This window comes from Dipodomys spectabilis, unplaced genomic scaffold, assembly GCF_019054845.1.
Source record: "Dipodomys spectabilis isolate Male_0828 unplaced genomic scaffold, ASM1905484v1 ptg000098l, whole genome shotgun sequence".
Taxonomy (NCBI): Eukaryota; Metazoa; Chordata; class Mammalia; order Rodentia; family Heteromyidae; genus Dipodomys; species Dipodomys spectabilis.
Window position 1 is genome coordinate 24,408,333 of NW_024870775.1, and position 72,089 is coordinate 24,480,421.

General features: G+C 37.3%; 1 protein-coding gene across 1 annotated transcript; it reads left to right on the forward strand.

The window, feature by feature from the left end:
• Positions 1-3,595: 3,595 nt before the first annotated feature.
• Lurap1l (leucine rich adaptor protein 1 like) lies at positions 3,596-42,007 on the forward strand. The gene is made up of 2 exons (XM_042686843.1): positions 3,596-4,275; positions 41,194-42,007. The coding sequence occupies exons 1-2, from the start codon at positions 3,961-3,963 to the stop codon at positions 41,566-41,568; spliced, it is 690 nt and encodes a 229-aa protein (XP_042542777.1). The 5' UTR covers positions 3,596-3,960; the 3' UTR covers positions 41,569-42,007.
• Positions 42,008-72,089: the final 30,082 nt, after the last annotated feature.

The window sequence follows — 72,089 nt, forward strand, 5'->3', positions numbered from 1 at the left end:
TGTAAAACAGGTCCAAGCTAACTATAAAATTATAGGTGAATTAAATGGGTCAGATAAAACTTTAGTAGCTTTAGTTGCTATATAATTCTACCATGTATGGGCAAGGTCAACATTCTTTAGCTTTATTATGACATCCTCCATATTATGCCTATAAGCTGAACAAAAATATTTATAGAAGCAGCAGCTCTATACATTTAAAAAAATGATCCAAAGAAACTGAAACCCATTAAGTATGACTTCCCAGTACTCTTAAGGATATTTTGACGCTGTTGGCTTTTTGATATTCTCCACGACAGGGAGTAGAATCTCAGGTTAGAGACTCTGCCCTAGGCCTTGAACTCTGTGCCAGTAGATACTGGGATTGCTTCAGACTTTTAGTCAATGCCAGAGAAGGGGAAGGCCTTTCTTCTTTTGACCACAGTGCTGGCAGTAAATTAAGGAGTGGTGTTACCCACACTCCACAAGTCTCGCTCAGTCCACTTTTGTTGTAAGATCTGGAGCTTTTACTGGGTGGTGCTGTGGGTGGAATGTATGAAGCATGCATCACCTCAGTTTGTTGTGACTGAGACATTCTTTGAAAACGTGTCATCTGAGTCCAACAACGTTCCTATTTAATTAACCACTAGGGTTTTTCTAAAATGAATAAGATGCTCCTTTTCATTTTCTGTGAGCACAAGCTGAGTGAGAAGAAACACAGCCTCTTAAAGTTTTCTATGGTTTAAATTTGTTCTTAGATCCCCTGTGCAGTCTAGGTAAGAAAAGAAAAACAACAACAACAACAAAAAAAACCCAAAGGCTTATCTAACATACCTTAGCAATCTCAAGAGAAAGTATAATACAGAGTAAAACATTGTATCACAAATGCAAGAAATGAGTATTTTTATAGTCTTACTCTTTATTGTCCTGGTAAAACACCCTGAGGCCTGAAGACTGGTAAGACAGAGAGGCATAGGAAGGGAAGACAGCTAACACTGAGAATCTCAGAGCCTTCCCTCTTGGTCTTGGTCTTTAGCTATCTTCTCTTCCCTTTCTACTCCTTGCAGGTCTCACTCCACCCCAAGCTCCCATCTGGACATATTACTGCAGGGTACTGTCAAAGAATTCCCCAAATCGCAACACTTGATTAATTAACACTTCAGGTGACAGTAATTGGCAAACTGGTAAAACTACCCACATAACTTTCTCACAGATGGATCTTGATAACAGTCAAAAACTATACCTACGACCTAATGAGAAGATGATCTTTATTTTTCAAATACTTTGGACAAGTAATGTCTTATAAAAGTATCAGATCAGACGACACAAAGCAGTAATAGTGTTATGACTTTATTGGCTTCTAAAAATTAGCTAAGAGGGCTAATGGCTCTATTTTAAAGTAAAATGTCATAAAGAAATACACTGAAAAAAAAAAGAATATAGCCAAGCTTTCCTTTAAGAGCTTATATTTGTTCTGTATTTTACTGGAACAGATTTTTATACATAGATGCCATATCTTTGTTATCAAAGTTTATTTTTTTCTATTCTGCTTATTACAAAAGCAAGAAAAGAGCAGAAGGGGTGACTCACCCGTTCCCAGCTTCAGGGGGCAGTAGGTAAGTGTGAGGGTCTCCCTCTGAGAACAGAAACAGTTGGCTGTTTACAGAAAAATAACTAAAAATGGATGGGGGCATGTTTCATATGGTAGAACACCTAAAGATAAATCCAGATTATCTTTAGCATCAAGTAGCAATTTTACTATCTGTGACTCATAGTAAAAATGCCCCATTTTTATGTTACAATGATGAGCATTTAAACAATAAATGCTTTTTTATTGACCAAGTTCAAGCTAGATTTGTAACTGTAAGCTGCTATTCTCATCAGGCCTATGTTGAACTTTGTAAAGGTTTTATAATGAAAGCTTGACTGAAACACAAGCCTCTCATAATTACATGTCATGGGACAATTCTTATGCCATGACCTTGTGGTTCTCCAAATTTAGGACAAACTTGTAGTTTTATCAGTGAGTTGAGTTTTAATTTTGTTTTCCTTTGATTCCATAAATGATGGTTCTAACCTTGAATTGGGTCACCTAATGTATGACGATGTTTGTCATTTCTTTTTAAGAGTAAAACAAAAAATAACATGAAAATTACTGGCTTGTGGACAAGAGATGGTATTCAACTTTCTCCCTGATGTGGAAGACCTCATGCAGAAGATCCATGTTTTCTCTCTTTAGATGGTTTCCTAGATGAGGCTTGATTAAAACATATTCTGGAATGCATCTACCTGACTGATGGCCTTGATTATGAAGTCTGGGAAGGAACATAAAATATTTATTTGTGTCCCAAACCCAATAACAGAGAGGCTAGAACTCTGAAATACTGCAATTGAGCCAGAAAACTGTAGTTTACTGAAAATCATATCTTTTACTTGAAGTTCATCAACACAAACTACATGCAGAATCAATCCTTTAATCTATGTAGTGTGTGTAACAATTTAGATGTTAGAAGCATCTCTGATGAAAAATTTGCACGACTGAGTTTCTGTTAAATAGTTGAAAATTATAGATAAATGATTAAAGCAGATAACTTTTTCACAAGTTATTCCCTGCATTTTTTCTTCCATAATTAAAACAGATGTATCTCAGCAGCTGAACAACCCTCCCCCCTCCCTAAAATTCTACAGCTACAGCTATGCCTGTAGTCATATAAGCGGTTTAATTCTTTGACTTCAGCATCCAATGACTTACTGAAAATTTCTATGACAATCACGATTCATTGTACATTTTCATTCAGCTTTTGGCTAAATCCCTCCATTCCTCTTATTTTTGTGAACTTATTAGGAAAGGCTTGTAAAGCTAAGTGTTTGTTTTGGGGAAAGATGTGGAGAGATAGGAAGGGATCTCAAATTTAGTCATTCTTCTGCTCTCCCCCACCCCCTTTTAAATTGGGAATGCTGTAGGTACTAGGCTGGTATTTCTCCTGTAAAACTGAAAACCTGATATCTTCTCAACTTAAAGCAGGCTATTGAAACTCTTGCTATTCGCTGCATGGTTGAGGAAATTTCTATTGCTCTTCTTATTGGCGACATACGGTAGAGGGGTTGGCCCTGGTTTGGTCCACCTGCCAGCGGAGTTTAAAATTTCCGAGGCTCAGACGAACACAATGACTTGGATCAAACAGTCTAAATGAGAAGGAGGGTGTTTATTCTGCCCCCAGGAAGCCGTTAAACTTCTGCCAAGATTACCATCTCTCTCTCTTTCTTATTTTTTATTTTTTTGATGGGTCCATGCGGCCTCCAAACCTAACCGATCGACCAATCTCCTCTTCCCTAACCAGAGATTATTTCTGACAACCCAGGATATCCCAAACGCCTGGAGACATATGACTGGAAAATGAAACGACCGGAGAGTGTGGCCACAGCTTTCTTTCATGTCGCAAGCTACCAGATGGACGCTCAGTGAATGGCTCAGGGATGTGAATGGTCAGTTTTAAGTATGATTTTTCCCTCCCTCTTAGAATGCTGAAGCAGGCTTGATTCCCTTCGCTTTTCTTTTGGTATAAAGATACTTGCCTCCTCCACCCCTTCCCCATTCCCTCCATAAATCCTTCTGGCAACATCAATTAACTCAACTTTGCAGTGGAACGGGCCGAAAAGAAGGAGGTGGAGAACGAGGAGGAGGAGGAGGAGGAGAAAGAAGCGACCTGAGTGGTTTTAGCAAGTGTTGGAGACAACGTCGCAGAGGCCGGGGTGGCTGCGGCGGAGCCCGACTGCCGCCAGTACGGATCCCAGGGCCGGACACTGCGTTAGCAGCTATGGGGCGGACGGCGCCCGGGGTGCGCGGAGGATAAGAGACCCGGCCCCGGGAGGGAAGGTGGGGACCGAGGGTCTGGTGATCTCGCGGCCGCCTTGGAGGCCTTGGCTGCCTCTCCTCGGCTCCTACGTGTATTATCATCCTTATCACCGATCTTGAAGAAAGTCATGGAAGACGGCCCGCTGCCGGACCTCAGAGACATCGAACTGAAGCTGGGGCGCAAAGTACCCGAGAGCCTGGCGCGCTCCCTCCGTGGGGAGGAGCCGGTTCCCGGGGAGAGGGACCGGGACCCCCGCGGGGGCGGCTGCGGCGGAGGCGGCGACGGCTGCGGCAGTAGCAATAGCAGTAGCAACTGCAGCTTCCCCCCTTCCTCGTCTTCCTCCTCCTCCTCGTCCTCCCCAACCTCTAGCTCCCCACGACGTAGCCACTCCGGCACCTTGGAGAGGCTGGAAACCAAGCTTCACCTCCTTCGCCAAGAGATGGTGAGTGTGATGTTCTGAGCCGCCGGGGTTAGGGCGGGGATGGGGTCAGGCTGAAAGATGGGGCGATCGGAGGACCAGGTCGGAGGTGGGGAGACCAGGGCCGCGGGGCGGAGCGCGCGGGGCGCGCGTGGGAAATGCGGGCTGGGAGATGGGGCGCGCAGTGTGTTGGGGAGGGGGGGGGAATAAAGGGGAGGAGGAAGAGGGGAGGAAAGGACGCAAGCTGGACTGAGCTTATTTACCACGGATTTTGCTCGGTCACCGATGGCCACCGCTTTTCCCGGTTGCTGTACCGGGTGGTGGCGCGCACTTCTGCCGGCGGAGGCTGGCAGTCGCAGCCTCCCAGCGGGTAGGGGTGGGGAAGGCGTCGGCCTTTGGTGAAGGCGGGTCATCCCTGCGCCCCGTCTGGAGCCTGGGGCGAGCCGTTTGCACTTTCCGTGGGTGCAGAAGGAGGCCCCAGTCCGCGGCATCCACTGTATTCGTGCTTCCCCGTTTGCCGGGAGGGGGCGCGGCGGGGTCTTCCCCTTTGCCGCCCTGCGCGCCGAGCTCCCCCTACCTCCCCAGGCCGCTCCCCCTCCCCCGGGAGGCGGCAGCTGCAGCTGTTCCAAGGCCACTGGCTGCGCGCAGTCTTCACAGCTGGTTCTGAAAACAATGGCCCACCCGCCCTTGATGTGCTTAGGAAAGGCTAGTCGCACTGGTTTGAGGCAGGAAAGCAGGTGATCCCCCTCCCAATCCCGGCCCAGGGATTTGCTAATAACCACTTCCTATCCTTTCTCAATCTGCAATCCGCAGTTGTTTTCTCTGTCGTTCGCAAACGTTGACCTCTGCCTAGGACAATGGGGCGAAGGCAGCGTCTGAGAATACTTGTTTTTCCGGATGTGTTTAGGCTTAGGCATTTATAGACTTGCCGTGAGCTCTTAGGCCAGTCGTTTGGCCTCTCTTAGACCTTTTGTGTTTTTACAGCGTTGAGCTGGTTGTGGGAGATGATCTCTCGTCAGATCTTTGGAAGAAAATGACCACAAACAACAGCGTTTTCTACTTGTTTAAAATAGTGGAGGTTCCACAGTAGGCCTCAGTCACTTGAACAGGAAGGTTTTGTACAAAAATGACCTGGTCTGCTGTGGATTTGCATCAAAAAAGTTTCCTTTGGGCACTGGTGGCTCACACCTGTAGTACCAGCTACTCAGGAGGCTGAGATCTGCAGATCTTGATTCAAAGCCAGCTCCAGCGGAAAAGTCCACGAGACTCTTATCTCCAATTAACTACCGAAAAGCCTGAAGTGGAGCTAGCTGTGTCTCTCACAGGTAGAGCATCAACCTCAAGCAAAAACCTGAGGGGACTGCATGAAGTGCTGAGTTTTCAGTTCAGGCCCCAGTACAGGCACACAAACAGTTTCCTTAATTTCCCACTTTTTGATCTTTGTGGGGTTGGGAGACTTGAGGAAGGAATCGTGAAGTCATCTTGGCAACTCTACTAGTGCCAAAGGTCAATCTTCAGAAGTCATGTTATTAGTACACTAGGATGCCACCTAAAATCCTCCCACCAGATCCTTAAGGCATCTGCCCAAGAACTTTTAGTTCTTAGGTCTAAGGAATCGTTTTCTTCCCACTAGGAACATTACAGATGTTGAAAGTAAACATATGTGCATTTCTTCATGTATCTGTATGTGAATATGTGAATACATATTCATGTACCACGTCTATTACAAGTAATTTTATTAATCTATACCTTGCCCACTTCCATATCTACATATATATATATATATATATATACTTATATATCTAGTATATATATGTGTGTGTGTGTGTGTGTGTGTGTATACCTAGTAATTAACTGGGTACTAAAAATACAAAATAAAAAAAGTCAAGTAGTTTGTTAAGGCTCTTAAGTCTCTTGCACTAATTTGTAAGTTCTTCCCTGTGTCATATCCATGCTAGTGTGATGAAAAATGGTATAGGGTGAAAAACAATCTGGTTATTTTCGGCTAAGAATATTTTCTAAATATTCTTCTAAATATTGTTTTTATGTATTTTTGCGTCTGTGCCAATACTGGATTTGAACTCAGGGCCTATTGCTTGTTTTCCTCTCACAGTTGGTGCTGTACTAGTTGAGCCATGCCTTCCCTTCCAGCTTTTTGCTGGCTAATTGGAGAGGAGTCTTTTACATTTGTCTGCATGGCCTGGCTCTAAACTGTGATTCTCAGATTTTAGCCTCTTGAGTAGATTAGGATTATAGGCATAAATTACGAATGACAGGCTTGAACATCTGTTTTTCTTAATGAAGATTTCAGACTTGACACATTTTTTTCCTTTCAAACATGTCTAATGATTATGGTATACTGGCACACACACACACACACACACACACACACACACACACTTAAAGAAGAGACTCATACTTGTAATCATAGCTACTCAGGAGGCAGATATCTAAGGATTATAGTTTGAAGCCAGCCCAGGCAGGCAAGCCTCTGACACTCTTATCTCAAATTAACTACCCAAAATTCAGGAGTAGAACTGAACTGTGGCTCAAGTGGTAGAGTTTCAACCTTGAGCCAAAAAGCTCTGGGACAGTGTTCAGGACTTCCATTTAAGCCCCAGGACTGGTGTATGGGAGGAAGAGGAAGTGGAGGAGGAGGGGGAGGGGGAGGGGGAGGGGGAGGAGGGGGAGGGGGAGAGGAAAGGAGGAGGAGGAGGGAAGAAGAAGAAAAGCAGAGACAAAAGTGGTACATTTTTCAGTTGATTGACTAGTCATCATATTTTTTGTGTGAGCTTCGATGTGGGCTTAGAAAAATGTATGTTAGAACACACATTTCTGTGATGAACTTTGTACCCTAAAGAAGAGCTCCCAAAGACTGGCTTTGAACATTTAGAATGTGGAAATCAGAAGAAGGTATGTTGCTTTGCCAAGAGGATAATTTTCTCCTCACATTTTATATAATTCTTGTGGGTGCTCAAAATCCTAGCTTCAGCATAGTTGCAGAGTAACAGATTTGTTATTACAAAGAGTTGGCAGTTTTGTTATAAACATTGAACAGATGCAGTTCTGTGGTTCTCCTGTCTCCTCCTAGCTTCTTCAATAGAAAAGTTAGGGAGCTACAGTTGGGCTACAACATCTTGATCATTTCTCTCTTGCCCTGTAGGATGAGCGCTGTGTTAACTGCAAGATCCCATGTTTTATGTTTATGATTTAAATTGTTCACAGCTTTTACTCATTGATCTCCTGGAATGATCAGACTTTGTGCTTGCCCTCAGAACACATTAGCTATGCATAAGCTTTTGTAGAGACTTTCAGGAATCAGGCTTCTTTTCTTCTTCTTTTATTTTTTAAATTTTTTTTATTGTAAAAATACTGTACAGATGGGTTACAGTTACATGAGCAAGGTAATGAGCACATTTCCTATCAAGCATTGTTACCTCCTCCTTTGTTTTCCCCCTATCCTCCCTTCCCTCCCACCTCTACAACTATACTCTCCCCACCACACACACACACCTAAATTGTAAAGTTCATTTTTCAACATAGTGTCTTGTACATCTCAAGAGAAACTTCTCTGAAGAGGAAATAAGAATGGACAATAGACATGCTCAACCTCTTTAGCCATAAAAGAAAAACAAATCAAAGCAACATTGAGATTCCACCTCACCCCAGTTAGAATGGCTATCTTCAAGAAATCTAATAACAACAGATGCTGGAGGGGATGTGGCCAGAAGGGAACCCTACTACATTGTTGGTGGGAGTGTAAACTTGTTCAACCACTTTGGAAAGCAGTATGGAGGTTCCTAAAAGACTCCACATAGAGCTCCCCTATGACCCAGCAATCCCACTTTTGGGCATTTACCCAAATGATCACAAACAAGGCCAGACTAAAGCTATCAGTACAACTATGTTTATTGCAGCACTGTTTACCATAGCTAAGATATGGAACCAACCCAGATGCCCCTCAGTAGATGAATGGATCAAGAAAATGTGGTATATATACACAATGGAATTCTATGCCTCCAACAGAAAGAATGACATTGCCCCATTTGTTAAGAAATGGAAAGACTTGGAAAAAATTATATTAAGTGAAGTAAGCCAGGCCCAAAGAAACATAGGTCCTATGGTTTCCCTTATTTGCAACAACTAGTATATATCTGGGACAAGCAGAGAAGGTCCAAAGCTATGTACATATGGCCAGATAAGATGATGTTAGGCAAAATAAACCCCAAGATAGGAACACAAGTGGTTTTTTCTTTCTTGCTATTGTTCCTAACATATTTATGTACCATGTGATTTTTTTGTTTCTCTGTGTTCCTCCCCCATGGAATAACCCGTTTTCACTGTATTTGATGTCGGTGCCCTGCGTCTTGTATATACACTTCTCCAGTTTGGGGAGGGGAAGGGAAAAAACAAAATGCTTAAATAGGGATACAGGCACCTTTACTTTGCCTATATTAGTGGCACAGTAGAGCCTACACTGCAGGGTGTCAGTCTCAATATTTGTCTTAATCTGTACCCATAGGATTTCACCTTGGTCTTTCTTACTTTTTGCAGATAATTTCTTTAATTTTTTGCCTGTAAATGTTACAGTCACTCCTCTTACAGATTTGAGAGATGACCTGTGAAGCAGGTATATTGAAAGAGGTTGAAACATGGGTTTGGATTTTTTTTTTTTTTGGTTGTTTGTAGGGCTTGAACTATGGGCCTGGGTACTGTCTGAGCCCTTCAGCTCAAGATAAGCGCTCTACCTCTTTAGTCACAGTGCCACTTCTGGTTTTCTGGTGGTCAATTGGAGATAAGAGTCACAGACTTTCCTGCCCAGGCTGGCTTTGAACCACTGTCCTCAGCCAGCCTCCACCTAGCAGGAAGACCATGTGCCATTTGTCTCTGTTCTTGGCTTACTTGGCTCAAAATAATCTGCTCTAGCTCCATTCATTTCTCTGCAAATGCCATTATTTTGTCCTTTCTAATGGCTGCATAATATTCCATTGTATATAGATACCACAATTTTTGGATCCACTCATCAGTAGTGGCATCTGAGTTGTTTTCAAATCTTGGCTATTGTAAACAGTGCTGCAATAAATATGGAGGTGCATATGTCTTTGTATACTGGTTCCTGTTGCTCAGGGTAGATGCCTAGGAATGGTATGGCTGGGTTAGGGGAGGTCTATATTTAGCTTTCTGAGGTATCTCTAGACTGTTTTCCAACCTGGTTATATCAACTTGGTTGTATTAGTATACATTCCCACCAGCAATGGTAAGGTTCCTCTTTCTCCGCATCCCCTCCAGCATTTGTCATTGGCTGACCTTAGGATGTGGGCCATTCTGACTGGGATAAGGTGATATCTCAGTGTTGTTTTTATTTGCATTTCCTTTACAGCCAGGGATGATGAACATTTCCTCATATGTTTCTTTGCCATTTTTATCTCTTCTTCTGAGAAGTCTCTCTTTAGTTCCCTTGCCCATTTCATGATTGGTTTGTTAGATTTGGGAGGGGTTAGTTTGAGTTCCCTGTATATAATGGATATTAGACCCTTGTCTGATATTTTGCTGGTAAATATTTTTTCCTAATTATTTGGCTGTCTTTCTAGTTTGGTTGCTATTTCTTGGTCTGTGAAGAAACTCTACTGAAAAGCCTTTAATACTACATGTCTCTATGATACTTCTAGTTTGAGAGTAAAAATTCTTTTTTTTTTTTTTTTTTATCAATTTAGTCTGGAAGGATTTGACATGTGTAGGCTTATGAATAAATACAGTCACAAAAAACAGGAAATTGAAATTAGGAGAGTCTAAGCCATGTCCCCTAGTCTGCTTTCCTAGATGAATACTAGAAAGTCAAAGTACAGTTTGGAATATATATACACTTTCTGCAGAGCTGATACCACATTCTATAGTATGGTCAGGCCCTATGTAGAGATGGTGTCCTACGGATTCTGCAGTGCCAATGTGAAAACATGATTGGAAAATACAGTGTCCTGATCTCCATATTTTTTGACAATAGTTTGTAGAGCAGCCAGTAATAATGAAGCTTAAGTAATCTCACTAAAGTACTTATCTTTTCTTACAACTAAAGTAGTCAAATACCTCAACTGATTCCTCATCTCTTATTTTGAGTTTTGTACTGAGCATCTAGAGATAGACACAAACACACATATATTAAAAAAATAACCATAAACAATAATAGGACGAAAAGCAACATGTAAGAGTTCTAAACATAGTTTAGATTTTTATTGACACTCTCCTTCTCTAATTCATCTTTCCCACATTCCCCCCTGTTTTAAATGGCTTGCTTGCTTTTGGAGTAAAAATAAAAACATTTTACATTCCCTAAAAGGGGAGATAATGATTTCATTAAATTAACCTCACACTTGTTTTTGGCATACTTTAAATAGGTGAAGAGATTTTTATCACTTAAATACCCTTAGGTAGAAACTAGAAAGTGGGTGGGATCTTTCTTGATGAATTCTTAAGATTGCTAAAAAGATAAAATAGGAATATAATTTGGTCAGAGAAAAATTACCAAGAAGTCAGCAGGCTTCTGATGCCTTAGTGGAAATCAGATATAAGCATGAGACAAACAGACACAATTATGTAGATACTTCACAGGAAATATGCCTTTTAGGAGGAATTACAGATGCTGGGAACTATGTAAATGAGCACTTAATACTAGGGAGAAAGACATCAAGGAAATGAAGAAATCTTGTTTCCAACATAGTTTTTTGTTTTTTTCCCTGTCTTTTTGCCTATGGAGTGTTAATATAGTTATTTAAACAAACAAACAGGTATTTGGTAAGAGAAAACCAGAGCTTCAGTTCATCTGGTCCTCTACTCCCCATCCTACTCTGTATCCCCAAGTAAACAACTTGCTGACAGTCTGCAGTGAATCCTCTGAGGTGGTTTTCTACGTTTTGCCTGCATATGTATTACATGCATGCATAAAACTGTTGTGTTTGCACTAATGTGATGGTGTATCTGCACTTCATTTTCCTTATTCTGCATAGTAAGATTGTACCATAACAGTTACCACTGGTAATCATTAATGAAAGTTATAAATTCTAGTATTTTTTTGGGGGGGGGGGGCGGTCGTGGGGCCTGAACTCTGGGCCTGGGCACTGTCCCTCAGCTCTTCAGCTCAAGGCTAGCACTCTACCACTTGAGCCACAGCGCCACTTCCGGCTTTTTTCTTTCTGCTTATGTGGTGCTGAGGAATCGAACCCAGGGCCTCAGGCATGCACGGCAAGCGCTCTACCACTGAGCCACCTTCCCAGCCCCTTTTAGTATTTTAGTAACAGATATTTAACCTAACCTGTCTATATCAACTTGGAGTGAGCCAATCAAAGCTTGGGAATGAAAAAGTGAAGGAAGTTAATTTCTCTCAAGGTGATGAATCCCAACTTTGAAGGCTGGGAAACATTTGGAATTCTTTTGCTGAGAACTGAATGAAAAATAGCTGCCACTGGCTACTGATTTGAAGTTCGCATTGTTTCTAAGATTTCTTTTATGCATAAGAAATTTTGTATTATTATTAAAGGGAGTACTCTCTGCTTCTTATGCATGCAATACTATAAGAGGAAGTAAGAAATAAAAAGTTTTCCATATCCTTTTTCCCTATTTCTACTCTCCCAAAATGATTACATTATACTATTTTATAGAATAATGTAGAAACTTTTGGAACACATGCAAAAACACCTAGTTTTAAGTGTACTTCCCATATAGTTGCATACCTGTATATTTATGTATGGTTTTAAAATTGAGACTCAAAAACTACTGATGTGACTGTTTCTCTAGATTCCACAAACACTCAGCTATTGATCTTCCTATTTTTATTATTTATATTGTGCATACACACACTTATATCTCAAGCATAACTTACAAATGTAGTGACTTTGAATAGAAAATTAACCAACATAACCCCCACCCCCAAAAGCCCAGCATTTAAAAAGTCATTCTGTTTGTATAAAAAAAAACCTTGGCAATTGGTGATGCAAAGTAAGTCAATAGTCTTCAGAAATAGAAAAGAACATTGCAGAATCATACAATAGAAACTTTAGAGGTCACCTGACAGATTCTTCATTGACACCCTAGCCAGCTGATAGTCTTAAATTGAATGTTTTTAATGGTGAGGACTTCACTGATTCTCACGGTAAACCATTCTGTTTCCAGGCATCTATTATAAAGAAATGATAATTCACCAAAAAAGTAGTTTATATCTGCATTTGATATTCTATATTATTGGGAAAAGTTAAAAATTCTAAATGACCAATAATGGTAAGTAGATTATATATGTTCATATGGCAGAAATTTATGCACACTATTAACGTTAACAGGACAAATATAAGTGGCATTATTAGCAATATTTTTTACTATTTTATTTTGACCAGTTTCCTCTAAAGTAAGTATATTTATTTTGATTTTTAAAAACTAGTTAAATAGATTTTTTAAAAAATAGACTATTAGAGAATGGAGACTCTAGAGTAGGAAAGAACCTATTCCAAGGCATCAACAGCTCTGCCATTTGTTACCTAATTCCTTTAGGCCCATAATTTTAAGTGTGATTAATATATTCAGAGTAGCTGAGATCCTGGCTAATAAATAGTAAACACTCATTATACTTCTCTGCTGTTATTCTTCCAACTTGATTAGTGGTTAAACTATGCAAATTTCAACGGAAAGAGGAACCTAAAGTTTTTCCTACCCTTTTTCTTGTTATTCTATTTCATAGTAGGAAGCATGCCAGTATATAAAATAACTTGCTTCCTGCCTGTACTACTCTCAGCCACTCACTTTGGCATTGGCACTCTGTCTAGAAGTAGCATAGAAGTAGCCAAATAACCAATCCAACCATGGAAGATAGTCTGTAGAAGGCTGATGGATCAGGACTTGTGAGTCATAGTGGTGAATATTAATCATGACCAGACCCATCATAAACAGGTAATGGAACTGATAACTACTTTCAAATATTTACAAGGTATTCTATTGCATCTTCAGAGGAGCTTATGAGAGTCTTGTGCTTCTTTGTCAGAAATAGTTGCATAGAAAATACTCAGTCTGGGACTGGGAAGGTGGCTCAGTGGTAGAGCGCTTGCCGCACATGCATGAGGCCCTGGATTTGATTCCTCCGCACCACATACGCAGAAAAAGAGCCAGAAGTGGCACTGTGGCTCAAGTGAAAGGGCACTAGCCTTAAGCTGAAGAGCTGAGCCCAGAGTTCAGGCCCACGACCCACCAAAAAAAAAAGAGGGGCTGGGAAGGTGGCTTAGTGGTAAAGCGCTTGCCTTGCATGCCTGAGGCCCTGGGTTCAATTCCTCAGCACCACATAAGCAAAAAGAAAAAAGCCGGAAGTGGCGCTGTGGCTCAAGTGGTAGAGTGCTAGCCTTGAGCTGATGAGCTGAGGGACAGCGCCCAGGCACAGAGTTCAAGCCCTACGACCAGACCCCCCCCCCCCCCCAAAAAAAAGAGAGAAAGAAAGAAAGAAAGAAAAAAAAAAAAGCTCAGTCTTAACTAAATGTTCACATAGATTTTAGATAGAATTTTGTTGTTGTTCTTCTTGTTGTTGTTCTGGGTCTTTTGATTCTGGCATGGTCATTTAGCTGCATTTAATGTCAGCATTAAACTGGCATTGTTTAATGGATGTGTTGGTATCCGTTTTTAATGTTTTGATCCAGCTTCAAATTAAATCAGATACACATTAAAAGGATGGATTTATTAAAACTCTTAGGAATTTTAGAATCCTATAATCAATGTTCTAGAAACCTAGACTGTTCATTCTATCCAACTTTTTCATCTGGACACTTGTCATTACAAGTATGCTAACTGTATCAAACAACTCAGATACGATATGCCCAAACCAATTGTGCTCTTAAGTCCCAACTCCACCAAAATTGTGTCAATAAAAAGTCACAGGATTCATGCCCTGATGTTACTCAGCCCACAAAGGATGGCTGCTGAATTAAGTAATTATTTTCAGCTAAAAAAACATATATATTATACCATGTGTTAAAATATATGCAGTAAATACTAAGATTCCTGTTCTTTGTTCTGTTATTTTGTATGCTAAACCTCAAAAAATCTCATTTCAGAGTAGGAAGAGGATAGAAAAACCTACCTGCATATTCTCTGTGAATGTATTGATAAAGGAAAAACCATCTTTACTTTCTGTGTTTCGTAGACACCCTGGGAATGATGCTCCTGAGATTGACAATATCTGAAGAAATTCTCCTGCACCATTTCAAAGCAGGCACAAAAGTTATTTTTTCTTAAGCTATATGCCACACTAAGGTCAGCAAAAAGAGTTTTGAGTCTTTAATCCAGAACCTAAGTTCCAAGCGACTGAGTTTAGCTGGTGGGAGGCAAAGAGGCAATGAGCTCTTTGTTCTGTTCCAAAAAAGGAAATGTTTCTGGCACATTCCAAATGCGAAATGGGAATCAGGATTAAAGTGTCCTTAACTTAACACATTATACAAATTTTTTGTCCCTTTATACATGGCTAAGCATTAGGGAAGTGTCAGCACCAGCGAGTCACATCTGCCTCTAAGTTGATTATATATTGACATTGAAATGTCAATGGCCACACTGGAATAAAGAATCTGAAATCTACTATAACAAGAAAGTAACAGATGATGTCACAGTTTTGTCAGAATTTTACTTGAGCCTTTAAACAATAGCATGTTTTAACTGCAGAAAAGCTTTCGCCAATACATTGTATTTAGGGTGCTTGTTAGGTTTTGTAGTGGAACTGAAGCAGTCAGCATCTACCTGATAAAAGTTTGTGATATTAGGGACTTAGTAGTAGTCTCAAGTATGCTTTTAGATATTTGCCTGTGATTTCTGATTCAACCTAAAAAGGAGGCTTTTTTGCCCTCTGTTAGTCTTAATGAATTCTAATCCTTTTCTGATCTTGTCAAAAACAAATTTTTACCAGGCACCTGTGGCTCATGCCTGTAATCCTAGTTACTCAGGAGGCTGAAATCTGAGGATGGAGGTTCAAAGCCAGGCCTGGAAGAAAAAGTCCATGAGCCTCTTATCTCCAAAACACTACTCAGATAAAGCCACAAGTGGTGAGGTGGCTCAAGTGGTAGAGTGCTAGCCTTGAGCTGCTGTGTTTCCTTCTGTTTTCATTCTTTTTAAAATCTCTACAAGAAGTTTTAAGATACTGACTCAAAGATATTAGCTCTATCCCTTTTTCAAATAGCTCTGCTATATAGGACTTTGCTGCTTTTCAACTTTTTTTTTTTGTACCATCCCCAGGAAAAAAATTCCACATATAACTTATTATTTTGAAATAATGTTAGACTTTACATAAAAGTTGTAAAAACAGGCCCAGAAATCATTACATAGCCCTTAGCCTCGAGTCTCCTAAATATTAGCATTTCATATTTTGTGCTTCTTGTCCTCTCCCTACATTATCCATCTTTCTACGTATGCATACTTAACACATTCTTCAACTTTCCTGAAAACTGAAGATAGGCTATCACTTTGCTTCTAAATAGTTCAGTGAACATCCTGACCCCCCATGTCAAGGAAATTGATGAACCCTGTTGGCTGTTTTCTGTCTTGTGTACCTTGTTATACTATTAACGATTCATGTCACTTTTCCCTACTGAGTTTCGATCTATCCTAAGAATATGTTTTAACAAAGCAATACCAGTGGCCATCTTCATGAAAGCTGAGGCCAGCATCTTGTCAGACAGCACAGTGGGTCTCTCTAAGGCATTGTAAGAACAATTAGAAAAACAAGCCTCAACTCCTTACCCTAAATGCCAGAACTTCTGGCCTAACTGCCAGGTAGTCTCATAACATAGGGAAATAAAATCAAGATTCTCCATTACAGTACTTAATACAAGACAGAGCTGTTTCTTAGGTCTATATTGGTATGATGTCGGGTATTACTTGAATTGATTTTTATCAATGTATACTCATATTGACCTTGGCTTTGACCTTGTAGAGTTAGATTGATTTCTGCTAGGCAGTTTTTCTTTCTTTCTTTTTTTTTTTAGACTTGTTTGGTTACTCAATCTAGTGCTTTTTGAAAAAAAATGTTTTCCCTTCCCAACAGTGTTATAATTTATGTTTACAAGGAATTATAAGAGAATAGTTTCACAGAAGCTGGGAAACTTCAGTGAAGCATTGAACTATTTCTATTGTGTTAAGGTTGAAATATAACATGAAAAGATATGGAATTTTGAGATCTTAATGATCACCATGTATTCTATTAAAGAGACAGTGTAGCCACGGGCTGGTGGTTCATTCCTATAATCCTAGCTACTCAGGAGGCTGGGATCTGAGACTCATGGTTCAAAGCCAGATCTAGAAGGAAAGTCTGGGAGACTTATTGCCAATTAACCACCAAAACAATGGGAGTAGAGCTGTAGCTCAAGTGGTAGAGGACTAGCCTTGAGCAAAAGCGCTGAGAGACAGTGCCTAGACCCTGAGTTCAAGCCCCTGGACTAGCACTAAGAGAGGGAGACAGAGAGAGATTAAAAACACCACATAAAACCTACTTTTATAAGTATTTTTTCTAGTCTTAGTACAAAGAAATCACTTCACTGAATGATAGCTCTACTCAGCACCCAGACCTGGAAAACCATCTATCTGTCATTCATGGAAAACAATTTATCTGGCTTTTTGTGTGATATCAGCACAAAATGAGACTCATTAAAATGAGACTTTTATATTAAATAGATCAAAATGAGTTCAGAATAAGAGTGACTCCAAAGTGGTGACTGCGTTCTTCGTTAGATGCTCTTAAATATTCATATGCTCTTAAATAAGATGCTATATTGGCATTAATAAGCAAGTGAGTTGACATGATTATTATTAGAACTTAAAACTCTTATTCAAAACCACTAACCGGGGCTGGGAAGGTGGCTCAGTGGTAGAGCGCTTGCCTTGCATGCATGAGGCCCTGGGTTCGATTCCTCAGCACTATATAAGCAAAAAGAAAAAAGCCGGAAGTAGCACTGTGGCTCAAGTGGTAGAGTGCTAGCCTTGAGCTGAAGAGCTGAAGGACAGCGTCCAGGCCCAGAGTTCAGGCCCCACGACTGGACCCACCCCCTCCCCCCCCAAAAGAAAACAACAACAACCCACTAACCATTAATTAAGTCTCCTGAGACCAATATCAAATCTTCATATTGCTGAGTTGGAAATGGAGATACAGAGATTGTGCAATTTCACAGCTGATAAAGATAAGGGTAACTTTCCTGCTTCCCATACTGGCTGTTCCAGGTTTCACAGAATGACCAGTATTAACAGAGGAAATACATTCTCATTTACACTTTAATTCCAAAAATTCAAGGATCATTACCAGGAATGCTTTGCAATTTCATAACATTGAGTTGGATTTTGATGGTATTCAGTCTTAAGATCAATTGTTTCCATTTGGATGTTGACTGTTTCTTAAGGAGAAATATAGCATTACTCTTTTTTCAAAATTTCTAAATCCATGTGTATTTTTCTAAATTAATCCAGACTGATCCACACTTAAGAAAAAAATTTTTTAACATTCATTGAGTTAAATTTTGTGGTAACAGGAGACAAACTTAAAAAATTATCTTCTGTGTGAAAATTATCTAATACCTTGTCATAAAGAGAATTTTGAGCTACTCAAGTATGTTAACTCGATTAAATACACAAAGTCCCAAATCCTTATTTCTTCATCCAGAGACAGATGGAAACTCTCAGGGGTGCATCGTTTAAGTATGTAAATATGTACCCTGGACATTGCTCCCATCTCTGCTTCGAAGAATATTTCTGTAAGAGTCAGCAAGCAAACAAAACACATTTTAATCATCAACAATATCCCTTCCCTGATAATCTCCCTAAGGAATACAGAGGTAAACGACATGCAAGGTTCCAACTAAGACAACTTAATTTCATAATTTCCATGGTATTGAAGATTCTGGTCTAATCTCAATTGTTTTTTTAATATGTGAGATACATACATATATATCTTTTTTTAAAATATGAACTTTTTTTTTGTTCAACATGGGGCTTGAACTCAGGGCCTAGGTGCTGTCCCTGAGTTTTTTTCACTCAAGGCTAGCACTGGACCACTTTGAGCCACAGCTCCACTTCTAGTTTTTCAGTGGTTAACTGGAAACAAAAGGTTCATGGGCTTCTGTGCCTGGGCTGGCTTCAAACCATGATCCTCAGATCTCAGCCACCTGAATAGCTAGGATTATAGGCATAGGCCACCAGCACCTGGTGTATTTATTTTTTAATAAGAACTTTTTTTTTTATCACCATGTACTTAATGTGGTGTTCAGGAGCCATTTATATCTTTATCTACAACCAGAGCTCCATCTTAGCTCCTCAGACTTGCTCTATGTACCTTCCTTCCAGTATTTGTAGGTGCTGTTTCTTTTGTCTGGGTTTTTCTTCCTTTCTTGCCTTCATCTCCCAGACTTCACATAAGTAACTCTGATTTATGATCCTTCAGGTCAAACTACTGATTGCATTTTATCTAGTTTTGGATTTTGATAATTGCCTTTACTTTTTTTTTTTTTTTTTTACATCCCTCAAATTCAGTTTTTAATAAATTAAGAGTAAAAGAATTAATTTTCTGCATTAGCCCTTTGGAGATGAGATTAGACAGAAGGTAATGTGATTAGAGACGGGTCATTTGTCATAATGTTGTGAGCAAATCTAGGGTTAGTGATAAGTCTGGATTAACTAGAAAGCCTTCATAAGATAGATATGATTGTGGTATTGGAGCTAATGAATAAAGATTGAAGAACTAAAATAATTTCAATTAATAGAGAAAACTGAATGCCAATCTAAGAAGTTTGTATGTTATACAATAAAAGCTGTATTGTTTTTTCATACTTACTCTTTATTCCTTCTAATTCTCTTCTTGAGAACCAAACAGTTTCCATGTGTTTTATATTATAGGCTCCCTAAAGGAAGTTGTACTTCTGAACTTGACATAAACAAGAAAACATACTGTTGATTGCTAAGGAATGGAAATATGCAGTATTTTTTTAAAAGACAAAAATAATTGGAACAAGAATAGAAAGAGTAAGAACATTAAACTTGCCTAAGATATAAATATTTCAAAAAATGTTTTCTTATCAGAGATTTTATGATTCTCCAGTATGATCTCAATTAGTTAAGTTGCCTTTATTTCATGTTGAAGCTTTCTAAATAAAAATTTTAAACTTTTAACCATCCGAGCAGTATTTATATTTCAAACTTGTAAAGATTTGAGAAAATTAAGTTAGTTCTAAGTAAAAGGGAGAGAAAAAGATGAAATGCTCTTTTTTTTTTTTTTTAGATGAAATGCTCTTAGTACAGGAATGATACTGAGTTTTAAGAAGTTAGTACATCGCTGTTAGCTGTTCCTTATCTCCTTTCTGAACAGTGAAATTTGAAAAGTGTGAAACAGTATAGAAAGATATTCTTCTTGGAGAAGGGTGATGGAAAACATACTCTGCTTACTTTGTCAAAGCAGCACATGCAAAATATTAAGGACAGATGTCACATTTTGGTTGTTTGTAAAAATTAGACTTCTGAATCAGGTGATAGGCCCCAAAGAAGGCGAGTAGTTGTTTGACTACTGTAAGAGGAATCTAGAGGCAATACAGATTATATTTTTTAACTGCCTGCATTGAGATTTTAAGTGGTTTGAAGTCATCTCACATTGCAGTGATAAGTTTGTACAAAAGTTTGGGACTTCTTTTCTTAAACCTTTTTCTTTCTGTGTATTAGGGTTTAGGAAAAGCATCTAAGCTTTGTCTTAATTCAGCAAACGCTATTTAGTAAGGATTTCTATAAGAATTATATATTTGCCTAGCTGGAAAGAAATCAATCAACCAACTAGAACCTTATTTAGAGAATTGACACCCAAGAGAAAACATATGATTTGGCAACTCCTTTCCAGTTACATGAAACAGTTACATTAAATAAACATCAGCTATTAGCTTTTTATTTGTGTGAATATGAGTACTTCTGGCTCGTTTTCATCTTTTGAGTTTATACACTCTTATGTATGAAATAGCCTGAAAATGATTCTGGAATAGTCCCTCTAAATGTACATTAATTCAGATGACCATTCTGTGGGCAGGTATCATAAAGTGACTCTGCAGTGTTTTAAGGATACTGAGTTATCATTTTAATGCATGCATCATTTTTTTAAAATTCTCAGTATAAAAGTATATATGCTTCATAGCTGAAATTTTCAGTGTAAAGTTAGGATAGGGCACCCAGTGAGCAAGAACTATACAATTTGGTGGTAAAAACCTGGTGTCTGGATGTGTCCTGATGAATTCATCATGTACCATCTGCTCTGCAATTCTTGCCACCAGGAGACATTTTGGTAGTGTTATTGATTGTAGGATCCGATCTATCATTACTTGACTTGCTTATAATTTTTTTCCTACATGGCTATATACAACACTATGATAGGTAACCTGCTACTACACTGTAAGTGTAATATTTTGTAGGACACTTAAAAACTGTGGAAAATTAAGAAGCCAATTAAATCTGCATTGCATATCCCTTTCACCTTATTTTTTTCAAAGAAATAAGAATTGAGGAAAGTGATACTATTCCCAGTATCTCTTTTTAAATGTGATGACCCATCTGTTGCCATATGCCAGATGTCTGCTTTTTATCATCCTTGTTTGTGGACCTTCAAATCTGGAAGTGATGAATTAACATTGTATATGTTCTAATAATGTAGTGTTTGAACAGCATTTGCAAACTGTTTTACTAGCAGCAATGATTTTCAGATGTAAACAATATAAGAATAGAAAGCAAAACTACATTTGTCTTTCCAGCCACCAGTCTATAACTTTTTTGTAACATCTTCATGATTCCATTTCTTTATCAGTAAAATGTGGGGAGTTATTCTTGCTTGCAAAATATTTGTAGATTTTCTATCACATCTGACACCAGATATCAAAGGGCAGATTCGTGAATGAATGATGATGACAAGCCAATGCCTGTTTGACCTAACTTGCAGAATTGTTTCTTTCTTGAATAAGGTACTATTTTTATCTGATCTAAAATGTCTTCAGAATGTCTTGAGGGAAGTCTAGAGTTATACTACAGGGAACCTGCTATTCTTTGATCCTGGAAGTTAAGCAGAATGGGACCTGTCTAGTTCTTGAATAGGAGGAAGTATTTAAGGAGTGTTAAAAGTTAATTCCTTACTGATCCATACCATAATATTACCATGGTATAATGGAAATCACAGTGAATTGGAAGCAGAAGGTGAAGGGTTTATTGTGTTTATTTCTAAACAATGATATAACTTGCAGGAAGTCATTGCTCAAGTTTGCATAGGTTTCAGAAAAGGCGATAGTCTAAATTCATCATTAATGATGGCTTCTTTTAGCACTAGGAATCTCTCTAAATTTAAGTTCCATTTTCATAAAAACAATTGTGAGTGCATTCAACAACCCCATTCTTTATATACACATATAATTTTTTTGGGGGGGTGCCAGTCCTAGGACTTGAACTCAGAGTATGGATCCTCTCCCTGAGCTTTTGTGCTTAAGGCTAGTAGTTTACCACTTGAGACACAGATCCATTTCTAACCTTTTGGTGATTAATTAAAGATAAGAGTCTCATAGATTTTCTTGCCAAAGCTGCCTTTGAACCACAATCCTCAGATCTCAGCCTCTGGAGTAGCTAGGATTACAGGCATGAACCACCAACACTAGGCCATATTGAATTCTTTAGAGTAATGTAGTATTAATGAAACAGGACATTTATATTTATATTATATTTTTATTTGTCTTTTAAAAATAAAACCCAAACTACAGAAATAATGTATATGGGAAGATTTTTCAGTGCCTAAACTAACAAATCTTTTTGAACAGTAAAATTTAGTCAATGTGATTGACTTGTTTAATGGGATTAAATTCCAACATCCTTAGGTTGTCATTCATATTTTCATTGTGTGTATTTAAGGTGCACAGAATGATTCTTTCATTCACGTAATGAAATGATTACCACAGCTATGCAAATTAACATATCTGTCATCTCATATGGCCATGTTTTAACCTATTTCTCTGGTAAGAACATCTCAAACTTACTCTGAGCAAATTTCTAGTCTACTACACTTTATTATTAACTATAATTTTTATTGCTGCACATCAGAAATTTAGACATCCATCTTATATACCTACATGTTTTTGTCCTTTGAACGATATTATACTGTTTTGAAAATGAAAGAGTTAAATTCTATTGAACACCTGAGTCCGAGTCTTTGCTACACACATACACTATCTCTTACAGCTTTCTTAACGTGGTTATTAAGTTCATAATACACACGGGTTTGCGGAAAACACAACTAATATGAAGAAAATGTTAAGTGGCATGTCAAATTGACAAAAATCCAAAAGCTATGGGCTGGGAAGGTGGCTCAGTGGTAGAGTGCTTGCCTTGCATGCTTGAGGCCTGGGTTCAGTTCCTTAGCACCACATAAGCAGAAAAAGCCGGAAATGGCTCTGTGGCTTAAGTGGTAGAGCACTAGCCTTGAGCTGAAGACCTAAGGGAGAGCGCCCAGGACCGGAGTTCAGGCCCTACAACCGACCAAAAAAAAAAAAAAAAAAAAATCCAGGAGCTAACTAGTAGATGGGTGTATTTTTTTAACCCAGTCTGAAGACTGTGTTTCTTTATAGATTGACAGACTTTTCAGGTACCATTTTCTTGCACTGCCCACATTTGGCACTTTACAAAGCTTTAATAATAATAATTTTTGATATGTCTTATTTCATATATTATTATTCTTGAATTGCATAGAAGGATTTTAATTTAATAAATCAGTTTATGAGTGCAATGCATCTTGATCAGTGTTACTGCTTTCATTGTTCTCCATCTTTCCCAACCTTTTTTTTTTGGTGCTGGTGTACAGCTTGAGATCAGGGCCTGGGCGCTGTCCTTGAGCTTTATTTTCTTCTTCTTTTTCTTTTTTGCATTTATTTACTGCAATTGCAAAGGTGATGTACAGAGTGGTACAGTTACATAAGTTGGATAAAGAGTACATTGCTTTTTGAACAAAGTCATGTCTTCTTTCTCTCCCAGTTTTTCCCTCCTGTCCCCACTTTCAAGTTGTAGACTTCATTTTCAACATAGTGTCTACTGAGTATAATAATAATTTTTAAGCCAAATATAGGGAGTCAAAAAGAAAAGAAACCTATTACTTCTTAGTCAAGTTTAGATATTCAAAAAGGATTTAGGTAAACTCTTTAAAATGTTATACTCTATACCAGGCAATCACCTTTCAATTACTCTGAATCTTTGATATTTTAATAATTTGCACAATAGAAGAGAAGTAATACCTGTACAGTAGTCCTCTCTTCTCAAGCTTTAGTAGAAACCTAGACATCCTTATTTTTACTAAGCATAAAGTAAATTACGACTCTTAAGGTATAAAAGCAACTGGAAACATTCAGGGCTTTTAAATTCTGATAAAGATCAAAATTCTTATCTTTAGTACAAAAATATTTCCAGTGTGTTGCGTAAGTGGAGAATGTGTGTATCTTAATTATAACAATTATATTGTAATTCTCTTAAATCCTTTCACCCCAAAACATCCAGCCACTCTACAAGCTATCTATACCTCTCTGGAGTAGCCTAGCATTAAGACAGTATCTTAAATGTAGTTAAGTATGAAATGTTCTCATAGGGATTTGTGAATTAACTGTTACTTAGCTTTTGAATCTGGATCTGTTTCCCTGTTCCTTATACTGGAGTATTAGTCCATACATATGTCTTTATAAATGGAAACAGGTATGCCTAAAATAAACTACCATTTGGAAAGAATTTATACCAACAAAAGATGTTACGATGTGAGTAAAATTAAATAAAAACAGCAAATTAGATGGACCTAGGCCAGCTTTAACATGGTGGCTCATGCCTATAATCCTAGCTACTCAGGAGGCTGAGATCTGAGGATCACAGTTCAAAGCTAGCCCAGGCTGAAAAGTCCCTGTGAGACTTATCTCCAAGAAACTACTCAGAAAATCCAGAAGTGGTGTGGTGGTTTAAGTGGTAGAGTGCTAGTCTTGAGCACAGAGGCTCAAGGACAGCACCCAAGTCCTGAGTTCAAGCCCCATGACCAGAAAAAAAATGTTTTCCCTAGATTAATCCCATCAAAGTGCTTCAGCCTCCGACTTAGCTGGAATTGGTAGGCATGAGCAACCATACCAAGTCAAAAAGTTCTTTCAAATGATTAATTTAAAACATAGAGTATGTTTAGAAATTAAAATTGGGAACAAATCTTACTGCATTTGAAAATCATGTGCAAACTTCCGATGTCTATTTTGTAAAAAGACATAAACAGATTCCAGAGAAACTTAAAAGACTGTCCTTAGAAAGGGAGAACTACTCAGAACCCAAGAAGAGGAGCATACTTGCCATGAGAATTTGAGGAACAGTAGGACTGGGTTTATGGGAGGAAATGAGAGATCAGAATAAGAATTTGGTGTCAAGCCCTCTGGGTGTGTGTCATGTAGTTACTTGAAAAGCACTTCACCCTCATTTTTGTCTGCCTGAGAAATAGAAATCAGCTATGTTTCACATATACAAACCAAGTCTTGTTTTTCTTCTCAGTTCCCTATCCTCCTGTTTAGAGTGAATCTGTCACTCTGGCTTCAGGAGAAGGAAATAGTCCTTACAAGTTAGCACATTTCATACTTGAAGAATTATCATCCATTCCAAGAAAGAGACATACATGTTAAAACTGGCCTGTGTCCATCTAATTTGCTGTTTTTGTCTAATTCTACTCACATGGTAACATCTTGTGTTGGTAGTAAATTCTAAACTATAAGAAAGCATTGATATGAGATGCTAATAAAACATCCATAGAACTTTTGAGAGCAACTCACTGTCAGTAGCCAGCAGTGAGCTAGAGCTCCAGGTCAAGAGCTTCTATTTAGGATAATGTGGTGAGTTTTCCAATGGAACTGGACTGCAATTCATTTCCTTCATTTCCCGGGGTTGTCTTGCTCATCAGATCCTCTATGGCATGCCTCCAGTCTGTAATTTACCCCTCACCAGACTCGATCCCTAGCCTCTAGTTGCCTTGGTTGCTGATAAGCGTAAAATGAACTTTTGCATCTCTCAGACTTTGCCTATTTTCCTCATCCCAGACTCAAATGATAATATCTTTCTTAGTGTGGCTCATCCACAGCCATCTCACTTCTCTTCCCAACAAAAAGTGAGCCCATATTTTCAACTACATTATCACATAACTACGTGCATCAGTTTTCTCTCTCTCATTTAAAAAATTTGCCACACCTTTGTTGCTGTCTTTTTTTTTTTTATTGTAAAGATACTATACAGAGGGTTACAGTTACATGAGTGAGGTAATGCATACACTTCCTCTTGAACATTGTTACCCCTCCATTGTTTTCCCCCTTGTTGCTGTCTTTATACCTAAAAAAGAATATTAGATAGGGGAGGACGATAGAACTGAAGGAGTTGCTACTTCCCACCTCTTTGTCCCTTATATTTAATTATCACCAAGGTTTCTCTTTCTCTAATATCCTGGACTTTTTTTTTTTTGGTCGGCCGTGGGGCTTGAACTCTGGGCCTGGGCGCTGTCCCTCAGCTCGCTCTACCACTTGAGCTACAGCGCCACTTCCGGTTTTCTGGTGGTTTATTGGAGATAGGAGTCTCACGGTCTCTCCTGCCCGGGCTGGCTTTGAGCCGTGATTCTCAGATCTCAGCCTCCTGAGTAGCTAGGATTACAGGCGTGAGCCACCAGCGCCCGGCCCTATCCTGGACTTTTTTTTAACCTTGAAAAATTGTTCTTCATATATACATATACATATATATATATATATATATATATATGTACACACACATTCTCTCTCTCTCTCTGTATCTCTCTCTGTCTCTGTGTCTCTCTCTCTTTCTCTCTCTCTCTCTCTCTCTCTCTCTCTCTCTACCACTGCAGTCATCTTGTAGAACCAGACTCTGAGATTATCCCAGCTGTGTTCCATGGGAAGGTAGCTATGCTCTCTACTATATAAAAATATTAACACGACAGTGTTTCATGGGGCACATGGAGGGCTCTTTTCAAACTAAACACTGATCCCACAACTAAAACCTAAATTTCAGGTTTTGTACCATGCCTACTGAACTTCATTATCAGTGGATATCTGAGTCATGGAGAAAATCAATAACAAAACACTTATCTCTGGTCTACATTTCTTTGGATGTTATTTCTGCTGGAAAGAGATCGATATAGATGTAAACATGACAGAGTACATCATATGCAAAAGTGAGCAAATGCTTACATCATATCCAATTAAATTGTTTCTGTGAATAAGAACGAAAATTTAAAAGAATAGTAAATTAAAAAAAGAAGAATATTATATATAAGGCCTTGTTATTTCACTGAATGCAATTTAATGTGAAATAATCAGGAATGTTTTCCAAAGTGGTGGACAAAAAGAGAGTGTAAACATTTTAATTTCTAAAAGCCGAGGAAGAAATATAAAAATTTCATCATGTGTGATCTGTGGTGCCAGAGATATCAATAAGCTATTTGTGGAAATGAATTGTACATAGTAACGAAAGGGTATTAGCACTGACCAGAGACACTACTCAGCTGAGTCATGATGTGACATTGTGAAATAGATATTTGATCTTCCTCCCTGTGTTGGGCTTACAACTTTTGAAATTCTTAGAATGCCTTTTTGTATAGTGAGTTGACTGATGGCTCACAGCCTGTTGGTGATTTCAGCGTGGGTGGGTAGACCACAGCATGATTAGAGAATTGGAACTTTCTTCCCCAACCCTAACCTCTGGGGAGGGATAAGGCTGAAGGTTAAGTTAGCCAATAATTCAATCAATCATGCCTAAAGAGAGAGGCCTCCATAAAAAGTTAAAAGCACAGGTTTCAGGAGAGCTGAGCTTGTAGAAGTTCCTGGGAGGCGAGCACCTAGAGAGTGTCTGGAAAATCTGTGCCCCGCCCCATCGCTTGCCCAATGCAATAACTCATGTATCCCTTGTGATATCTTTAGTAAGAGGAGCACAGTGCTCCTCTTCAGCTCTGAGAGTGGCTTTAGCAAATTAATTGAACTCAAGTAGAGTTATGAAAGTTTGATTTTTTTTAACTATTGAGTTAGGAGTGCAGAAGAACCACCTGGGACTTGGCATCTGAAGGGAGGCACTGTCTTGTGGGACTGTTTAGTGTCCACCAATGGGATTGCTTGCTTGCTTGATAAGTGGAGGAGAGCATCCTGGCCCATACATGTGATCATAGAAGTCTCCCGAGGAAAAAGCTCTTTGATTTCACTTTGTTTTTCTTCTTGTTCTCAGACACAACTGATCAGAGACACAAATCCTTTAGAAACACAAAGCAAATCCATTCTCTTCTTGTGGAGTTTTACCATGGTTCCATTGTAAAGACAACACCTGGTCCTATTTGAAATACTCAATTCATTGTGGATCTTTCTCTTAGGCAATTGGGAAGGGGCATTTTTACAGGATAAAAGATAAGATGTGAAGAAATTAAGACTATAAGATGATGCTAAGTGAACCCCAAGATATGGACATGAGAGGTCTGTTTGTATTATTATTGCTTTAAATGTACCATGTAATTTTATTTTTGTTGTTGTTGTTTCCTTTGTATGTTCTTTCCCCTATGGCATATCCACTGTTGTTAGTGTATTTGATTTTGGTACCCTGCATCTTGTATACACATATATCTAACTAACGTGGGGAGGGGAAGGGGTATAACAAAATACTGAAACAAGGACACAGGATGACCCATTGCAACAAGGAAACAAGCATACCCACAGGACAGTATATTGGCAAAGAACTTTACAACTTTAGGAAGGGAATGGGGGAGTGGAGAGTGTGGGAGATGGGGGAGGGAAGGGATAGTGTGGGACAACAATAAGGAAGGGAAGAGGGTAACAATGATCGACAAGTAATATACTCATTGCCTTACTCATGTAACTGTAACCCCTTTGTACAGTATCTTTGCAAAAAAAAGAAAAAAAAAAGACAGTCCAAGAAGTAAAATCTGACTCTTAGCTCCAACTAACCACCAAAAAGTTGAAAGTGGAGCTATGGTTCAAGTGGTAAGAGCAGTAGCTTTTATCAAAAAAAGCTCAGAGAAAGCCAGGCAATGGTGGGTCACACCTGTAACCCTAACTTCTCAGGAAGCTGAGATCTGAAGATGGCAGGTCAAAGCCAGCCTTAACAGAAGGCCCATGAAACTCCTATCTGCAATTGAGCACCAGAAAACCAGAAGTGGTGCTGTGGCTTAAAATAGTATAGTGCTAGCCTTGAGTGAAAAGCTCAGGGACAGTACCCAGGGCCTGAGTTCAAGCCCCATGACTGACCAACTAAATCAATCAATCAATCAAACTCAGAGACAGTGTCCAGGTCCTGAGATCAAGCCCAAAATTGGCACACAAAACAACAAAGAAAAAGCATTTTATGGGCATCTGTAAATAAACTGATGCAAAACAAGAATATAATTTTCTTTCTCTTGGTATTAAAAGTTGTTGTAAGACAATTCCATTTATTCTTAACAGGGAAAGTAAAGGGAATTCTTCTGAGTAACCTGTGCCAGGTAGCAGAGATTCCTTGTCTAACCTGAATACTTAGCTTTGGGCTGATTTTGGCTTGTCCTTGATTTTTTTTTCTTTAAAAAGTCGCTTAAAAATAATTTTTAAAAGGGGTCCTAACTCCAAGCTATTTGTTGCTTAAAGGAACACATGTGACTCAATCAATTATCTAAGCCTACTCAGTTAATACTTTAATTTTCCCTTGCAAATATACCCTAAATTTATGGAACAACTTTTGAAGATACCCTTTACACCTAAACTGTTTTATTTGCATCCTCTGCAAGGATTCCTTAGACTAGTGTCATAGACAAAGCCTGCTAGACACAGTCAGATGTCTATTCTAGTCAAGGAGTGGGACATGCTGGTGTTCCAGTAAAAGTATTCTGAAAACCAGATGAGCTGGATTTAGGCAATGGGTTACCCAAGTCTCTTTTTTTCAGATATTAAAGAAAAAAGAAATTAAATAAATCAGTAAAAGATAAGATACTTCCTGTTAAACTAAACTCAGTATGTACTTTTCCTAATAAGTGACCTGACTTCTGCTTGATTCTTCCTTTAACCACCATGTTCACCCTTATGTGTGAAATAAATATTTAGGACATGCTTGTTTTGTTTGTATGATTCAAGTTCTTGTTTCTTTTTAAAACAAATTCAAGTTCTTGTTTCTTTTTTGTTTTAGAACAAAAACAAATGCAGATAGTCTCAGTATACACAAAGGAACTTGAAAGATATGACTGTACTGTGCCAAGTGTCCATTGAATATGTCCCCAGCCCTCAACTCCTTTTAGCCTTAATTATTACATGGCTATTGAACTTTTCAGCTCATCTGATAAGATTATCCTATATGTATACTAATTATTGCAAATAAGGGAAACCATGGGACCTAAATTTCTTTGGGACTAGGTTACACTTAATATAATTTTTTCCAAGTCTTTCCATTTCCTAACAAATGGGGCAGTGTTCTTTCTGATGGAAGCATAGAATTTCATTGTATATGTATACCACATTTTCTTAATCCACTCATCTACTGAGGGGCATCTGGGTTGGTTTAGCTATTGTGAATAATACTGTGATAAACATGGTTTGCTGGTAGCTTTAGTATGGCCTTGTTTGTGATCATTTGGGTAAATGCCCAGAAGTGGGATTGCTGGGTCATTAGGGGAGCTCTATGTGGAGTCTTTTGAGGAACCTCCATACTGATTTCCAGAGTGGTTGGACAAGTTTGCACTACCACCAACAATGCAGTAGGGTTCCATTTTGGCCACATCCTTTCTAGTATCTGTCATTATTAGATTTTTTGATTATAGCCATTCTAACTGGGGTAAGGTGGAATCTCAGTGTTGTTTTGATTTGCTTTTTTTTTTTTTTTAATGAAGAAAAGAGGTTTATTTAGTTTATAGTTGTGGTGGGCCAATAGCATGGTGTTGAAATCTGTTTAGCTCTGATGAAAACGTCATAGTAGAGTGTATAAAAATGACAAGAATATGTTTGAAAAAGAGTACATGATGAAGATAGAAAGCCAGAATGTTTCAGGAGTCAGGATCCTTCTTTTTATAACACTCACTTCCTACAGAAACAAACCAGCCTCAGGAGGATGGCATGAATCTCTCCAAAAGGTAGTTCACTAAATGACTTATTTGTTACAAGGCTTCACTTTTTAAAGGTTTTGCCACTTCTTAGTATCACTATACTAGGAACCATGATTCTAGCTCAAGTTCCTTTCAAGAATGTACTCAAACTTTATATAATCCACAGCAGTAATGCTGAGCCACAAACTAGCCTGTAGTAACACTAGCCAAATATATACTAAATTCTATACTGCAAAATTTCCTACATGAAGCTGGTCAACAAGATTTACTAATTAGCCTATGATTGTTGCACAACTGTGGTTGACCAGCAGTCTCATTTGATTTGCATTTCTTTTATGGCCAGAGAAGTTGAATATTTCTTCATATGTCTATTGGCCATTCTTATTTCCTCTTCAGAGAAGTCTCTCTTTTAAGTCATCAGCCCACTTGTTGATGGGGCGATTGTAGCAAAAATAATCCTTACCAGAAAGGACAGTACTGGAAAAATAATAATACCAGACTTCAAACTCTACTACAAAGCCATAATAATCAAAACAATGTGATACTGGCACAAGAATAGACCTGAAGACCAATGGAATAGAACTGAAGACCCAGAAATAATGAACCCACTAACCTATAGCCACCTAATCTTCAATAAGGGAGCCAAAAAAAAAAAAAAGAATGGAAGAAAGACAGTATAATAAATGGTGTTTTTGAAATTGGTTAAAACACCTACAGAAAACCAAAATTAGATCCATATATATCACCCTGCACCAGAATCAACTCCAAGTGGATCAAAGACCTCGAAGTAAAAGCAAACACCCTGAAAACATTACAGCAAGGAATAGGAGAAACTCTAGGGCTCCTTGGCACAGGCCGAAATTTCTTAATAAAGATCCAGAAACACAACAAATCAAAAGAAGTTTGGACAAATGGGATTGCATGAAACTGCAGAGTTTCTGCGTGGCAAAGGATATAGCTAGTAAGATAAATAGCTCACAACCTTGGAGAAGACCTTCATTTGTATTACAACAGACAAGGGTCTCATATCTAAAATATACTTAGAACTCAAAAAATTAAATCCTCTTGGATGGGCTTTGAATAGCAATACTCAGATCTCAGTCTCTCTCAAGTAGTTAGGATTGCAGGTGTAATCTTCTTGTAATACTTATTGTCAGAACCATTACTTGCAGGTATTATAATACAAAGCAAACAAAATTAGGAGATATTTTTTACATTTTTATTATTTTGTTGTTTTTAGTGTATTTACTAGGTTTTATATATCAATTCAAATTTGTTCATTATTTCTGTCTTTTACATTGTAGAATAAGAAAACATTTTAATTGAGAACAAATATGTTATCCCCTTTGCTCAGCAACAACATGTCTTATTGTTCTTTACAAAAATTTCCAATTATTCACATATGCAAAAATTTGAAATCAAACTTAAGAATATTTCTAAAAGAAGCCAAGGCAGTAATAACTGTTAGTAACACACAAGCATTTCACCAGTGCTGCTAGACTTTCACAACTCATAAGATCCTCACAACTAAAAGTATCCTTTGTACCCCTTTATAAGTGTGGGATTCATATGTTCATTCAAACAACATAAAAGTATAGTCTATTACTTATGGAAGTAAAAACTATGAATACCGATCACAAATTCATAGATGTTTACTTACTAACTTGATTTAATAATACAGTTAATAATTATCTTCCCAACTATGTTTAGGCTAACACAGTACAAAATATAATTACAGTTGAATGGGAAAAAGAAAGTTTCTAAATTGCAGTCCAATGTAGTTGAGTACATAGTGTCATATTTTCTTCAATGTAGACATTATATAGAAGAAACACTACACTATCTAATCAGTAAACCAATTTAAGAACTATTTTTTAAAGTTAAGGTTATCTAGTATCTTCATTAGGAAATCAAATCTCAAAAAAATTAAATCATATATGCTTTATGCTGGTGAAAATGACATTTGGCTTTTTTTTTTGGGGGGGGGGGTCCGGTCGTGGGGCCTGAACTCTGCTCCTGGGCGCTGTCCCTCAGCTCTTCAGCTCAAGGCTAACACTCTACCACTTGAGCCACAGCACCACTTCCGGCTTTTTTTCTGTTTGTTTATGTGGTGCTGGGGAATCAAACCCAGGGCCTCATGCATGCAAGGCAAGCGCTCTACAACTGAGCCACCTTCCCAGCCCACATTTGGCTTTTTTTTAATGAAAATTAGTACTTGTTAGAAATTCACCATGGCCATTTTCTATTTTCATAAGAATTTTCTTTTGTAGCTAGGCATGGTGGCTTATGTCTATCAGCAACTTCTCAGGAGGCTGAGATCCAGAATATCAAAGGTTAAGCCTACATCAGGCAAAATATTTATAAGACCCCCATTTTATCCAATAAATAACTGTGCACAGTGGTACACATCCTCCATCCTAGCTATGCAGAGATTATTAATAGGAGGATATGTGTGTGTGTGTGTGTGTGTGTGTGTGTGTGTGTGCATATAAAATCTTTAAGTAATACTCTCCAGCTTTATTTTCAGTACCTACCAGTCCCCAGAATTGACAGTTACATGCACATTTTATTCATAAAAGATCTCTTGAGTACATAACTGAAACAATCCCAGTAGTCTCTTATCTACGTGTAGAAACAAACATGACTTGGTAAGTGAGTTAAATAAAATGTGGAACTTTGTGGCCAGTATCTGAAATAACGAAACAAATCAGAACAAAGTAACTCGACACAGAAGAAACTACAAGTCAGAAACCTAAAAGTTTGATTGCAATTTGTAATTCATTGCAGAAACTTCTCAGGGACCTGCAGTGGGAAAACACAAAACTTCCTTATGGCAATGTCCAAGGCTGTCAGAGTAAAACATTGTAAACAGACTGTCACACAACTATAGGAAGAATATGTGTCCAAGATTGATGAGTTCATTTAATGAAAGAATGAGCAACAAGTGACTGTTAGTTCAAGAGAATGAAAACAGATGCTATATTTTCTCTTAAGATCATATGAAGTACTTTAGAGATAAAGCAGTCAAATATCCAGTACAATAATAAAACTATGACTTTTAAAATTATTCTTGCTTTACTAGACACAGTTGTTTGTATTTTTTACTAGACATTAATCTAAAAGTGAATTTACAACCCCATTAATGATCATGACAGGATGAAGCAGCAGCTCATACAAAAGCCTGTTCCCATAGCTGGCTAAGGAAGTGCTTTGATGGGCCTCTTCGGCTATCTTCTAATATATCATTGACCAGATATTCAAATTGCTTTGTTTCTACATGTTGGATAAGTTTTTGAGATGATTTTATGTTATATTTTTAGAAGTTTTAAAAGAGGATTGTACTAAGTTTTAAATCTCCTCTGGTAAATCTAGAAAAAAGGGTTTTCCTCTTGTATTCAGAAACCACTGTCCAATTCAGAACTTGCTCCAACAATTGATGCACCTGTGAAGTTTCAACATATCTCGTGCTATCAGTCAATGAATATAATTTGTATCAAGTGCAATATAGTTTAGTACTAGGTCACAGAGCAAATGTAATGATAAAAAATTTTAAAGTTAATGACATGGAATCCAACTTCCTGGAAAATCCTCTTTGAACTCTGTTGTTCATCTAAGTGATCAGAGAGACAAGCAAAAGCATTCTCTGTGGATCAGTTGGTTATATGCAATTTATAGTACAAGTGAATTTGTTTTCTATTATTATGAAGAACACTGAACATCTTTTATATCAACATAACTTGTATTACGTTTATGTATTTGGTAGGATACCAATGTGAAACGATGTTAAGTTTTCCCTAGGGAACTAGTTGTTGCTCACCGACTAACACATCACCCTGGGATTTTTTCCTTATGAAGTCATGACCACTGCAGATTAAGGAGGAGCCATTATGACGTCCTAGATTTCCATGTGAAAATGCTAATTTTAAATTCTATTGAAGAAAAAAGGCCATGTGCAGAATAAATACTATCAATGAAGACACATTTCTCAGAGTTCTGAATGCGAACATGCAAAGTACATGATTTTTGTGAATCTCTTCATCAGTGATTTGTAGTCTGATCTATTAGCCACAGCTATACTTTGTCCATTTGTAGTAAAAGTACCCAGAGAATTAATTTTCACTGTTTTGGAATATGGGGAAGGAAGTGATATGCCAGGCATTGTAGGTACCAGTATAAACTCGAATATGATGGAATAAGAATGAAAAGCTGCATAGCTTACTTTTTAGTAATCAGAAGACTCAGCAGGAGGAGCTGTAAAGACAGATCTTGTTAGCGAGCCTGGTAGAATTGATGTGTAAGATTCAGGGGAGCCTCTTGTGCCCCCTCATATAAATCAGATGTAGCTTCCAATGTAATTCAAACAGCATTCATCAGTCAGCTGTACTGATGTCAGAGTTTTCATGTGGGTAATTTTGTCTTTGGAGGAAATTATTCTTCTCTAGGGCTTTGAGGAAAGACTGTAGTGGTTTAGTTATTGCCTGGTTCCTTCTATAAACAACACAAATGGAAGAAGACAAAGCTGACTGACAGAAAAATTGAATTCTCTGTTGTTCAATTAAGAGCAAATTTTGCCATAAATTTGAAATTGACTCAGGAAAGAAAAGCTTTGTGGAAGGTTCAGTATTAACATACACATGACTGCAGACTTAATTTTTTTTCTCCTATAGATTTTGAATCCAAAGCAGAAAGATGGGCAGAAAAGTCATACAAGGTCTGTCACTGAAAGGAGATTATAATGTCCCTCCAAGAAAATGGTTTAATGAGTACATTATGAATACAGGTGTTCATAAAGTGACTAGAAGTTATAAGGATGGTTAAGCCAAAATCTTCTCTAATCATCAGTTCTGGTGTATTAGGAGAGAGGGAGATTTGGTTATAAGGAAGTTTTCCAAGGGAAAAGTACAATTAAGCTGGGGTAAGCTTCTGAAAAAACAATATCCCAAACTCCTAGAGAGCAGCTCTTCAGTTCAGATATAGATGTTTTGCTGTTTTTTCAACATTTGTAAATAAAAAGTAAAAGTAGAGGAAAGACTTCATGTGAGATATGATTACACAGAAATAAATATGGCTAGAAAAGAAGTTTGCCAGAATTAAATTCTTTCTTCAATTACAAAGCAGGACAAAAACAATGCCAATTGTTTTCTCCTAATTAGAACCTGGGTTAGAACATTCCATGAAAAGCAAGTCTAATCCTTTTTCCAGGAGGTTCATTATTATGAACTTGCAAAGAAGTCTTTCATCTGTCCAATTCATATATTATATCTTGCAGAACATTTGGGGTTTGTATGATGAATATTGTGGATCTTACAGTAGGAAGTGTAGCAGGGAGATGGCTTGCTGTATCGTAGATATGACATTCACAAATGAAAGAATAAAAGTGGTGAGATAGGACTTTATGAAAAGTCTGATTACACATGGCTAGCCCAGACTTCAGTATGACAGGATGGAGAGAAAAAAATGTCCTTCTTTGGAAGATAGGCAACAGCTTTCGAACACATTCCATATAATTTACACACATATTAAGTACGACATGCATATTTGTCTAAAAACACAAACACAATTTTTTATTTAAATACAAATAAGAGCACAAATTATTATGACAACACATACATTTAGGAAGGGTGATTAAAATTCATGGAGAGCTCCAGTGTCTGGCTTTGGCCACTGGCTACTGAAGGTACTCAGCAACAAAACGGACTATTCTGTCTCTCCTGTTATAGCCTGTTTTTCTCATAACAAAAAACAGTTTATAATTCAAATGGCTACAAGAAGAAAGACAAACAGTCAGAACAGAGGGAAATCCTGAAATTCTCTGATCTCTAACATCTTGTTACCAAATACTATCTGAAATGAAATCTCACTACATAATGCAAATAAAAATATTGGTTGAACTCCTAAATTGAATGCAGACTTCATAGGACCTCACAGCCTTGATGAACATCAGAATACAACTCCATGATTTCTCTTCACATGTAGGGGAACTGAGAGCCTGTCCTCCAAGCTACTTTATCCAAAGATGAAATAAGTGGGTTATGTCAGTGAGAGACTGGGACTATGTACCCTATTCCTCACACGACTACAAGAGAAATCAATTTGAGTAGCAGCTCAGGAGATTTATTCAGGGAATTAATTAATCAAGGATATTAAAATTCAAAGTTTGACCACATTCTTCCTTAGATTCTGTCATGAAAATTTATAACTTTGGCATTTCTTCATTATTCAAATGACACTTTGGAAAGAAAACATAAATCTATAAAAGTTTGCTATGGGAAATTATTTGCCTTTTCAAGATCTCACAATTTGAATTCCTCTATAAACTCAACTTCACCACTTGTTAGAAAATGACATGAAATTGAATCATTTTCCCTCACATACAAAGTCCTGTTATGCTCTAGTCCTGAAACATGAGAAGCTGGATGTGAAGATAAATCAACCACAGTGCATATTGCAGAAATTGGAATGTCCAGAGTTGAGGAGGGGAAATGGGGAGGATGAGAACAGGTTGTTGGCAAGTACTTGAGCCAATCATTTTTACTGGAGTGGGGGTAGAAAAGAAGGAAGAACACATCCTGTTTATTTGTTCTCTTTGTTCAGTTCATTTCACCAAATATTTACAGTACACCTGTGCTGCACTATCACCCGTTCTCACTTCTGAGCAAACAGAACAATGTTTGAAGTGTGACTCACATCTTGAAGTCAATTTCCTTTTAGAGATACTACCTGTGCTCTGTAAATTTAAGCTGGGAAGAATCTTACAGTTCATTCTGGATCTAAGTCTTGTGCCTGACTAGAAATTGGATTGAATGTTGAAAATGTTTCAGTTCTGGAATGTTCTTTCCTGAACTACTACTTTCCTTTTTCACAAGTCACCTAAGATCGATCTATACTAATGTCACAGGTTCCTGACAAATGGTCATATCTGCAGCAAAGCTGGTAATTCAGCCACTGTACAGACCCTGATTGAACACATTCTGGATCTCAGACACTCTGTTTAGCCTTGGCACAGGTGGTAGGTGACCAGGGAGATCAAGTTCCTACGCTTTGTAACTCCTTTGTGTTCATAAGGTGGACAGAAAACAATAAGTGAATAAGAAGTTTGATACCGACTAGTCATAAATGTTATTAAGAAAACAACAGACAGGAAACTGGACACCATGGTTCATCAGGAATGGACTCTTCAAGGATATAACATTTAAACTCAGACCTTGAGGAAAGTCCCAATTCTTAATATGCTTAGTGTTAAGTCAGAGGACCTTCTAAGACCTTAACTCAAAGAACCACAAGGTTTTGTGGCAAGGCTGTTCTGTTCTTAATTGATGGCCAGACATAACAAGGACTGGAATGAGTAAGTAAGAGTGTGGGAAAGTGGGACTGGTGATGGAGACAGAGGCAGCATTGTGCTTAAGTTTTTTTTGGCAGTTGGCTCATCCTTTCAAGATTCATCAGCAACATAGCTACACTTTAGTTCTTGGAGAAAGCTGTGTGTAGAGCAGGTGAGGGCTCAGTGCCTGGAGCTCCCAGGAACCAAGCAGAGTGGGAGCAGCCATGTGAACAAGCTAGTCCAGCGCTCCCACAGAAAGGCAGCTGTTGACTCTCGCCAGAGGACACAGAGTTAGACACAGTTAAATCTATAATCATTATCAGCCACATCGATATGTTCTAACCAACTTACTCTAATCATTTCCCCTCCAACAATGGGTCAATGGCCTGTGAACATTTTGCCTTCTGATGCAAAAGATGTTCTTATTTAAATAAATCATTTCATGGTCAAAGGAAGCTTTTGTTACTGTATAGTCTGCTCTCCTTTTATTCTTATTACTCAATAAAACAGAAAAATCTGTATTAGAGGCAGCCACTGTGTAAGGCAGACAAAAATTGCTGTCAAAGAATTTATTCTAAGTGCATTTTAACTCTGGATGACATAGTTATTGGGAACATGTATTTATTACTATTTTAAGGATGAATCTTCCACTGATCTTAACATTTTGGGTTTCTTAAGAAACAATTAGTGCATAGGGATAACCTTCAAGTGTAGAAGTAATATAAAAGATAGCTTGTTTCCTTAAAGTTGAAGAAAAGGATAAACAACAGGATAATTCAAAGCAGTCAGTACCCAACAGCACAAAATAAGTGTTATTAAGATCACTACTGAAGTTGACTGGGTCAGCATTTGAGGGTGGGCCCAGTAAGTACTACTTTCTGGAAACAGCAAGGTTGGAAGAATGAAATAGGGAGGATTTGGAGAGGAAGAGATAGGAGTATTTCAAATGAGGAAGTAAGTAATGGGATGTGGGGGAGGGCAGGGAAGAGCAGGCATGGGGGAAGCACCCTCAGAGCTTGGCCTGGATCTGAGCATTTTTCATGAGAGGATGGGGATATGAACACATGCATCTCTGGTCTATTTGGGGAGCTTCTAAGAAGTGGCCAGACTGGCATTGTACCATGCCTACAATGGGTACAGTAAGTTTTATTAGTCACAGAGAATTTGGGGAAGCTTTTGGCTCATGGAATTTCCAGGATCCTTAGTAGATCCTAGATATTACCTGATGATTGGTAATTTGTAAATGTCTATATTATTTGTAAGTTAAACCATTTGTTGACAGCTTAAGGGACAGATGGGAGATTTTGAGCCAGAATACCTCCTGTCCCAACATGGTCATTGCAAAGTCATTGAGATAGGATCATACATAGCGAAACTGCTCAAGCCTTAGGTTCATGTTCTTCTGGTCATGAACACATCAGAGAGAAAAAAATTTCACTGTTACAGTGAAATTGATGCTTTTTGTCAGAGAGACCACCTTCATATCTTAGCAACTTCATTTTTTTTAAGTATACTTAATTCTTTGTTCACTTTTCATTTTTCTGAAACCTGTAATCTTATATCACTGGAATCAGTAGTGGAAATTTTATCTCTTAAAGTTTGTTCACCATGTTCATTCAATCCAAAGTTCACTTTCAGTTATGGATTAACTCCTTACCAGGAAATAGTTTTATGAATGCATTTTTTTTTTTAGCACAATGGGCTCCTTTTTCTCTTATGACTTGAATCAGTCAAGAATGAGTGTCTTTGACAATTCTTAAAATCCACAAATCTGCATTAACTTGGATCTTAAAAAAAGAATTGTCATGACCCAGCCTTTCTGGTTAATACTCCAAAAATAGAAGAACAAACCATAATGAATGTGAAAAGGACCTCTAGTGGTCAAAGATGTCTCTACCTCCTGTTAGGCATTGCAGCCTAAGAGGGCACCTGGAACAGAGCCAATCACAGAATTCTGTACAGTAACCCTCAGTCACTACATCCTTGATATTGGTGTTCCCCCTTAAACTTTGGAGAATAACAAGCAACTGTACTTTGTGGGGACACAGATTTTTTTCATCATTCCATAGAATTATTAGAAGAACCATACAACAATAAGGCACCAGTGACTCATGCCTGCAATCCTAGGTACTCAGGAGGCAGAGATCTGAAGATTGCTGTCCAAGGTTAGTCTGAGCAGAAAAGTTTGTGAGTCTTTTATCTCCAATAGACTACCCCCCACCCCCAAAAAAAGCCAGAAGTAGAACTGTGTCTCAAGTGATAGAGTGCTATCCGTGAGCAAAAGAAGCTCAGGGACAGCCCCCAGGCCCAGAGTTCAAGACCAAGGATAGAGACTTGAACAAAAAACAAATACACACACACACACACACCCATTGAGATGGCACAGAGGAATGTCACAGCTCAATTTTGAGCAAGGGGTCCTGAAACAATCAGAACAGCAAAAGTATTTATATACTTCATTATGTAAATTGGATATCCTAGTATATTGGCACTTTTCTGATAGAGCAATTCATTTCTTCTTGAGAGCGAAAGCATTATTCAGCGGTCTTTAGGCCAGTATAGACAGTATAGACATGAAGCCTTTTCTGTACTCTTCTGTAGATTTCAATGTCTTTCTCTCTAAAATGAGAGAAATATCTGTCTGTCCTCAGGTCATTCTAGTGAATGTTGAGTTTTTGTTCTGATACCTGGTATATTGTCACTCAATAAAAAAGGTGTTGATGACTATTCCTACACTTTGCTGTTCTCTACACTTCCCATGGTCCACACAAATATTTTCATGTAAACATAAACTATAAATGTAGCCACACAGAAAAGAAATTTCTTAGCAACAAATCTGCCATTCTGTGTGATACTTTCAGGTAGTTTAGTTAGAGCCAAAAATGCAGTACAAGTTTTTTGTTGTTGTTTTGTTTTTGATATTGTTACTATTAGGTAGTTATACAAAGGGATTACAATTCCATAGGTCAGTTTATGAGCACAATACTTTTTTTTAATTTTTGTCAGTTGTGGGGCTTGAACTCTGGGACTGGACACTGTCCCTGCACTCTTCAGCTCAAGGTGAGTGCTCTACTATTTGAGCCACAGCACCACTTCTGGTTTTATTGGAGATAAGAGTCTCACGGACTTTCCTTCCCTGGCTGGCTTTGAACTGTGATCCTCAGATCCCAGCCTCCTGAATAGCTAGGATTACAGGTGTGAGCCACTGGTGCTCAGCACAATACTTCTTAGTCAATACTACCTCTCCTTCCTTCTCACTCATTTTCTCCCACAATAGAAGTTTTGCTGATCTAATTGGCAGGGAGTAAGCTATTTGTCTATGACTCCTACCATGAGCCAGTAATTTCCAAAGTGGTCTTGAACTCTAGTATAATTACTTGCATTTTACTCTATGAGTTTAAAATTGTGAATTGCAGTAGCAGGATTCAAATGAATTTGTTTTGTGTTGTTTGTGTTATATAGAATAACTGGCATGTCTTTCTCCCTCTCTTCGTAGGTTAACCTCAGAGCCACAGATGTTAGGCTCATGCGCCAGTTGCTTGTTATCAATGAGAGCATTGAGTCCATCAAATGGATGATCGAGGAGAAAGCCACCATTACAAGCCGGGGCAGCAGCCTCAGTGGCAGCCTGTGCAGTTTACTGGAGAGTCAGAGTACCTCTTTACATGGCAGCTACAACAGCCTACATGATGGCAGCGATGGAATGGATGGTATCTCTGTGGGAAGCTATCTGGACACTTTGGCAGACGATGTCCCAGGTCATCAGACTCCATCAGACTTGGACCAATTTAGTGACAGCTCTATAATAGAGGACTCACAGGCACTATCAAAGCACCCCAAATTGGATTCTGAGTACTACTGCTTTAGCTAATGACCCAGGTTTTTTGTTTTTGTTTTCTGCACGGGACTGGTGTGCAATTGACTTGTATGCATTCTTCTTCTCTGCTGCTATATTTTTGGTGTGATTTTTTTTTTTTAATGAGGCAACCTTTTTAAAGAAGCTTATTTTTAAACTGCTTAATGACATTTCTGTTGCTCCTAATATTGCTCATCTAGTCTGATTTATTTTTCTCTGTCACATCTTTATTTTTATTTATTTACAATAAAACATTCTCCCTTCTCTTACAGTAGCTTAGGCAAAGTGTAGGGGAAAGAATAAGCAATAATGATGTCTTTGTTTTTGTTTTCAGAGTAAGGGGTCAGGGATTACAAAGAAAACTTTGCTAAATTTTACAATAAACCAAAGTATGATAAATATTAATTTTGTTGTTGTGTCTTTAAATGATTCAAGATTTTATCTTGGAATATACTGGGATATATTTGTGTTTATCTGTTAAGTCGAATAAAATGCATGGGCTAAACTTACATCATTCCAGGCTTCAGTGTCCAGTATGTGATCAGTACTGTTATTCATACTTTTCTATGTGGCCCTATGGAAGCCCCTATCTATATATGCTATGTTATTGATACTATATATTACCATTTTGTCATCAATATTAACTCAAAGCACAGATTTATTGGATTGATAATGTCAGTGAACAATTGAGACTAGTTACGAAAGTGACTAAAAGCAAAGGTATCCTGAATTAGATGTATTTTAATATTTGTTGACATTTTCTTTTATACATTTTAATATTCTGATAAATTGTAAGTACATTGTTGTATAACTATAGATGAAATAGATGTGTAGATCCTAGATACCCTTGAAGCAGGATAATTATTTACTTATGAAGCCCCACATGGCATTTTTTAATCCTGGATGGATATATATAATCTCTTAGTTTTCTCAAATGACACCTGGAAATATAACTCATGTAGTGAGTGAAAACATTTAGTTTTGATGTGATATTTGATAATATCACATATCAATCCCCTCCATTTTACTTATCTTAATGATTCCTAGTGAGGTATTTAAAACTTCAAAACTATTCCTTATAATGTTGTATGTTTTGCACTAAACACCTCACAAAAATGAATCAAAAAGTCTTATTCATAACTGAGAAGCATCTATTCTCAAGAAATATTTAAAATGTATGAGTCTATAATTTGCACTAGTCTTTCCCCATGAATTTCTTTTTCTTTTTTCCTGTGAATACATCAGCACTATTTTTCAGAAAACATCTCTTACAGAAGGTTGGGGGACAGATAATTTGGTCATAAGAAAAGCCACCGAGGGTGGGGTGGCCTGATTTAGTCAGAGGAATTCTTGATGTCATTCTTATTACATCACTCATAAATCTCATCTTTGGATTGTCATCATTCTATGTCTGTTCTCCCTCCCTCCCTTCCTTCCCTTTTTTATTTGCCTTTTCCAGTGTTGAGTATCAAGCCCAGGGCCTTGAGCATGCTAGGTAATGTTCTACCACTGAGCCACATCGCTAAACCACCGTCCCTGTTTAAAGAAGCTGAGAGATGCAGAAGGCAGATAAGTAGGTAAAATCTCCTGGTAACTGTCAATCTAGAATTTGAACTTTGCTCTATTTGATCCCTATCGGTGACATTTAGTAACCTCTTTTCTACTTATTGACATTAAATAATAAAATACATATGAGAAAGCAAATTTAGCTCCAATTATTTAAAAAGAAATGCAGCCAACTATTGTCCCTCTGATCTGTGTCTTTGTTTCCCCATACCTGCCTAGCCTTTTCTTGAATTCGCAATCCTGAGTGGTCATTTAGGAAGTTGGCCACACACCAATGGTTCCTTTCTTTCTGCATACTTTTAGTTTTAATCTAGTAAAGGCTGTTTGATTGGTTCTTGTTTTGTTTTAGTCTGGAACCAAACCAAGCATTTTTAGCACAGATTGTTTATCAGATTAAAATTCAAGGACACACGTTTTGACTCAACAAAGAACACCTCCTAAGAACTAGGACAGATGAATATCAAACAGAAATACTTAACCATATGTCTATAGCATTGTTAAGAAGAATATCCTTAACAAGAGGAAAATAGTCAGACAGCAACTTAAGAAACAGAAAAAATTCCAATACCTTTAAAACCCCTTTTGCCCAGAACAAGTTATGCACAGGAATATTTCTGTTCTTAGATCATGGCTTCAGATTATGAACTCAATCTGGCAACTTTGTTTTACACTGTCCTTTTCCAGCCAGCTTCCTCTTATCTGTCTGGACCTACTATAAATTTCCTTTCTGTAGAAAAGTGAAAAACAAATCATGAAAGGATAATGTGCAATAGCTTTCATGGTACTTTAAGAAATCTGTAATGCACATTGGCAGAATAGTGAGAAATTTTTGCTCCCTTAATCATTTTCAATATTTCATATGCTTTACGTTTATCCCAATAATATTTTACAAAATACAATTATATGCAATATAGATTGTATGATTCAGACACAGAAAATCACATATGCACAAACAATATTTTTATCGTCGATTTTACTAAGAGGTAGGAGAGTACAATTAAATAAGACTAATCATTAACATAGCTCTCTAGAGAATAAATTCATAGATGTGTCTCATTTTCAATGGAAGACTCCCCATAGCTAATCTCTGGCCTGGAGCATTTGATATTCAATCTCTATTACCACCATGAGGAAATGGGGTAAAAAGTTAAAGTATTTTTCCAACAATTCTCCCTGAACTGAGTTTTGTTTTTCCAGAGAAAATGGAATGTGCTAGAGTTGCATTAATCTATTTTATGGACTTGTTAGTCTTCAAGTAGAAGGGAAATAATTGCAACATAAGGAATAAAGACAAGCTAAAACTAGTATATCTTTGGAAAATTTGCAAATAAAAGAGCTCTAGATGACAAACCAATCTGGTCTTCACTGCAAGGAAATCCTAATATTTATTTGACCAGTCATCCCTAAATTAAATAGTTTTAAGTGTTTGTCAATGTTTAGAAATGCAGCAAAGATTCTTTCTGCTGGGCACATTATAAAGGCATTTAGAAAACCACGAATAATTTTCATACATTTCTCTCTCCATCAAAATACAGTCTCAGCCATAATGACAAAAATGGTTATTTCAAAATACTTATCTCCCTGGCATCTCAACAGCAGCATTTTTGAGAGAATGTTATCACCTGGCTTCCAGAACACCCTTTCTCTTCTTGAACCCATTTGTTCCCCATAGCCTGCTTGTTCACAGATGCCACTGTTTGTTTCCCTTCATTTTCCTCACCTCCACAATGCAAGAATACCCTGGCTCTTAATTCCTTTCTAACACGGATTCTCTTCCCCCGGAATTCATCCACCTTGAGGTTTGTGAGACTTTGAAATGTAAATTTTGTGTCCCAGTCTCTCTCCTAAACTCCAATATCCCATTCCCACCTTTCACTATATCATTTGTGTGTGGTATAGTATAAACAATTCTGAATGTTTTACCATCCTCGCCAGTTTAGTAAATGGTGTTTCCTTCAACTTATCAATTCACAGCTCAAATCCTTAAAGTTATTCTTAGTTACTCTCTTTCCCTCACACAACATCCAGATGATATAAGTGCCATCTCAAAAATAGATCCAGAATGCCACACATTCTCACCATCACCTCAACAGCCACTCTTAAGTCACTGAGACTTCTTCCTGGGACTAGTGCCCTTACCTATCTTGTTTCCTTGCTCCCTTCATTACCTTCTTACAGTTCGTGCCCAATACAGCAGAGTAATTTGGCAAGACACAAGTCAGATTTTGCCAGCCTCTACTCCAATTCATGATGGATTTCCACCTCAGAGTTTAAATTAAATCTTCACCATGGACTACAAAATCCTATACCGTCATCCTCTGCCCACCTCAATTCACCTTGCATTGTTTCTTCATCTATCACTGTGAAGCCTCATTTTGTAGCTGTGTTATGCCTTAAACTTCTTAAATCCAAGCAGCATGTTGAACTGCTGAAGCTTTGCACTTCTAATTCCTCCTGTTTGCATATTTACATCTGATTCATATTTCTGTGCAAATTCTATGTTTTCTAGTACTACAGTGTAATAAGAACAAGAACATTACTTTATTCATTGCCGTAGCTCTCACCACCTAAAAGTGTATCTTGCCATATGGTAGATACCAAATAAATGTTTTTGACTGAAGCAATTATGAAACATTTATTGAGTGCCCGTCAAGTGCCAAGTAATTCCTGTGTGTTCTGGTGATGGAAAGATGAGGAGGATATGAGGTCCTGTCCTCAAGAAGATCATGTCTAGTATTTCCTGTGTTTGGAAGAGCAATATCTCTCACTCCTGTCCCTAAAGATGTCTGAGATATAAGCACTAGAATCTCCCCAAGTATGCAGAGTTGCACAGAATAAGGGTCCTCAAAGATCTGATTAAGATAAGGTTCTTCAGATGTGAAGATACTGGATCATCTGAATATGATTCATGTGTGGACAGAGAAAGAAAGGAAGGAAGGAAGGAAGGAAGGAAGGAAGGAAGGCAGGAAGGAAGGAAGGAAGGAAAAGGAAAATGAAGGAAAGAAAGAGGGAGAGAAAAGGAAAAGGAAGGGAGGAAGGAAAGAAGGAAGGAAGGAAAAGAGAGAAAGAGAAAGAAAATAGAAAGTTGTAAATGTATACAATAATTTCGGGCTGTGAAGCCCGAAAAGGCCATGAACTAAGGAGGAATGTGCAGCAGGGTACAGTTTCTATTGCTCAGCATGGATTTTATTGACTAACTCATTAATCTTTTACTATTCTATGTATTCACAGTTATCACTGTTTAAATATTGTGCAGAGCATTTCCATTAAACACTGAACAACATTTAAATATTCTCACCTGTCATTGTGGATTATTTTGTGCAGCATGTTTAACTCAAGGCCTGCCTGAGCCAAACCAGAGCCAGTAATGGATCACACCTACGTGTATTTGGGTGCTAGTTAAACCCCAAACATTGCCCAAAGTTGGCATTCCATCAAGCTGTTATCATCAGGTTCAGGCCCTGTTTATCCAAAGTGGGAGGAAGAAATGTCAGAAGTGATGATATTTCATTCTTTACTAAACGAGGCACTCGGTACTGGTAGGGAAATGAAGGCATTTTGATGCTTTTAGATTATTTTCAGAGTAATTTACTACAATTACTTTCCATCATTCAAATCTACTTATAAATCAATGTAGTTCTAGCTATCAACTGTACATATTTTTCTCGCATGCAAAGGACTGTGTATGAAAAGTTAGAAGGCCTCTTTCGCCTTTATCTTCGAGATATTCCAGATTCTTTTTCAATGGGCCTTTCCTTCAGAATGCTTTCTTTAGTTTTTCTATGGAAGATTAGTGTAAAATTATCACAATGACTCTTCAAACTAAGCCTTGAAATGTTTTGTCCATATAAAGAAAAATGGACTAACATGATTATATATATTCTGCTAGACATAAAAAAATCCTATTTTCTTAAAATATTGAAATTGTGAGATGCTAGGTCTGGAGAAGCTGACAGGAGACATATGAAATAATATCAGTCTTTACAAGCAAGGTAAATGATGGTCCATAAGCCGAATTGTCTTTCTGTATTATATTGTAGAAAATTGTGTAACCCATATGTGTGGCTGAATGCTAATGCCCAAAGTGTTTTAATGAGATATCAATAAACAGGAGTAATTAATTGTATTAAAACTTAAAATATTATTTAAGAAACCAGGCACCAGAGGCTAACTCCTGTAATCCTACAGGAAGGTAATATTTGAGAATCACAGTTCGAAGCCAGCCTGGACAGGAAAGTCCTTGAGACTTACCTCCAATAAACTATTCAGAAAAAACTGGAAGTGATGCTGTTGCTCAAGTAGTAGAGTGTGAGCCTTGAGCACAAAAAACTCAGAGACAGCATCCAGGCCATGAGTTCAAGCCCCAGGACCGGCACAATAAAAATTATATCAAAAGCAAAATGAAAGACATCAAAGAGGTAAAATTACACAATTATTAACTTAAAATTGAGGAGTATAAAAAAGTATTTAAGAGTCTGTTCTACCCATTACTAGATTATGAAAATGAACTCTACTCCTTTCTTTGCATGTCAGTTTTTTATTTATAAAATTGGCATAATGAAACTTGCCTCATAAAACTATTAGACGATTAAATATTTAGAAGATGCTTAGAATATCAGTTAGAACACATAAATGCTTAATAAATGATGCTACTCTCACTAGACTAAATAATGAAGTGGAGGATTCTGTTTTATATCAAAGAAAGGAGAAATTAACACAGCATTAGAATGTACAATGTGCTGCAATCACTCCAAGGGTCATTTCTAACCACCACTCTGGAAACTACAGAAAGTAGTTCCTTTTGCACTTGCCTCTAGCTAGATATAAATGTAGAACAAAGTTTTGATTAACAAACTCTAAGCAGAAGTCTTAATGAAAGGAAACTCTTTTTTCTGACTTTGTCTTCTTTACAGAAGCAGTTATTGAGGTTCCCATGTGGATTTGTAAAAAGTTGCAGTGTAAATGCCTTCAAATTCTTAAAGACCAGCACTGCTTTGAAAATGGCAGAAACTTCATGCAACACAATCCAAGATGGCTGACAAGTTAGGAAATGGCAAAAACCTCTCAGAGAATTTGCAAAGTTCAACAAGTTCACAGTCTACTTCATACTATTTTGAAAGAATGAAAATACCATAGTTAAGACGTCATTCGTTTTCTATTTGAGGTTACTATTTTAATGAGGAACATATATGAACTTGGAGGTCTTGAAGATCTTAAGAATTTAATTTGAGGTTTTGCTCTGAAATTGAGAACAGAAAAGCAAATGACATCTTTTTGCCACGATTGTATCTTTAGAGTGCTACAAGGGATCTGAATTGCTAATTAAGTCCCCATGATTTGGTAACTGGGAATGACTTATATTTGTTTTAAGTTAAACAATTCCCTTTTAAATAAATATTATGATCTGCACTTTCTTTAAGTGAAGCAAATACTTCACATTCTTTCAGAGTCTTGTCTTTCTAATTATGAAAATTCATGCAAACTCACATTTCATATAGATCCATTTTGAAGGAACAATATAAAATATATATTTATATAAAACTTTCCTTTGATCATAGGAGACAGGTGGACTTTGAGTTCTACTCTAGTATAGAGTATATAACAAATTCTTAACTAGCTTCAGCTACACCCCAAGGCCTGCTCAAACAAAGCAAATCTAAAGTAAAAGGTATTTTAATGTAAAATTTCCCCTTGAACTGGATACCAGTGGTTCATGCCTATAATCTTCATTACTCAGGATATCCAGAGGACTTCAATTTGAAGTGAAAAAAAGTTCACAAGACTCCACCTACAAAACATCCAGTGAATACTGAGATTGGAAGTGTGAAAGAAGTGGTACAGCACCAACTATAAGCAAACATGCTAAGCAAGTATACGATTCAGAGATCAAACTCCAGTAGTTGCCTCTTAGTTATTCTGTACCTCTGTCTTCTAACATACTCTTGTTAAAAATTTTCTGCTGAAGAATAATTTCTCATTCAATCTTACCACTTTATCCAACCACAATACACAATTGTGTATTGTGCAGAGGGTTTTCATTCTCAAGAAGAGGGGCAACATAGTCATACCATCATAAACAATAACATGTTTAATAAAATCATTGTAAAGAATTAATAAAATATTTAATAAAGATTTTCTTGTAATGAAAGTTGATAGTAAAGCCAATGATAAAAAGTATGTAAGGTCATGAAACATATTTAACAGGCAAGGAAACAAGAGATCAGAAAAATAATCAGAAAGATCCCAAAGTGCACAAAAAGTCAAGATACAAAACTAAGAGTATGGACCTTTGATAAGGGAACTCAGGAGAAGAGGTTTGTGTTGCAATAAAGAATGAGCACAAACTCTGATCTGTTATAAGCTCTGACAGTTCTAATGGCCAGCAGAAGTATGGCTCATCAACAGGTCAAGATGGGTTAATGTGTCAGGGAAGAGCAATGCCTACTCTTTCTACCAGTAAGACTGAACTCTCTAGTCTTTGAATAAGCCTTGAGAATAGTTTCCATGTCTTTACTTTTCCTTCTCTAGGCTCAAAAATAACTTTTGTTATCTGTCCATTTAAATCTATCCATCTTTGAAGATCTATTGTCTCCAGAGAGCAGTCAGCTTTACTTCAAGTTAATAATATTCACTGGTGCTACAATATATTTTGACACTAAAGAATTTTCTCTAATACCATGTGTATTTAGGTTTTTATGTATAAGTAATTTTAAAATAAGCCATAATTTTCTAGCTCCTCTTTGTCTAAAATATAACTTGTTTTTTGGTAGTCTCAGTATACTTTTAACATATATTTCTAGAATAAACTTAGTTGAATTTGTTTTTATGGGCTGCCAAATAAATAAAAACTAACTTCACATTAGGCTGGAAACATGGCTCAACCAGTTGAGCACCTTTCTAGCAAGCACTAAATTCAAACTCCAATACTGTCAAAGAAAAACTTCACTGTCATTAAAATCAACAGAAAAAAAAGTATACCTTCATTGCTGTTCTCTGTGTGTGTGTGTGTGTGTGTGTGTGTGTGTGTGTGTGTGAGCATGCTGGTCCTGGGAGTTGAATTTAGGGTCTGGGCATCATCTTTGAGCTTTTATGCTCAAGGCTAGCACTCTATCACTTAAGCCATAGCTCTACTTCCTACTTTTTGCTGGTTAGTTGGAGATAAGAGTTACAAACTTTCCTGTCTCAGCTGCCTGACCCCAAAGCATGATTCTCAGATCTCAGCTTCCTGAGTAGCTAGGATTACTGGTGTGAGCCGGGGGTACCTGAAATTCATTGCTACTGTTTACTTATTACTACTGTGTACGTTATTTTATTTTATTTTATTTTTGTCAGTTGTGGAGCTTGAACTCAAGGCCTGGGCACTGTCCCTCAGCTCTTCAGCTCAAGGCTAGCACTCTACCACTTCAGCCACAGTGCCACCTCCAGCTTTTTCTGTTTATGTGGTGCTGAGGAATCGAACCCAGGGCCTCATGCATGTGAGGCAAGCGCTCTACCACTGAGCCACCTTCCCAGCCCTAGCCTAAGTTATTTTGTATGTAGTAAAAATATGAGAACAGGAAGAAAAGTTATCAAAGAAAACAAACAGTGAGAAGGAAATTAACACAAAGTTCACAAAGAGAAAAGTATTTTTGATCATATATCAAGAAATTTTTATTTTTATCCAGAATGACTGAAGTTTTGTAAAGAAATACATGTATGTGAGTTTTATTGCTGTATGCACATTGTGAAGATTTTACCATTGGCATTATAAAACATCATATTATTGAACTTACATTTTGAATGGAAGATACTTTTAAAACACATTGTCAAACAGACTCCTACTTGGTTTGTGTCAGTTTATCAGTATTCAATGAAGGTCATATTTTTAGTACCTTTACCATTATATATTGTATTTCTTTAAAACCTTACTAATATAATTGAAAATTAATCTCTACTGTTACATTTTTCTTCTCTCCCTCTCTCTCTCATTGGTAAAATTGAACATTCATTTATCTTAATTTGCCCTTGAGTTTTCTTCTAGGAATAGGTTTAATTTCTGTGTACTGTCCCTGAGCTTTTTTTTTCTCTCTCTCTTAAGACTAGCACTCTACTATTTGAGCCATAGGTCTACTTCTGGCTTTTTGGTGGCTAATTAGAGATAAGAGTATCATAAACTTTGCTGCTCAGACTGGCTTTGACTCAAATCCTCAGATCTCACCTCCCTGACTAGCAAAGATTACAGGTGTAAAGCACCTACCTAACTTCCTATGATTTTTAATTTCCTATGATTTTTATTGATACGTTCCTTATAGGCACATAAGTACTCATATATAACATACAAAAAATAACATGCAGTTTAAAAAAAGCTATTTAAAGTATTAGGTCTTTCAAAATCATAGTTGATATCTCTTGCTTCTGTTGACACCTAGAACCTTTATATATCATTAGATATATAAATGTGTATATTGTTTCATAGTCATTTCAACATATATTGTCCAATTTTACTTTCTGATATTGGATGTAACGATTGAATTTTAAGTTGTTTATCTTATTTTAAGGGTGGGAAGTTGACTTTTTCATTAAAATTATTATTTTTGTAATGATCAGTTCTTTAGACTCATAATCAACCGTACAGTGCTTAAATCTAATGGTTCTTCTTAGGAGCTATCTCATCACGGGTGAACCTGATTTTTGTTCATGGATAAAACTGAAAACCTATATTCCAAGACTATGGGAGGAGTCATTCAGTTAGCACTGTGAAACTGTGGCATCCTCCACAATGGTAGGGAGCTTCCTCTTATTGTGCTTGTAACTTGGATATGCTACCTTTCACAGAAGGTAGCTCTACTGGGAGTGCCTGTCAACTATTGACTATTGTCTGGTGACTGATGTTCATTCATGATTCACTTGATGGCTTTCCTATGAAATGTTCCATAAGCAATATTACTGTAAAAATTCCATGATTCCAGAAAAGCTAGACAAATTGGTAAAACTTACAATTCCATTTGGTTTCTGAGCTTTTAACTCAAGAAATTCTGATTCTACCTGTGGGAGGGTGGTGTTAAAAAACTCGTATAAGAATATCAGTACTGGGGCTGGGAAGGTGGCTCAGTGGTAGAGCGCTTGCCTTGCATGCAAGAGGCCCTGGGTTCTATTCCTCAGCACCACATAAGCAAAAAGAAAAAAACTGCAAGTGGTGCTGTGGCTCAAGTGGTAGAGCGCTAGCCTTGAGCTGAAGAACTGAGGGACAGCGCCCAGGCCCAGAGTTCAGATCCCACAACCGGACCCCCCCCCCCAAAAAAAAAAGAATATCAATACTGAGAATGATTACGTTTGTTTAACTTACTTCTCAAAATATGGTAGATAAATACATGACTTTCTGTTATATGACTAATAATAGAAAATAGCATACTAAGTACTTATTTTCTAGAAAGACTTTCAAGGTTGGTTTGTCTCTAACTACATTTTCATTTGATTTTGTATAACTTGATTTTGGAACAAAGGTTTGTATTTCTCAAACTTGCATAGTTATTTTGTGATTTGAATGTTCTTTATCTGTCACTCCACTTTATTTCATAATTAAACCCTGAATAAAATATAATTATTGGAGAATGTCCACATGTACATGTTTGTGGATGCTGTCTTCTCTTAGTCCAATTAAATTATCTACTGCTTCAGTAGATTTAGGCATGGATTTAATCTGAATCAAATGTCCATGAAGGGAAAGAAAACTTTATTTTAGTGCCAAGAGTCCAGTAGAATCATTTGAATTTGTAGAGAGGCAAAAAAAGATTATATATAGAGAGAAAATAGGCTGTTGAAAGCTAATATAAGTATTTGATGATTTAAATATTTTCCTAGTTTAAGCATTCCAAAAAGATGTTGCATTTATAACTAATATATTCTGGAGCTACAGAATGTAGATATGTTGGGGAGAACAATGAAGCAATATGGAAAACAAAGCAATTCTTTTTTTTTTTTTTTGGGTCCAGTCGTGGGGCCTGAACTCTGGGCCTGGGCACTGTCCCTCAGCTCTTCAGCTCAAGGCTAGCACTCTACCACTTGAGCCACAGCGCCACTTCCGGCTTTTTTCTTTTTGCTTATGTGGTGCTGGGGAATCGAACCCAGGGCCTCAGGCATGCAAGGCAAGCGCTCTACCACTGAGCCACCTTCCCAGCCCAAACAAAGCAATTCTATGGAGACAAATCGCATCTTTCAAGTGATTATTCATTCTACAAACAGATTTATGACATGTTCTCATTGAGTTGTTTGCTTTGTTGGAGTTAAAAGGAAAAATTTTAAAGTTAAAAGACAAATGTACAGTAGTACATTGTCTTAAAAGCAAGAATAGCGACAAAAATGATAAATGTGAAAATAAATTTCAATAATTAAAATACTTTTAAATTTACCTTTATCAGAAGCAAAGCTTGATAAAGTCATGGCCAGACTCTCAAATCAGTGTGCCCACAGAGATCTTGACTAGTGCCAAGAATAAGATACAAGTACCTGTGTAAAATATTAATGAACTAGTGAGAAAATTTCAGGATTAGAATGTAGACCAAAGGGAAGACCTATAAAAGAGTAGCTGAATTGTAGTGCAATGTAGAAATCTGGAAAGAGATGAAGAAATGATGAAGTTTTTTTTTTAAATAAATAGAAGATGATTACTCAGTAAAGAAAGAGGAAATCTAGGTCAGATTAGGCAGTATGGTAGGGTTATATGTGGTGCAAGGGCTCTTTTTTATTATCATAAATCTCCAGTAATGATAAAGGTTGCTCTTCACTTATCTTTTAGATAGACTTATATATCTTCCCAGCTGCATCTACATATGATATTGGATATGTTTATCCAAGTATTCATGATTATTCACAACTATTTGGTTGATGGTTATGTTTGATATGTTATGGAAAACGAGTGTAAAGAGTAGCTTATTCTGTAGATAGGTGAGTTGAGTATGGCAAAGACTTCATGTACATAGTTAAAGATGTCAGGAAAGGGCTGGGAAGGTGGTTCAGTGGTAGAGTGCTTGCCTTGCATGCATGAGGCCCTGGGTTCGATTCCTTAGCACCACATAAGCAGAAAAAACTGGAAGTGGCGCTATGGCTCAAGTGGTAGAGCGCTAGCCTTGAGCTGAAGAATTGAAGGATATCGTTCAGGCCCAGAATTCTGGCCCCACGACTGGCAAAAAAAAAAAAAATGTCAGGAAAAAAGAAGAACATATGTACAACCAGGCCAAGAAGCTTTAAGCTTAAAGATATCAGATACTTAGGGAAAAATCAGACATTTTAATAGGATTCAAGAAGAAATTAACATTATACCATTTTTCCATTTGGCCCTTCTACCTTTTCTTTCACTGTAAACATGCTATCCTTTATATTTTTGGTTTGTTTGTTGGCAATACTTGAGTTTGAACTCAGATCTTTGGTCTTGGTAGTTGGGTCCTCTACCACTTGAGTCATGCCCCAGTTCATCCTTTGTGTTCTTGAACACCACATGAATGGTTTACTAATATCCTTGTTTTGTGATTGCAAAATAATGAAAACCATTGGTTTTCATTATTTCACATTTACTTTTGAATATGATTTATATTTTATAGGTTTTTTGTGAAATCATTTTAGACTTCATGTGTGTAGCTTTGCCAATTTTTTTAAAATAAGTTTTTTATTGTGAGGATACTGTACAGAGGAGGGATTACAGTTACACGAGCAAGGTAATGAGTACTTTTTTTATCAAGCATTGTTGTCTCCTCCTTTGTTTGAATGCTGTAATGATTCTAGGTTCTGCTATACGCTTCTGAAGAATGCCAATCTTTTACTTTTAGCTGGCAATTAACAAGGCGAGACTCAAAAAGGTAACCTTTTTCCTTTGAACCAACAAGGTATAATTTTAGTGGTATTGTATCCTCAATTTTGTCTCATGTACTCCAGGAAAACAGCTGGCAAAGTTTGGCACAACACAACACTTAGATATCTCTCTAATACTTGCCCTCCCAGGCCTCCACGCATATATTGTGACTATGATTGCTTTAAACTCTGGACTCTTGGTTTAGAGTACTGAAAATCTGAAATTTCCCTATTAGGATTTTAGTCACCAAAGAAACAATATATTTTACAATGCTTTCAAACTGAATGTCATAAAGAGGCTGAATCACCATATACCATTTCTTTTTTCCAAATAATTTACCTCTAAAATGTGCCTGTTTTTATTGTCTATAATGTTCCATCATTTTATACACCATTATCTAAAATTCAATTATTCACAAGAAGTTTGGGTGTAGGTAAACTTTATTTTGCATACTCTAAACCTATACAGATATTTTAAGATAAAAACGTTAAAAGATATCAAAGTAAATACTGGAGGATCAAGAAATGAAAATAAATGAAAAAAACTGCTTTGGAGACTAGATGTGAACAACTGCAAATATTCTCAAGTTCTCTTACTGATAGTAGCGCTAAAATAATAATATACTGATACATTAGGGTTACTAATAAATAAAAGGATTAGTGGGTCAAATGCTGTAGCATAGTTGTAGGTAAATTTAATGAGTCATATGGTGATTTCCATGAAACATATTGATAGATAACTTTTTCCTTCAGAAAAGAGGAAAAGTTGGGGCTGGGAAGGTGGTTCAGTGGTAGAACGCTTGCCTTGCATGCCTGAGGCCCTGGGTTCGATTCCTCAGCACCACATAAGCAAAAAGAAAAAAGCCAGAAGTGGCGCTGTGGCTCAAGTGGTAGAGTGTTAGCCTTGAGCTGAATAGCTGAGGGACAGCGCCCAGGCCCAGAATATAGGCTCCATGATTGGGAACCCCCCCCCCCCACCAAAAAAGAGGAAAAGTTATCCAACAGACAATGAGAAAGGCTATTTATACAACAGAGTTCATTGGGAAAGGAACTGTAGATGCCATAATGTTATGTAATATATTTTGCCTTGAAGAGAAACAGAGACCAAAATTTATGTCCAACTGTCAATTAGTAAATTTTATAGACAATTTAACTTATTGTTCTATGACTTATGTTTATTTTTCAGCAAGCTAAAAAAAAAAAAATGAACATAGGAACTACCAATAGTTAGCATGAAAGGAAATGGCCAAGTTTTAGAAAGACTTTTTTTTCCATTTTAAAAATAAAACTAAATGTCATTGTGATATTGCAAGTATGAGTTTCTTAAGATAGTTTTGGATTTGTCATAGCAACAGTGAGCAGCAAACTCTCCTGGAAGAAACAAATAAACATTCCACAAATGGCTGGGAAAAAGAAAGGGAGACTAAAAAATCACCCTCATTAGCATTTCCTTAGGATAAGCTTTAATATGTAAAAAGTAAACATTGTAAATAAGTGGTTTGTGTCTAAAAGGAAATAACAATTCTTTATGGTTAGGTTTCTAAGTAAGGATAAGTTATAAATCCACATAATGTGTTTATCTGGACATTAAATGCACACAATAGCTTCCTTCAGTCATGGATCCTGGTGGCTTTGTTGGCTATGTTTAAACATGTGGGAAACTAAAATGACGTATGATTTACCTTCCTAATGGCCTGTCACTGACGCCACATATAGCTACACAGTATCTGACACATCTGCTTCAATTTGTATTTGCTTTTTAACTTAGTTCCTTGTTGGTCTGTCGTGGGTTGCATAATTTAGCATGCAATCAAGGAGCTAGGAAAATTTTATGCTATGAAGGGTTCACCTTCCCTATGGATCTTTCTAGGAAATCTCTATTTTTAGCATCTCAACCAGACTTGGTCTCTGTGCTTGGACATCTCAAATTTAGTATGGCTTCGATTCTCTGCCACTTGACTTGCCTGTGCTCTGAAAAACGTACTCAATGACATGAGCAGAAAAAAATTGATTCGGTGTAGCAAGCTCATTGAATGGTAGGTTTTTCTCTGGCCACTCATTTTTTTCTGGGTACGCTTGCTTATTTTTTTTGCTCTAAAGCAAACAAGGGATCAGTCAGCCATTTGTGTAGAAAGTATATGATAGCTTAGATTATCACTCTAGATTCTCTTGTCTGTGGATTCTCTTTAGATTTCTTAGACGATTTTTCAGTATTGAGCTCTTTTCCTTGCTACTGCTCTGGCAAGAGAGGAAGGCTGAATTGGTTTCCGAGTACAGTGTATAGACTGTATATGTTTGAGTTTTTCCCTACATTCATATGCTCATAGCCTGTGGAGTGATTAGGCCAATGGACTATGACTCCTTTGCTCCTTGTTCTATGTAAGGTTATGGGGGGCAAATAGACAACTTTCTATGAGCCAAGAGGCAGATGCTCATCCACCAGACATCTAACCTGTGGAAATACTCATTATGAACTTCCAAGCCTCCAGAACTGTGAGAAATTAATTTTTATCATTCATCATCCAACTAACCTATGTTAGTTTGTAGAGAAGTTCTGTTGGACCAGAAAATGCCACTCACACAATTCTTACTCCTCAATTTTATGGTTATCAGAGTTTATGTGTCTTGTTTTAGAGTTCCTACAATTCCTTTAGTTTCCTTAAATGTTTTCTCCATTTTTTTTATTGTGAAAATACCGTACAGAGGGGTTACAATTACATGGGCAAGATAATGAGTACATTTCTTATCAAGCATTGTTGCTTCCTCCTTTGTTTCCCCTTCCCATCCCATGTTTTATCATTGTTAGCTATGGGAGGGTTTACTTAGCCAAATCTTTGTATCACCATTAAGAGAATTCGTTTAAGACAGAGACTCTTAATGTAAGATACAAAGAAGGTTTATATGTTGGTTTTGAGTGTGGAAAAATAACTGTGTGTTTGTGTGCTTGTGCATGTGTGTCCATTGTAAGAAGTGTGAACCAGGAGCCATGTACTTGCTTAGACAAGAGCTTTAACATTTAAGGCAGACACTCAGCCCTTTATGCTATTAGTTTCTTAATCCTCCCACCTTTGCCTCCTCAGTAGCTGGGATGGGATTATAGACGTGAGTCACCATGTCTGGCAATATTTGTCAGTTGATAGAAAACTGCATATGGGCATGTTTAGTTGCATTATTGTGAGGAGAGATATTGTTACTTTCTTCAGATTTTCACTTGGTTGTTGACACACAGAAAGATTAAGAACCATGACTTCAGCAGGACCTTTATTCTCACTGTAGCTTTAAATTTTATTATAATTTTGTTACTAAAGTAGCTTTCATCTGAATTGTTCCTTCATTGATTCTTTAAATTGGTTTAAAACTAATTTAGTTATATAAATTGGCTACACATTTGAATGCAAAATTTCTTTCGACGTAGCACTCTCAGTTTCTTTCTCCTTCCCTCCCTCCCTCCCTCCCTCCCTCCCTTCCTTCCTTTTCTTTTCTTTTCCCCTGAGGATTAAAGCCAGAACATATGTTCCAAGAATAGGCATGGAATAGCACCATGCAAGTGTGGCTCTGCATTTCAGTTTTCTCTCATGTTCCAGGAAAGGGAGAAGGTTCTGCAAAGAAACTTGTGTGAGCCCCTTTTATTTACATCATGACATGTTATAAGGGTATAATCATCTGTACTACTCTGGCTGACTCCAGCCTGAGTGTGTGAATCAGGCTTATTTTGATTCATCATAATAGAAGGGATAGGGTTGTTTTCACTCAAAGGTCATTCATAAACATTCATTTTCATCTTCCTGGAAAAAACTGTTCTACTGCATTGTTAGCCCAGGTTTATTAGAACTAGCTATATAGACAGTTGAACTGAATCCATAGTATTGAATTATTAGATCAAAAGTTTACTTAATTAAAAAAGTAAAAAATGAATTGGTTCATTAGTTCCTAAATTTTTTTTTAACTTTCTGGACACATCTAGTAAGATGTGAGGTTATATGCATATTTTGAAATAGATTGTGTGTGGTACCTTCTGTTCATTACTTGATATGTGATTTTGAGCATCGACTCTGCAACTCCAGACATTCTTTAAGCTAGGATAGCATTTGAGAAATCATAGACAAGGACAGATGATCAATTCTAATGTGAAAATTATATAATACCTGCTGTATTCATGATAACCCCAGGAACCTGTATGGCCAAAGTGAAGAGATAGGAAAAAATATTAGAGTCATCAGCTAGTGGAGACATTGATCCTGAGAGGATCCCTATTTACTTAGAAATGGATGATGGCAAGCCAGGCACCGGTGGCTCACGCCTGTAATTCTAACTACTCAGGAGGCTGAGATCTGAGGATCTTGATTCAAAGCCAGCCTGGGCAGGAAAGTCCATGAGACTCTTATCTCCAATAAACCACTAGAAAACTGGAAATGGTGCTGTGGCTCAAGTGGTAGAGCGCTCGCCTTGAGCTAAAGAGCGCAGTGACTGCTCCCAGGCCCAGAGTTCAGGCCCCATGACCAACAATAACTAAAAAAGATTTACAATACAGTGCTTAGAAACAAAGTTGAAAAGATTAGATAGGAAAAGATACTGTGAAATCTTCAGACTGTTGGTAGCTGATACTAAGAATTTTTTTGTATGGAAATAATAAACTGTAAAGCAATTTCTAAACTCAATCATCAGTATGACTACAGGATTAACATATAGATGAGACGCAACTCATGCAATCTACAGCTGTAAAATCCCACTGTTAACAAACTTAAGGACAGTATTAAGGAGGTCACTTTTGCAATCACATGTGATTGTTGAATAGGTTTTCTCACATTAACCACCATCTGTATTTCATATATACACTTTACTTCCAGCATTGTAGCTATAATCCTAGTCCACAAATGAGCTTTACTTCAAGAAACTGAGTTGCTTTTATTGCCAGATGTTCCCTGGAAAAGAAATGATAATTAAAAAAAATTCAAAGTCTACTAGGCTAATATTAGTATTAGGATAATGACTCCATTTTTACATCAGGCTAGAAGACATTCCTCCAGCCTTTGAGTCCTGCCTGCCAGCAACTCCAAGAAGCCTCTGTTGACATGAAAGCCTACCTCTACAGAAAAAAAATGGCACCAGATATCTGTAGAAGGGAAGATCTCTTGAAGTAAGATTGGATGTGTCATCTACTAGAAAGATCTCTTTCAAAAAAGGCAAAATACAAACATATAAAATTTGTATTAGCATTCACTTGTAGGTCTAAGAAGGTTATATCCAGGATGTTATGGCAAAAAAAAAAAAAACACATGAAAAAATGCATTCCCATTTTTAATAGAATAAAACTCAAGTCACTATAAAGTCTTGGTATATACATGCATACACTGCATTTTTGTATGTTTGCTATAACCAGTGAGAGACCTAGCAGCCAACCAATGCAGAAAGTAGGACAGGTGGGGCTGGGAAGGTGGCTCAGTGGTATAGAGTGCTTGCCTTGCATGCATGAGGCCCTGGGTTCGATTCCTCAGCACCACATAAGCAAAAAGAAAAAAGCCGGAAGTGGCGCTGTGGCTCAAGTGGTAGAGCGCTAGCCTTGAGCTGAAGAGCTGAGGGACAGCGCCCAGGCCCAGAGTTCAAGCCCCATGACCGGAACCAAAAAAAAAAAAAAGAAAGTAGGACAGGTTTTTAACAGGGTAGCACAACCATGATAAAAGCAGACTTCTCCTGTATGAATTGCACAGAACACCTAGCATTCGTATGGCTGAACTCACCCACTTTTCCTTATTAGGAGAAGTCTTGGCTTCTTATTTTATAATCACTGTCTCATTCCTTCTTTCCATAAATATCACAAGTGCACAGGCTTGTGGTATTTGCAATTGTTTAATTTTAAGGAACAAGCAGTGCCATTTATCATCTTCTCTTTTCACATTTTCCAGGTTTTATTTCCAATCACTAAAGGCAGTCCAAGCCTTGTGTATGATGCTGTGACAAATGGATTTGGGTAGAGGGCTGTCAGTTACTAAACAGGACAAAATAGGTAGATTCCACCTTAATGCTAATTTACAAGCATTTGTTCTTTCCCATTTATTTAATTATGCATTATATTTGCATGCTGTGTGTATGCATGTGTATATGTACCTATATGTATATGGAAGGTACATGTATTTACCTTAAGAGTAATTCTTCTTAGAGGTTACTACTGAAACAAACATGTTTGATATGTTTAAGTGAGTGCAATAGTAAAACCATTTAATCCTAATGTGGACCAATATGTTGAGACATACTTCCAAAAACATTTTCTTTTCAAAAAAACAATGGTCACTACAAATGTGTACACCACCTTACCAGTTATTTGCCTCTTTTAAAGTAAAAGTCTTTCAATATTTATGTTTGATCCGGGGATTTCAGTAAGTGAATTCCTGTAGAAATAACATAATATAAGGAAACTGCCCACCCAAATATTTTATTAGAGTGCTATTTGCAGTGAAAAGAAATACAAAATATATTTAAATATTTTTAATATTACAGATTTCAATATTTGTAATATCTAGAGTGCAGAACTACCATAGAATTTATTTTATGACAGTATTTTAAAGTGGAATAAATGTTCACTCCTAAAGTTTGATAAAAAGTTAAATTTAAGTGGTTAATAAACTCACTTACATGTATGCCAGGATACCAACATAAGAATGTTCAATTTAGGGCCATACTGGACAAAGCATACAATTGTCCATGAATGGAAGAATAAATAAATTATGGGATATGGAGACACAAAAGTTCTGTATGAAATTTAAATAAATCATAGTAATAAAAATAGACGAAACCCAATATTACATTAAGCAAAAGAAATCACAAAATATAAATAGTGGGATTTTTAGGATGTAAGTTTGATGGACACATATTGGTATGCACAAAGATAGGCATCATCAGTAAAAGTCTAGATAAATAAATGAATGCAGATCATGACAGTGATTACCTCTGAGAAAGAGCATGTCTGATGAAGGGGTGCACTCTTCTTAAATGCTGACTGTCTTATTTCTTGATCTGAGTGACAGTAACGTAGATGAATTGCATCTTGAACTCAGACTTAAAGAATACATACAATAAGCAAAATAAAGTCAGGATGGGGAGAATTTCTAAAGGCATAAAATGTTACCAACAGAAAAGATACAGGGGGAGAAATAAATCTGGCTTGTTGATGAAATATATGGGGTAGAATAAAGGGAAATTAAATGGGAATTACAGGCACAAGGAGCTCATGAGCACTAAGCAAATTGATTACAACTGTAGGAGTGCAATAATGTACAGTCAATAATGTGGGTAATTCCTTTCCTTGCACTTTTCCTATGTGTCTGAAAAGCATGCTGATTTCCGCTTACCAGGATATAGAATAAGAGTTGGAAGAGTCTTAGCGAACTCCCCCTTCAAAAGAAGAATAAAAGCTGTCCACTCTCCTGCTCCATGAGTTTTCAATCTGCCCTCTCTTATTTGTCCTGCTCTGTGGGACTGAAGTACTGCTTTGATTTCCTTTTACTACAATATTTTTGTTAGTTCCTGTTTCAGAGAAATTTCAAACACAATCAACCACTAATTCAGATTCTCTGCCCCCGTGTTCCATCTGCCTCATGAGGACATTATTACCATAGCTGAAATTTGAATACAAATAGCATTTTCTACCATAGTCTATTTGATTACCTTTCAAGAGATAATTTATCTAGGCCTGCTTTCCAGGTAAGGCCTGACTGGTGCTTCTTCTTCTTCTCAACTCTTGGCTGGAATGTGAACAAGTTCCCTGACTTTTCTGAAACTCCGTAACCAACTTTAAGAATAGAAATACTTGTTCAACAAATAACAATAAAGACGAAAATCAACTGTTACTTATGTACAATATTTGACATTTTTATGTCACTTTGCTATTTTATGAGTATATAAATATCTATTTTGGGTGGGGTACACAAGTACATTAAATGATTCAGGGAAGAACTCAGTGTCATTCCTAAGAATAGCTAAATCAAAGTTCAACAAAATAAACACCAGGAAATGGATACTTGAAAGGGATAGAGTCGGGTCAAAGGGAGGAGAATAGAAAAATGAAAAGAAGAAAGGGGAAATATGCAATAAAAAACTCAATGTGAGGGAAGGGGGGATTGGGAGGGTAGGGTAAGAATACTGAAAGAGGTGAAACTGATCAAGATGCATAGTATTCATGAGCTGCTTTGTTGAATGTAAACTCCTTTGTACAGCTATTTAAAGATAAGAAGTATATATTTTTTAAAAAAGAACACTAATGGCTTTACTCCTGAAACTGAAATTGAATAAAGATATTGCAAAGTTAAAATATTGGATATTTTAAACTAAAGTGTCTATTATCATTTTTCACTAAAAATGGAATAATTCTTGCCTAATACAAATTGTCTTTTAAATGTGGTTCTACAGTAGAGCTCACTAATAAGAAATGGGAAAAAGTCGAAGGTCATATCTAAGGGTCCTACCATTTCCTATTCTTAAGTGGAGATGACTTATAGACAGTATTTTTCTTTCCGTTAATGTTGAAGATACATTTGTTTTCAGAATCTTTTTCTTTGGATAATATTTTCCCAGTAAAACAATCATAAAAGAGGATAGTGAAACAAAAAAGGGTGGTGCAGAGCAATTAGAATAGCTTTGGTTATTATAAATTCTCCCTTTGGAGACTATGGTTTATAGTGATACATCTGTTTTCACAAATACTGATTATAATAACATTGAATTACTGAGTTTTTCTATGTAAATATTTGTTCCAACCCAATTTATCTTGAGTTATGCCCATGAAGCTGTCTGTTTTTTGTTTTTGTTTTGTTTTAAGTGTTTTTTGTTCTCTGGTTCCTTTACTGCTGCATTAAGCTAGTGTGCAAGCTAGGGGATTTGTCAGCATTCTGTACTGACACCATCACTTTAAATAGTGTGCTGCTTTCCCACTGGCCATTTTCTTTTTTTTTTCTTTTTGTGGGTGGGGCTTGAAACTCAGGGCCTGGGCACTGTCTCTGAGCTCTTTATTTTTATTTTTATTTTATTTTTGTCAATCATGGAGTTTGAACTTTGGGTCTGGGCGTTGTCCCTCAGCTCTTCAGCTCAAGTCAAGGTGCTCTACCACTTAAGCCACAGCGCCATTTCTAGTTTTCTGGTGGTTTATTGGAGATGACAGTCTCATTGACTTTCCTGTTCAGGCTGGCTTTGAACTGCAGATCCTTATATCTCAGTCTCCTGAGTAGCTAGGGTTACAGGTGTGAGCCAGCAGTGCCTGGCCCCTCTGGCTATTTTCTATGCAAAATTGTAAACCCATTCTAATTTTAAATGGGAGTAAGAAAAGTATTTATATGTATTTACTTATGTATTGCTATTAGTCAAGATCCTTTGATTGCAAATAATTGGCAATTATTCAAATTATATCAATTGGGAGGAAGGAAGAAAGGAAGAAGGAAGGGAGGGAGGGAGGGAGGAAAGAAGAAAAGATCTCTTTCTCTGAATACCTTTTGGTGAACACTAGTTTGCTTCTAAGCTCATTAGGGAGAATATGGCCATTTCTTGCTCCTGAATTAAAGTTCTAAGCAAGCATACCATTTCTCTGCTTTCAATTTTCACTAGAGGAAAAGTAATCGCTCCATTCTCATCTTGGTGCTTCAACTCTGAATATAATCAGAGGTCAAATAAAATGCAACCATTCAAAATCATCTCCTTTTACAAAGGGGTACAAATAGTTCTTCAAGAAGGTAGAGTCCAGCGGGGTGCTTGTGGCTCACTGTAATCCTAGTCACTCAGGAAGCTGAGATCTGAGGATTGTGGCTCAAAGCCAGCAGAGGCTTTCTAGTGGTTTATTGGAGATAAGAGTCTCACGGACTTTCCTGCCTGGCCTGGCTTTGAACTACGATCCTCAGATCTCAGCTTCCTGAGTAGCTAGGATTACAGGCGTGAGCCACCAGCGCCAGGCCTTTTTTTTTTCTTGACATACATATTTCCAGTCTTATTACTACCTCTCTCTTCAATGTGATTCAAGTCTAGAGTTTGAGAAAAGACACTTGAGACAACACAGATATTTTGTATTAACTCCTTTAAAAGAAAATAGATCTTTCAAATCAGATTTGTGACTCAATTCCATCAGGTAACTTTAACATAAACAACAGGTAATATTCAGTCTGCTGCATCCCTTTACACATGGTGTCTTACTAAGCAGGAAGACATTGAACAAACACCAGGAATATATGATACAAGGATGAATCCGTGTGAATATTAGTCAAGAACAATGTGCAATTCAATCTTATTAGTGAGCTGTTTCCCCTTCAGGCAAAATCATTTCAACCACATATATAATGAAGGGCTTCAGTCAGATGTTCTTGACACATTGGACATGCTGGTGGACAGATGCCATTAGTTTGGAGAGAAGCACAAGGGTTTTCAACAGGACTTTCTTAACAAAGCAAGGTGGAGAAGGAACACAGAATTCTATCAGTCCCCACTTATTTGATGTGGAACTTCTAGTACTTCCTGTACAGGACCAAAAAGGCAAGAAATCATTTAGGTAGTGAAAGAAAATAAAGACTTACAGAAAGCTTGAATTTAATTAACAAAAGAGACATTAGCAGGACGTATACTACCAAACAGGGAAAGCCAGAAGCACCCTCTTAATCTATCTTTTCTGACTTTATAATATCTTCAGCTCAGAGTCTTAGGGGTCAAGTAGATCAAACAGCAAAGTTGTCTAGTTGAAAAGCCAGTCTTGGTACACATTGCTTGAGTGGACAAACATTCAACAAAGCAAACGTTTTGATAGGACTTGGGATTTTATGTTATTTGAGTAACAGGTTATTTTTTTTCTCTGCTACGAGAGCAAAATTATAAGAACACATTTTTCAACAACTTATTTTAGCATAATTTGGAAGCTGGACAGTTGACAATAGTAGAACAAAACATAAAGTCTGAAATAATCTGCTTGAAATTATGCCAGTAAGAGGAAAAATATAGTACTGTAATAGTTTTTAAAACAGGAATAAAGAAGAGAGGGAAGGATGAAGAAGGAAGGAGGAAGGAAAGAAGAGGAGGAAGGTAGCAAACAGACAATAATGAGAAAATCACATTCTTGCTTTGAGAAGTACCTGGAACAATATCAGTTTGGTTGGTTCCCCTTTAACTCTGTCTCATTTTATGAAATGTTATGACTTTGGTCACTTTAGGAAAGGAAATACAATAAAAAAGCAGTGTGATTTTCTAAATACACAATCTCTAGAAATTCCCATGAGAACTTTGTCAAGATTTTGACTAGAAATCATATTACTTTATTTAAAAAAATCACGAAACAGGAACCAACATGCGTGGCTTTGTTTATCATAATGAGCATATACCAGTCATAATCAATGTACAAGTATATGTCAAACAGGATTGAGGTGAAAAACTGCAAAATGAGTCACATTTGGTACATACATGGGCAGTCGTTTAGATTCAAATGGCATACCTGATTCTCATCTAATTTACCCATGTTTCATCCTATAATTCTATCATTCTAACCTTTAGGGTATGAATGTTGACATATCAACCCCATAAAACTTTAATATTCACGCCAAAGACAATGTTAGAATATTTAAATATCCAGGATAAGGGAGCTAATTTCTTCTCCCCTAATAACCTCACTCTAGAACAGCTTAGTGGAGAGCTAACTTAGCTCAACCTTGACACTGAGATCTATTTCTTGGTGAAATGAGAGGCTTCAACAACAATACTTTATCTTGCTTTTATGTGGTGTTATTACTTCTGGGAAGCTACATTGGATCTAATCTTCTCTAACTCTGAAAAACATTCTTCCACACAAAGTGCATTCTCTTCCTATCTGACCTGAATTCTCTAAAACTAGACTCATTTTGGGCATTAACTTTACTCTAGTTGCAAATGAACTGTCCAATTTTTCTCATAGGTAATTTATTTTGAAGATAGGCAATGGTTTTTAGAAACTCTTGATATGTGTAGAAATTTGCTTCTGCATTAGATGAGAAAGTTTTTGTGAATGGGGGTTATGTCTCATATTTTGTACCTTTGGTTTCTAACACAATTTGACAATGATATCACTTACAAATGTAAACTTCAATTAGGATTTATTATATATTTTTAGTTCTTAACAATTGTTTTTATGGTTATTATAAAGGAAGTACAGAAGGGTTACAGTTACATAAGTCAAGGAATGAGTACATTTCCTTTTGGACAATGTCACCCCTTCCCTTGATCTCTCCCAGTTTTCCCCTCTCATCTCAGCCTTAGTCAATATTTTTATATTTTAACCACAGACTAAGATTGTAAGAAATGATCCCATACAAAAGTACCTACTAAAAAATCAGAAGAGTAAATTGTGTTTTAAACAAGGGGGGGAATGTTGACAAAGAATTATAAACTAATTTTTTGAAAATGTACTGCTAATTGAGGGAAAATATCCTGTCTAATGATTGGGAAATGATTCGGTAAATCAGAGCACATCAAAGAAATGAAGTACACTTATGAAAAATATTCATTTTAAAGAATCTTCAGGGGCTGGGAAGGTGGCTCAGTGGTAGAGCGCTTGCCTTGCATGCATGAGGCCCTGGGTTTGATTCCTCAGCACCACATAAGCAAAAAGAAAAAAGCCGGAAGTGGCGCTGTGGCTCAAGTGGTAGAGTGCTAGCCTTGAGCTGAAGAGCTGAGGGACAGTGCCCAGGCCCAGAGTTCAGACCCCATGACTAGACACCCCCCCAAAAAAAAAAAGAAAAAGAAAAGAGAGAAAGAATCTTCAAAGCATGATACATCACATACTTCATGGGATAGTTAGGTTCATCTTGACCTATTAACATTATCCTTTTCTCATTGTAGTCCTGCTGCAGTGGCCATCTTTGCCTGAGTCACATAAGTTCAAGCTGACAGCTTTGTGGATGTCACATAGAGAGCATCTTCCTGCCCAAGACTTCTCTGCCACCATTGACTGAAGTGTGGCTCACCACCAGGCTGAATTCTAATACATATGCAGAAGATTTTATACTCAGTGGGAATAATATGGGCCATTAGCAAAGAGCAGCTAGTAGATAAATTCCTTCTTTTTCCTCACAATCAACAATTCTTTGACATAGAACATAATTTTCTCAGCCAAAGTTTTCATATACTAAATATTTAGTTGAGCTTAACAGCGTTTAATGTGTAGTAAAAATTTTATATTGATTCTCTCTTCTTTCTTGTTTTACTTCACTTTTCCTTATTCCCTGGTGATATAATAGCATATAAGACTCTGCCTCTAGCTTTAATTCATGAAGCAACTAGACAGACATTTGGCATGTGTAAAACATTTCAACATATGTTATATCTAAACACATAACATTCAAGTCAGGATATAGGAGTTAAATTCTTCATCAGCAAAGAACAGCCATCATCCTGGCTTCACATGGTAGGGACAGCAATATATGTTCAAACTCTTCCCTCAGAGATGCGTTTCCCATCTGCTATTATATCCAATCATCTATAATGTTTCTGGACGTGTTCACATTTGACTGAACATCAAAGTGGCACACGAAGTCGATGCTCTCCTACTTCTCTCATTTGGTGAGCAGGAAGTGATAAATAGTTGCTCTCCTTTGTTAGAGATTTGGAAATAGGCCCTGAAGGGTCTGCCGCATTAGTGAAGCTTTTCCAAGTGTCAAAGACTTTGAAGAAAGGGACTATGCCTCAAGCACCATACCCAGAACAAAAAGAAAAGTGATTGTATGCTTGAAATTTCTTAGGCAGCATATATTGCACTTGTGGTAGCCCATTTATCTGAAGACTCAAAGCCTACTAATTTTGAATGATAGTCATAGTTAAGAGGGACCTGTTGGGGTCCAGGCTGTGGTGGTGTATGTTGTGTGGATATGAGGGACAGGGACAAGTGAATTCAGTAATGCTAGTAGTGTCCAGGGAAACAAGGACGCTATGAGAGACTTGTGGAAAGTCCCAATAGTCTCCATTTCTTGTTCTTCCTTCTTAAACAAAACTTCTTTGTTTGGTAAATATTTACCAGGGTTTCTGGGCCCTTGTAGGCACTCAGTGAGTAATCATGTTTTATGAAATGATTGAACAATTGAGTCTGCCTATCACAAACAAGTCTGAATCTTAACTCAGGTCATGATAGTAAAAATTGTGTTTCGTGATACAAGTTATATTTGGGGGCTAGGTCTGAGGAGGTCCAGGAAGTATGAGTAACAGGTGATTAGACTTAGGTGAACTACCCTTATTGCACTGCTATCCCAACTCCTACTTACACCTATTGTAATGTAGGGAATTTTTCAGTTAACAGACAGAGAAGAAACAAACTTATTCCTCTTTCACTGGCAGGTTGACACAAAATGTTTATGTCGAATACTGGTTCATTGCCTTGTTAAAGCCCACTAAGGGGTGGCCCTAAGAAAGGTGAGTGAAATGAGAGCAGAGTTTGATTAGCCAATGTTAGGCCTAAGGCTCTCCTACACAAGGATTTCTAGGCAGGGACAGGGTTTTGAGTGGCTGGTAAATAGTCAAAAAGGGAAAAAAGGGGAACTAGGTACAAAGAAATATGGAGTTGCTCCAGGAAATCTGAGTAGTGCAGATATGACTAGTACTTCAGGTTCAGCAGGCTCTTGTCATAGCTGCTACTGTGGCACCACGTATATGAGCTCTGACCAACTTTATACAAGGCCAACTTGACAGTTTCATGTCCATGCTACATCCCTCTGAACCACTACCTGAAACTCATCTATCAATGCAAAGATCTCAGACTCAGTGAGAGCCCACAGGGTCTCAAGAATAGCACAATGGGAAAGAATAGGGAGATTCATACCCTGCAGTAAACTGTCCAGTAGGAAATGGAACCAATGTCTAAATATCCTCCTCTTTCCCCCTAGTTCACATGTCCTAATACAGAGCTGATGAAGTTTCTCTTAGGATCTACCCCAAGGCCAAGTAGTCAGGGCATGTATTGGCAGCTAGCTGAATATCTTATCCATCTATAACTTTTGCCTTCCTTGTCTTCCTCTTTTATCCCTCTCTCCCACTCTGCACACTAGATGATAGCTCTAAAATAAAGCCTTTCCATCTAAAATTCTTGGAAACTTATAGTCAGGCATATGGAGAAGTGGTCATGGTATAGTGACAAAATTGGGATGAAAAATTATGTCAGGATAATCTTAGTTGTATAAAATTAATCTGTAGAAAAGTAGATAATAAATATTAGAATACAATAAAGGATAAATAAATATTAGAAGGTTGATGGGTCTTATTTTGAGTGGGGACAGGATCGTAAATGGTTCTTTATTGTTTATTCTATGTGTCTTGAATTTATTAGCGTATACATGTGTACTTTCTAAACCTGAAAAAAAATCTATAAGAAAAATGTAGGCAAGTTTCTATAATAGAAATGTCCAAGGGTACAATCATGGCAACATATAAAGCAAACTACATGGCATGGAAAACAAGCATGTGAATCAAAATAAAGAAAATTCAGGGTCAATATCAGAAAGTAACAAAGGGATAAAGCAAAGGGACACAGTTAGATAGTGCGGTCCTGACTAGCTTATAGTGTCCCATCTCATTTGACGGACTTGGATACTTTTATACACATTACATGAGGCAGGATATCTCAGTGGCCATTTGACAGAGGAATGCTGTGATACATATATGTTCTACTCAGAAGTTAAACAAGAGTTCTGCATGTGTAAATAAGTTCTGTATGTAAGCAACAAGATAGAATATTTGAAATTTGACTTTGGAAGTTATATAGAACATAGATAATTGTATGAAAGGAAATTTCCAATGAGGTAAATAGTTGAAAAGGTTACCATAGCAATATTTTTCACCAGACTATATCTTATTTTGAAGTTTAGTTGATGAAGATATGAGGATAGAAGGTAAGACTGCCCTTGTTCGTCCTGAGAAGGGGTTTGATTACCACTCAGAGAGGGGCTGAGACATTAGATGATAGGTGACAGACTGAGGATGAGGGAGGGAGGAGATGGATGAAGAAAGCCCAGTGTATCCTTATTTCAAGCTTGTAAGTCTGGCTAAATATTTGGAACCCTGAAATGTCCCAGAAGACTTGTAGTGCAGAGTGGAGGATCAAAGATCAGCCTTTGTAAAATAGAGATGGTATTCAAAGACCCTAGAGTGCAGAGGCCAAGACAGCAGAGACTTGCAGAGACGGAAAAGGCATGGTAGACTCACAGGAGGTAGAGATGGAGCTGAGTACAAGTGCCCCTAACATCATGGGGGAAAGTTGCAAAACATGCAAAAGGAGGTGTTAGGAGAGTCAGTGCAAATTTGGAGTATGTGGGGATGAGGCTGGGAAAACTAGAACAAGTTCGGGGTCAGAAAGGAACAACAGGAACAAATAAAGTATAGCCAGAACTATACCACAGCCATCTCGGAAGAGTTTCTGACAGCAATTCATTTTAAGAAGCAAAGTAAGACTGTAGATGAGGTTAAACAAGTTATTATAACTTGGACAGTCAGTTCAAGAATGGATAATAAATACAAACACTTGTGTTTAGTGAAGAAAGGATCAGTGTGATTCCTTCTTTCATGCCTGTAAGTTTAGCTAAGTGTTTGGGACCCTGGAATATTACATGGGCTTTGTAGAGCAATGAAGAGGAACCCTGTCTCTAAGACTAGCTCAGATTTTTTTTTTCTTTTAGAGATGGCACTTTATTTTGCAATAATAATATTCAATGTATAATAAAATATAAAATAAATAAAAGCACTTGGTGAAATAGATCCTTGTATTAGCACCAAGTCAGAGAAGACCACAACATCTTTCTATTTCAGGCAAAGATTCTAATTTGCCTAGTCCCAGAGATAGAAATAACCATGAAAGAAGATAAAAGATGTAGTGGTATTTCTCAGACCAAAAGGTAATATGGATAAAGAGAGAGAGAAGTGATTGAAAACAAGGAACAGGAAAAATTAAAGAACAAGGCCAGTTTTCTGGGTGTCCAGCACAGTGCCTCTCACAAAAGTTTGAAGTCTGTTTTTGTGCCTTACTGTTTTGTCAGGCTATCTAAATCCTTAATTTATTAACAAAGGGATCCACTTTCAATTCTACTGGTCTCTGCAAAATATATAGTCAGTCCTAGAGCTGAGGGACAAAAGATAAGATGCAAAGAAACTTATCCTGAAATTACAGAAGTGGGACG

Excerpts from the sequence above, each read along its gene's own strand:
- Lurap1l (XM_042686843.1), top strand. The coding sequence starts at position 3,961 with ATGGAAGACGGCCCGCTGCCGGACCTCAGAGACATCGAACTGAAGCTG. Across the intron at positions 4,276-41,193 it reads ACCTCCTTCGCCAAGAGATG|GTTAACCTCAGAGCCACAGA; the intron begins GTGAGTGTGATG and ends CTCTCTTCGTAG.